Source organism: Nesoenas mayeri (genome assembly GCF_963082525.1).
Source record: "Nesoenas mayeri genome assembly, chromosome: 6".
In the NCBI taxonomy this organism is placed as follows: Eukaryota; Metazoa; Chordata; class Aves; order Columbiformes; family Columbidae; genus Nesoenas; species Nesoenas mayeri.
Genome location: NC_137545.1, coordinates 38,289,503 through 38,361,591, shown reverse-complemented (window position 1 = coordinate 38,361,591; position 72,089 = coordinate 38,289,503). Strand labels below are relative to the sequence as shown.

At 41.4% G+C, this 72,089-nt stretch overlaps 1 protein-coding gene across 1 annotated transcript; it reads left to right on the top strand.

Moving 5' to 3' along the window:
• Positions 1-31,895: 31,895 nt before the first annotated feature.
• NXPH2 (neurexophilin 2) lies at positions 31,896-68,460 on the top strand (the record flags this gene model as incomplete). Its single annotated transcript, XM_080347152.1, has 2 exons — positions 31,896-31,966; positions 67,717-68,460. The coding sequence occupies exons 1-2, from the start codon at positions 31,913-31,915 to the stop codon at positions 68,458-68,460; spliced, it is 798 nt and encodes a 265-aa protein (XP_080203278.1). The 5' UTR covers positions 31,896-31,912.
• Between the last annotated feature and the right edge of the window lie 3,629 nt (positions 68,461-72,089).

Below are 72,089 nucleotides of genomic sequence, written 5' to 3'. Positions count from 1 at the left end.
TTCATCCCACTTTTGAAGCTGTACAGAAATGAATACAGAGTTCCTCGGGAGAGGAGGAGGAGGAAGAGAGGACAACGATGAAGAGTAACCGGGAGACCACGTAGGAGGAGATTCTCTGTGCTGCCAAGAGAAATCCTGGTTAAAGTCCAGGTCAGCACTTACCCCTACAAATGCTCTAATCATTGTAACCCTCCCTCATTCTCTGGCCAGGAGTGCGTATAAAGAGTATTTGGTGTCTATTTGGGACTCCCAAGCAGCCTCTGGATGTTCAGCTCTGCAAGGACTGTGCTGCAACTGGCCATGAGATGGGCAACCAAAGAGAGTTTTGTTGCTCTTTTAATGGATATTTAGATATTTATCATAATTTAGGCAACTGGGAAAGGTCCTCATGAACTGCTGTGCTACAATCAGGCACCTAAATTATGGCTAATAGAAAATCAGGATGTACGTATGCGTCCATATTCCCCAGCAGAAGGCAAATTTCAGGCAGTCCTTCCTCCAGCTTCTGTTTCCTGACCCCCCAGCTGTGTCACTGGGTCACTGGAACTTTTTGTGGACCCCCTCTGAAGCCAGATGAGGTAAAGCATTTCTGTTACAATTAAAAGAAAGAAAGAAGCCACACACAACAACAAAACAAATGCATAAAACACCCCCAAACTCCCAAAGAAATCCAGCTCTTGCAAGGATTTGACATCCCGATACAAGTGAACCATGATGCACCAAAGAAAGTGTCCACTGTTAGTGTAACAAAACACTTAAGATACCAGTTGCTTTAGAAAGGCCTTATCTTCTCTCATTCATTTACTATGTTCACATCACAGTAGTGTTGTGAGGTTTTAATTAAAGATTTGGAAATTGCTATGGGTTCTTTCAAAGGAAAAGCCAATATAAATAAGACAATTACACTGAAATGGGTGATGAAATAAGTAAGTGATAAAAGTAATCCTACTTGTTATGGCATCTCTGTCTAACATCTGATTGTCTTTCCTTCACATTATTAAAGGAAACCCTATTTTCCAAGCATATGTATGCAGATCATTTTTAAATGCAAAGATTACAGAAAAAGGTAATTCTTTGAAGAAGAGAAGAGTGCTTGGTGGAAAGGGGAGGCATCTGTCAGGTCCTGATAAGATCAGACAGCCGCGCTTTAGCCTGAAAGCATGTCGTGAAGCCAAGTTTTCCTAGGGAAATAACATCTTTGCTATGAAAAGGTGCAAAATGTAATGAATTCTCCAAATAAACAGAGAAAATGGGAACTCTCAGAGCTCATTTTTATCTAAAATACCAGCCCTATATCAGGAGAAAAAAAGAGGATGAGAGGAGGATAATGTCTTACCAAACAGTAAAAAATAAGGTGTGGGAGGGTCATCTCTCTTTATATTCTCAATCAAATTAATCGTTTAGATGATAATCAAAGGTAAGAGGAGACTTAAGCAGCAATAGTCACTGCAGAGATAGTACAAGGGCTGGGACACCCAGGACAGGCCACGGGAAGAAGGGTGGTTAAAATGGAGATGAGGAAGAAAACTGGGCAGAAATCAAGGAGAGGAACACAGTGAAAGGATAAGCAGCAATAACGACAAGTTGCAATGAGGTTGTTCTCTTTTTCTTTTTTTATGCTAAAGGAAAGATGTTTCTCACTACAAGAATGGTTAAGCAGTGGAACAGGTTGTCTGGGGAGGCTGTGGAAACCTTCTCCTTGGAGAGTTTCAGAGCTTCATGGTGCAAGGCCCCGAGCAGTATGGTGTAACTTTGAAGTTCAGCCTGGCTTTGAAAATGGAAAATGCATTGAGTAACTCAAGAGGTCCTCCTCAATCTTATCCTTCATATGATTCTATGAAATGATGAGCTTGTGGTTCCCTGGAAAGGAAGGCTGTAGAATAGAATAATAAGAAAAAATCTTGAAAAACGCAATAGAAAATGGAAACAAAAAGTATACTTCTGGCCAGTGCCAGGATCTGTTATTCTGAATGAAAATAAGGGGCATCCAGGTCTGATTATCAATGGAAGAGCGAAAAAAAGGAGGAACTGAACATGCCTATAAAGGGGATTTCCAAGAATAGAATCAGTCAGAGACAGGGCTCTATTTCTATAAGAAGGACCTGCCAGGTTTATTATGGGCTTGAATTAGTAAAAAGGCTTTTATGATTTGTTTGAATGATGGATTAAGATTTAAATTTACAGGTGATAGCTTTGGAGGGTAGGACTAGAATTAGAGATGAACTTAAAAATAAAAGGAGAATCATTCTTTAAAAAGTGCGTTTCAATATAGAAATATACATAGTGCTACACATGGAGAGGAATTATCTACTGCACAAAAAAATATGGAGAATGATAAGCAGAAAATGATTTTTGATGTGTTGCACATCACTAACATGACAAGCCTTTGCAAGAAAAGTAAACCTCACACAGAATGCATATTCCATCCAGACCCCTTTCGGAACTATTTTCTATGTTTATCAGAACTTCCCTAAGTTCTATCTGAAATGTCTAGCTGGGTGCAAAATCTGTTTAAAATTGTAACTTTAAATAATAGTATGTGTAGAGAAATACAGAGTCTTAACTACTGTGCCTGTGCGAATGAAATGATGGAGGGGGACTTGAGATTGTGAATGCCGGGTTAGTTAACAGTACCACAGGATATTTGTATCTTATTAACTAAAAAAGGTCTACCAAGGATATCTGCAATAGTATAGAAAGAAGTTATGAGACTCTGAAATTTTGAAGGGTAACATTTAAAGAACACATGGTGCTGCCAGTGACTGGAGCCTAAGCGTATGCTAAATACATGGATATACAGTAATCAGCGTGTCAGAAGTGCATGACAGAAATTTGAACATGATAGGAGGTATAACAAACTGATCCAAGATACCTGCATAGGAAAAAGGAGCCAGGCTCAGGGTGGGAAGGTCCTACTGTGTGCTGGTTTGTTGCCACTGCAACCCATTATTTTTATTTGCTACACTGCTCAAAGAAAACCTGAGTGGAAAAGACAGACTTTAATAACAGGTGCTGTGAAAGATAACAGCCTAAGCGAGCGTTTCTGGCTGAGGCAAGAGGCAGCCTCTGGAACGCCCAGTATCTGTGCTGTGTAGGTGCAAAGCTCCAAGCCTGGACTAGCCAGGCGTAGGTCAGGACCACTGCAGCACCAGCAAGACAGAGCTGAGGAGAAACGGCTGACAAAAGCAATCCACACCATTCCTGCACTGCACAAAATACAGCTGAGTGCGGCTAGGGTCAGCGTAAAAATCAAAGACTACCTTTCTGTTCCATAAAGCACATTACTGCTTATTTTAGCATCTGTAATAAGACGAAGGAGAAATAAAATGCATGTTACGGTGCGCCTTGACATTGCAGCAAATGCCGAAACGTTGCAACGTGCTTCATTACGTGAGACATTCCGTTGATTGGCACATTTCAGCTGTCACTAACGTATCCTCTTCTGGGCAGAAATGATTTCTCACTGTCATCTTGGTGTGTTTGCCCATACCCATGTGGTCCAGCTTCCCCTAAGATGGGAAATATGCAGGAAAAATGACTTAACAAGTCACTACTGTTAGGAAAACACCAGCGCTCTCAAAATGTTTTAATTAAGGTGGTCAAACTGTTTAATTAAAACAATTTAAAAGACCTATTCTCATTTCCATTATGGACTTTAAAAATCTTATGGCCTCGAAGAGTATAAAGGGGTCCAAAAATAGCCATAACATCAGTAAGAATTAGGGAACTTATTTTTATTGACATTATTGATAGTTACTGATCTTCTCATGTTGGTGTAATTATTTGATTCTAAAAGGCTAGTAATTTCACTGCATTACCCTCCAGATCTGGTTCTCTTTCATAAGTAGTTTAGCAGATGCCAAAAATAAAGAAAAAAAAAAAATGAAAAAGAAAGCTTAATGATCTAAGTAATGTAGAAAATAAAGGCCGTTAAAAGACAAGGTTGGGCAATTCCTGCACCAGTGATTTGGAATTTGTTGCCCATCACCTCCATCTGCTGAAAGCTGCTGCCTATACCAGCAGAAACAGATTAAATCCTGGAGGTACCACTGTTCCTGGACTGACATAATAGCAAAACCGGATCAACAGCAGTTGCAAAGGGCACATTGGACTGTTAGTTGTGGTTAAGGACCCGGTTACTTTTGCCAGCTCCGCCAGCCACTTACTCTGCCGCAGGAAAAGACATGCAGTTGGGGCAATGGCGTCTAAAACTGTACAGTCAGGAACTGCACAAACCTATCTGTTAATATCCAGATTCATTTAGATTTCAACAAGACTTGAGTCTTTTATGGGAAAAAAAATTCAGATGCTGATTAAAAATCACAACACACACACATCTAACATCCCCCCCCTACATCCTAACACAGTTCTGTGTATGTGCTTCTAGACCAACCACTACCTGAACTGCACTAAAACTGACCAGTGTTGAAATGAGCAGGAACATGAGTGACCACCTTTGTGTATCCCAAACCGAAAACATGGTCAAGTTAATGCAGAATAATGTATAGGTGTGAACATCAGCTAAGAAGTGATGAACAGAGTGCCTGATCTCTACGTGTTTGCTGCCAGCTTAATTCCATAAAGATATTGCTTGGACTCAGTGATCTTAAGGGTCTCTTCAAACCAAAATAATTCTATCATTCTATGATACTGAAGGAGGTATGTTCTGTCCCTGCTGGCCAGGACAAGCCATGGAGCCAGTCACAGAGAGGAGGAGTTGGTAGAGATGCTCTGCTCAGTGTATTTATTCTGTTTTACATTCTAAAGACATAGAATTGAAATAAGCATTTTAGTAACTTAGCTCCAAACCAGCATATTGTGCAATCTCCACCAAGAGAGTCCCCAAGCGCAGAACTGCTGTTCCACAACCAAATGTCAGCCGAGCAGCTGAGCAACATACAGGCCTGGAAGAGAAAGGGAGAGAGCTCTGTGCTGACCAGAGGAAAAATAACAAAGAACCCTTCAGTGTGGTTATTTGATGACATACGGTACATAATTTGAGCTTCCTTGTGAATCCCTGACAAGTCAATCTGCTACGCAGAACTGGATCATTATATCAGATAACGTCCAAGTCCCAATTTTTGTCAGGATCGGTACTTCGTTATGGTCATTTTAGGCAGAAATGAAGCCCACAGCTCAGTTTGCCTCAACATTTAAGGAGAGGTTTCGGTTGCTAATAACTCTGTGTCACCTTGGAAAATTAAAATAGTACCTGTGGTTCTGACTGTATATGAAACCATAGCTAAAACAAATTTCATGGCACTGATTAAGTGTTGTGTTCACCAAACCTTAGAATCCCATCATGGCTCTTTCTATATGGGTGTTTGCGTATGCTACACAATGAGTAAGAAAAATCAGATTTCAGGTGCTTATAAGCATGACAAATAGACACTGAAGTGGCCTTGAACACGGTGATGTAGTGACAGAGAGGAAATTCAAGTATTCAATATTCTGAGGTTCCTGAGCCCTCTGCAGATGGCTCTTGGATGCTTGTTAGTAATCCAGAAATAAAAGAAAAGAAAATAAAGTGCCTCCAGTTTTGTTGAGGTTTGTTTTGCTTGTTTTGCTTTTTGCACTGGCAAAATAAATAATTTTAATGCATGCGATATAATGTGAATAATAATAGTGTAGACACTAAATTGCAGCTATTATTTTAGGTGTTCATCTCTGAACGAAATTAATGCAAGATTTAGCAAGTGCCTTGTACAGTAAAAACCCTCCAACTTCATGAGGTTAGTGTGCATTTCTGTGTTAATTAGGAGCTTTGTGAGATTTAATTCAAGGTTGCTGACAGAAGGCTTGTGATTGGGAGTATTTTAAACTTGTGAGTGACAGTAACAGCAGTGCCACAGCCTATTGCCTTAGTTGGACTGTGCATTCTGCTCATCTTCACACCCCAACATCTCATTAAATAAGGCGGTGCTTAAGAACTCATTAAAAAATGTGCATATATTTGTATATATTCATCTTTGTACAGGTCTGCGTTTTATACTTGATTATATAATTAAAATGCAGAAATCACATTATATGCTTTTATTTTTGTGCCTGTTTCCATGTGGCAAGTAGACCTGTGTGCAGAAATGAATTAATAGATGAACAGATGACCTTAAAATATTTATATATTATAAAATCCACTTAAACATTCACTTTCAGTGAATGAAGACAATATTAGCCGGTATCTGATAATTAGGTACCATTAGCACATACATAGAGATAAATTTTAATCTGTTCTACTGCGGTGAAATTATGAGAGTTTAATATTGTTAATTTAAGAGCTTCGCTGGTTTAGGTTTCATATACATGCAGGTGTTACAATTCTGCAATAAAGTTTAACATTAGAGTCCCAAAATATTAGAATACTGAGACTTCCTCTAATGATTGTCAGGCACTTGTGAGCCATAGCAAAGATTTCTGATCTCTTAACACAAACCTCCCTAACCTTCCAGCAAGAATAATTCTGTATCTTTAAATAAAATTAGATTATTTGGGTTGTAGGTCTGATGAAACATGTAGAGCACATAACAGATTAGAACAACAAATTGGCTGTTATTCAGTAATATACACAAGTGTGACCCTGAAAAGGTCAATAGCCAAATACTTTGTTCAAGTAGGGAAAGTTAAATATAGACTGTGCAAGTGTCGTTTATATAAATTGGTGATGTACAGTAGCCTCTGAAGGCCAATAAGAGTGAAAAAGTGTATTTAATTATCTAAAATTGAATTGACCTGTACATGAGAAAAATATGAAATATGAACAATGCAGCAGTTTTATAAAAGAAAGGAAGCAGCACTTTATAAGATTATTACAATTTCTATTGATTTTGTGAATAATAGTGTCCTTGATTATTTTGTCTGTCTTTCCACGTATTCAGTCAGCCCCTACAAATGAAATTTAATTATTGTTTAAACAGAATCTGAGCACATCCTCAAGCGCAATAACACAACTAGCAATAGCCCAACAACTGCAGGACGCAGAATCCAGCCCAAATTTGATTGTGCCCCAGCACGCTGCAAAACCGCACTTGTTATCAGACAAAGCCAAGTCAGCCAAGGGATTAAATCATGTACCTGTTGCTTGAATTCCTGTTTCTCCCTTTAAGCAAACACTCACATGTATCCAGTGCTTTCTGGCCAAGCCTACAGACGGTGCAGGGGCAGCGACACCCCACTGATGGCCAAAGCGGTAAAATCAACTTTATTTTGAGATATTCTTCACACTTCCCTTCAGTGGAAGTTCTTTGAAATGTAACATTGGTGTTAATACAACCAAAGACCATACCCAGCCAGGACATTTCTGTAAAGGCTGCAGGATCGCAAACAAGATCTGGAGTCGGCAGCTGCTTTGTCATCCGTGCCAGTCGTAGATGCCAACATAGAAGATTGATATAAAACTGCATGATGTGGTATATTTAAAATGTACATCAAACTACAGAATTTATCAGGCTGGATTCATCACTAATTTTATAAGTACATCTTCCACGCAGCTTAACCTTTTGAAAATACCAGCTATTGCTGGGCCAAAACCACCTTTTAGCTTTTGAAGGTTTTGAGATTCAAAATGTACTTGGCACTTCTGTTTCAAGTAAAGATTAAAAGCTAGTAAAAAAGAGTTTCACACTGAGCTAAAACCACCCCAGAATGGTGTTATAAATATGCAGAGGCTACAGGGAATAAAAACAAAAGAAAAGACCATTCAGCAAAGAAAGCTGCTTCCTTTTCAGGATCAAATGTGATCTCAAGACCTAAAAGAAGAAAAGTAAAAACTACCAGCAACCACACAGAATGAGAATCTGTAGCAAAATGTAGAAGAGAAGTATTTTTCTGCAATATGTAAAAGAGCGGGGAAATATGAATCCGAGATGCAATAAACCATGGTCAGGCATAATCAGCTATGACTAAAAATTCTAAAAATGATACTTAGATTGTTTAATTTGAGGCATTCAACTTACACACCTCAAGAGGGAATCTGTCAGTTCCTGCCTCTGAATCGCATGTAACAGCTTTGTTCCCCGTTTAGGCTTCTAGACTGAGGCACCCAAGTCAGTCTCTGGGAATCCTCACCGAGATGACAACCCCCAAGCTTCCTGCAGAGATGGGGCAGGTAAGTGCAATGAGGCTGAGGAACAGATGCTGCTGAATCCCCAAAAAAAGAGCTTAGTGTTCTCAAATTGAATACATCCAATAGTTACCATTAATAAAGCCTGACAGCGTGGTTTGTCTAATAAAGCAAACAAATTCAGACTTGAAAAGAGACAATACACTGGGTATGTTTTTAAAGGTTGGATGGGATAACTTGGGAGCTACAAATTCATTGGTCTGACGTCAATAATATGTGAAAGGAAACAAACAACTGCCCCGTACACTGACCAAAATAGCTTTAGCCATGCCTGAGCACTTTCTCAAGAGAGAAAAAGGAAAAAAAGAAAAAGAAAACCAGAACAAGACTCTACACCTATTTGTAGGCAAATGAGCATAAGCAAGGCAAACACGGAGCCATCGTGTTCTCGGTAATATTCCACGTGCAGCTGTGAATATTTGCACCCATGCCAGTTGATCTGCAGAGCTCTGAAGTGAGGGCAGGGAGTGTTGGCCACGGTACCGGAGTTATCGACAGCTCTTCAAACACTGTAACCGAATCCTTCGCATCCTCCTGGACTCTACCAGGACTGAGCAGATGGAGCCTCACTAAGCAGCTCATTCAAACACAAATGCATAACAAAGTGATAAACATTAAGGGTTTGACATGATACCAAGGCAGAGGAACAAGAATAGTTGCGCTAAAAGTGCTTCTTGCTTACATCTTTCTGTGGTGCTTCCAGTAAAGCGAAGAGTTCATGGCTTAAACCAGGACCAGCAGTATGTAATTAAGTCTAAAATAAATCTGGTTTGCATTAAAAACCAATGAAATGAAAACCAAAGAAAGGACCCTTTGTGACAGCACAGCCTGACTCTACTTTTATGTGACGCATGAACTTCAAGCAGCTCTACAATTTTCTGAGCTTTTGCATCTTTGCAATTAAGGCAGAACTTATCGCTCACACCCTGCTCTAAGAGGACGCCTTCCAGCTTGTTTTGGGGGCTTTTTTGAAAGGTCTGGCACATTTCTCTTTCATTCCTACTCCAGTTGAATTTTGGATTTTTTTTTTCTCAAACAAAGCTTTAGAGAACAAATAAAGTGAGGATGAAACATTATTCTTGTTGAGCTTTTTAATTTAAAGAGAGTTGTGCTCTTCTTTCCTTTATTCTTTTTTGTTGTTGTTGTTGTTAATTCCTTGACATCTTAGGGTCAGTAGAAAATACAGCATTTAAGTATCTCTCTTTCCTGAATCCATAGCAGAAACCATCCATTCCTTTGGGATAAACAAGCTGAGAGAAGACTCTCTTTTGTTCTCTTTACCATAACTGAAGCAAAATTGCTTGCACCACTGCATTATAACTTCATTTTAAAGGGGTTTTCTTAATAAATGGAAAGTAGGAGTCAGACTATAGAAAGATAGACAGTGGTAGAGAAGGAGATCTGCAAGTGGAATAAACTTCAAAAGAGTTTTCTCCTACTGTGTGGATATCACATTCTAATTCTGACATGTTCTTCCTCCTCATAGAGTAATTCTGCCTAAAAACTATCCTATCAGCTCTTTTGAGTTTAATAACATTTTCACATACTATGTGATCTTGTGCATTCCAGCCCTTACATGTGGCCCTACAGTTTTGTCAGGATGCATTCCTGTCTCATTTTATTAAATACCCCAGGAACAATATTAGTTGCAACACAAGCAAGGAAAAGAATGTGAAATGGAGTCTTAATTCTGAATTCCCTGACCAATCTGGTTGTTCAAATAGAAATAAAGAGTATGGAAGAAATCCAAACAGGAGAACAGAGTTTTCTGTGTTTATTCAAAGGATAACGATGTCCTAAGGGAACCAATAAAAGAAAATGAAATTGTACAAAGGACACTTCCAGTACATCTAGTAAATCTTGTAGGAAAACACAACAACAAAAATCAATAATAAAAAACTCTTTGCAAGGATGCTAAATAAAGCGCGCTAGGAACAAGCCCTTTTGAAATGCATATATTGTAGGCTGAGTTCTAAGACTTCAAAACCATTATTCATAATCCAGGTTGAAATTCAAGAAAGATGTTTACCCAGTGTTTACACCCTCTTTTATGCAACCTGACTTTATACAAATTACCGGGGAAAGAGGGAACACGGCAAATCTCTTCAGTATAGTACACACCACATACAGTTTTTGCTCAAAACCATTTTTGCATTTCCCCAACAGCTGTATATGTGTTTAAGGAAGGTTTAATGTGCTGGTTTTCTCCATTCGCATAGATGGTTACTGCTGTTAAAACTCGTTGTTTTTTATTGAAGAGGAAGAGCGAAACAAACACATGAGTTCACATCAACAAAGCAGCACATTGCACCTCTTCACCAACACACCAAAAACTGCACAAGGCGCAACAGTATTCCAAAACCAGTCTGATTATTCTATATAGCGGGCTTGACACAGTGTATTTTTTATATTATGCTCACTTAAAGGGGATAATGTGTCTATTGAAAGTAAGCACAACAAAAATAGGGTCTAAACGGGTTTTGCGTAAGCTGGGAAACAGGATGGGGGAAAGTCACCAAGTGAACCAGAGTGATGCCCGATAGAAGGGCAGGAATGTGTCTTCAGATGTGCTACAAACTAAACATATTAAAAACCAAACCAAATATCTCACTGTTGTTTTAAAAGACAAGTTGCTATATACTTATCCAGTGCTTTGAACTCTGCAAAGTTTTCGACGTGAATTGTTTTGAGTGAGACCTGCACACTTCAGCAGTACTTCTGTTTTCAGGTAACCCAAAATGTATCTTGAAGATTATTTGTACATAAAGTATTGGCATTTCAAGTGGTTGAGTCTTAATCTGCCAAATGATATCTTAAAATTACAGCAAAAGCCTGGTTTTAGTATATTTAAGGTCTGGTTATGCATTTCAGTGTATCAATTTTAAAGAAGCTTGGCAAAAATAGAGGCTACAGTTGAAGTTCATATTAATAAAGCACAAGGTCCCAAAGAAGACTTTGTATTTCACGCAAGGCTTTCTTAAAGATTTAACTCCCAAAAATGCTAATGATATTGTAAGATTTCTCTACACTGGACCCATATTTCCTCTGGAAGAGTTTCCCACAGTTATTATTCACGGTTATTAAAATGAATGCGTATACAGAACATACAGCGAAAAGTCCTTTTTTCAGGACTAAAATCAGCATCGCATTTACATTTCAGAAAGTGCTGAATGATGACAAAGATAACTCTGAAATGATTTACTGCAATCAAACTTTGTGCCGCTAAAATAACTCCTACTCTAAAGTACGTAACGCTAAATTAAAGTACAGGAAAGGTTCGAGGAAAAAGGCCTCGGGACTTATTGCATCATATTTTATAACTAAAAGGCTCGCTGTATCCAAGTTTTAGAACACTTAATAATTACATTTCCATCTCTTTTTTTCCCTTTAGGAGCGCTTTATCACAGAGGGGCACAGCTGAGTAGGGATGGTCTCACTGACCTCTCCCTTCTCTTAAAAGTCCAAGATTAATTCCCATTTACTATAAGTGATCAAAGTTTTATGGACTAATGACAGTTTAAAATACTTTTTTTCCACTTTTACTGCAATGCTGTCATTAAGACTAACAATCTAAAGTAGCTAAGAGAATGAGTAAGCAAGATGATTTACACAGATGATAGTGCAATGGTAAGAAGTGGGGAAAGATTCTGTGAAATTTTTTGTAGCTGAACCATTAAAAAGATTTACACCAAGGTCTTTAAGTGAAAAGAGAGCATTGCCAAAGGAGTCTGGCAAGCTCTTCTATCAATAAAATACTCTGCCCCATAAATTTAGCCAAACTCTCAGCTTAAAACCTGCTTAAAAGCTCAAAGGAACTTGCTTTGTTACCAGAGATAGCCCACCAACCCAGTACCCAAAGACACTGCCGACACTGCCAACAAAAATCAGTCAGGGTAGCAACACTGATAAAATGTTTCACGTCTATTGCACCCGCTGTGCTTTTTCATGAGCCCATATACAAAAATTCAGGAAATATTCAGCATGAGGGAGGACGGGTCCTAATACAAGACAAAGTTGCGTTGAAATTATTTAGGGTTGGGTATAACATTAAGACATTAAAAACCCGCCTGGACGCCTTTCCTGTGTAACCCCATCTGGGTGTTCCTGCTCCAGTGGAGGATTGGACTGGATGAGCTTTCAAGGTCCCTTCCAATCCCTGACATTCTATGATTCATGGCAAGGCTTCAAAAAATCTTGCTATACAGAAGACTCATAAAATATGTATATATTCTTATAAGGATTTGGGTTTAACCTCTTGCAGCATGTTCTTTAGTTAGAGGTCAATTTAGTACAAGCTTATATCTTTTCATATCCAACCTCCTACCATTTCTGCTCATCAGATATACTCTCAGGAAGCAATAATCAGATCTGGATACAGGTGTAGGGCAGGTTCAAAGTCAAGGCTTGATTTTATGACTGTACAGAACATACATTTGTGATTTGAAAGCAGCAGTATTGATAAGGTTTTTGACAAAATTTCAAGAGAAAATAATGGAAAGAATACGGGATACATTCTGCTGCTCAGTATACCATAACATTATTTGTTTGGTGCTAAAAATGGGCTTAAGGAGCGTTTTCACAGTCGTTGCTTCAAGATCAGCTGTTCACAACATTTCCATCAACTTGGACTACAGCCCATCCAGAACTAGAAAACAGGTGCCAACTGATTTTGGACTTCGACCAAAATCAGAACAGTAGGGATGGGCACTCATGTGCCCTCCCCCTCCACCTGAAATTCTGAATAAAGCAATAAACATAATGTGGGGCACTCCAGCAATCAAATTCTAGCAGGCAGAAAAGCAAGTGGTCATGGTGGTGGCGAAGGAAAAGAGCCTGTCACTTGCTTTGACTTTTTATGACATGATAGTTCATGCATCTCTGCTGCCTGAGGACAGCAGGTTGCCACCATTTAGACATCCCTGAGCCAAATTCTTCAACCTCCAAACAGAAATACATAGAAAGAAATCCACAGGGATGGTTGCCAGGCCAGCTTGTTGACCACTGCGTACATCCTGTGCAATTTTATTCTGTAAGCTGATTCAGGACACAGCCTTGGATAACTGGACCACCATAGTAGCCTTCAGTTTCTATAGAAATGCAAAATAAGCTGAATGTAAAATATGCTGAATATGTAAAATAAGCTGACTATCAAACAGGAATTGTTGTGCTTCTTTAGCCAAGCAAGGATGAACGGGAAAGACACCAAAAAGGGTGGAACAATCCCTCCCCGCCCCAGCTCCATAACCAACACCTTTTTCAGATCATTGATGCTATTTAGCAGTCTATAGGCAGGCGGAAATGTCAGGAAATTTAAACCACTCTGGTTACACAAAGGTTACAAACACTCTGCCAGTATTTACCTGTACATCCTTGGAAAGAGGCACAGCCTTTCCTCAGTCGAGCTTTGAGCACTTTGAGGTCCAGCTTCTACTTCTCCAGCATTTGCCCAGGTCTTGGACTACTCACTGGACAGTATCAACAGCCAGCTCTAAGTTAGTGGCGCAAAATCTAGTTAGTGGCATAATAAAATAATACAAAAAATTCATAGAGACCAAACAGCACATTAAAGGAAACTCAACCTATAAGTCTTATTGTCAAACTTTTATCTCCATCACCGAATAAACTCCTCTACCCAAACACAAATATTATCTGTTGTTCTCCAAAGTACATTTAGTGTTTCTGGTGGTATTCTGAATGAGATAAAAAAATATATTGAAGATTACTCATGAAAGTGTTCGCCATTTTTTCCTCATTTTTGGGTCAGAATTCTAAGTTTTAGCAATTAAACTTATTATTTCAAATAGCAAGAGAATCTGTCCCAGCATTACATTCGTTCATTCAAAAAGAGGCATTCACATGTGCATATGGAAGACTTTAAAGACAGATATGGCCTATAAACAAGAAAGAGGACAGAATGTGAACTTCATCATGACCAAAGTTTTAACTGAACACAGAGAATTTTAGCTGCTTTACATTCACCACAAAAGCCATTTATCAACCATCAACAAGGCGGGTGAATCAAGCAAAGCTGGGAAATGAGAGAAGATGACTCAGGTAACAAGAGGATGCGATGTTTGGGAAGACATGATGGGAAACAAGTGGACGCACAGTTCATCCACATTTGGATATTATAGGTAAGCTCCCAGCACTAGGAACATGGGCTCACGTGAGATGCTTTGGACTGCTTCTGCTATCTCACTCCTTAAGAGTCAATAACTGTTCCAAAAAGCAAAGAGACTCTAGATGTTTTTGTAGTTAGGAGAGGGATAGCTCTTCTGCAAATGCAAATACATCAGCTCTCTAATGGCATATGGTAAGCTTGGTCATAAACAGAATGATTTTACTCTCTAGTCAATATTCAGACATACGATCAAGCTGTCGGGATTTTTATATAGGTTCCTTTTTCACGGGAATGAGGGAAGAGTTGCATATATTTCCCTATACCTATACAAAATATTTAGGAAAATTTAGGAGGCAACTTTCACAGAAACACAGAAACACCCCCCCACCGCTTCTCCCTTAGTGTGTTGTACAGCAGCCTGGGAAACCAACACAGATTGTGCACGGAAAATCAGTTTTCAGAGCGATTCATTAAAAGCCCTGAAGAATGCTTGTTGCTTATATATTCTCCCCAGATGATGTGTTGACTGCACATATACAAACCCTCATTCCTTACAGACCTGGTCCCAAAACATTGAGTGAAAGAGTTAAAAGTGGAAACACACATCACTCATTCAAGTGTGTGAAGTTAGGGAGGTTCAGAGGGGATTAAAATGTCATATTTGCTACCGAATCTTTTCACACTAAGTACTGTTTACTGCACACGTTCACACAACGTTCCCCTTTGGCTGCAGCTTCCAGATTTGTAGAACCATTTCAATCTCAAGTGTCTTACTTGAGGGAAATGCTGCATATTTCTCTTGTTCACAGCATGTTGGGAAAGACATGAAATTTGCTCGTAAAGAAGTAGTTTATTTTCTCCCACATTTCCCCTCTAATGTGAAATACAACTTTTACATACTGCATATTGATCACTTGGGCACTATTGTGATTTATAGCACTTGTCTCACTCATTTTCATAGCAGTTTTTTTATTTATTCTGAGCAATTTTTTTTTTGCTCGGCTTTGTCTTTCAATTACTGGTTGTCTTCTACCGACATAAATTTGATAGTATTTGCTCTGAGCACCTATAGTGCTTTTTGCCAGTAGATGGCAGCATGTGGCTGCTTAGCTCGAACTGTGCAAAATGCCTCCACGGAAACAAGCTTCAGACAGAAACAATTGAGTCTTTTTAAACTCACATTCCTCTATATTCTCTCACTGCAAAATACTGTGGTCATGTCTCTTGCATGTCCTTCAGGGGCTGAGTCAAAGAGTGAAGTTTTCCTTGATTCTTGGTTTGGGTTTTCATTGTTTGCTTTGTTGGGTGAGGGTTTTTTGTGTTTGGTTTTGGTCTTGCTTTTTCCAAACGAAAGTTTTTCAGAAATCAAAAGATTTCTGGAAAGCAGAGATAAGCTGGATGAAGTCTCTTGGCACAGATATTCAGAAAGGTTTGTAAATTTGGAATTCCAGCCTTGTATCTGCAGTTCAGGACATCATTTCTAGCAACAAAACCAGCTCTTCCATCCCTGCCTCTTCAGAATTCTTGACCACACAAGATATTTTCCTGCTATCAAACAATGTACACACATATATAACAATTTCTCCCTTTTCTATGTGTATAAAAGGCAGCAGCAGTATACCTATGTGTATATCCCAAACAAATTCAAAATAACAAATTCCAAAATTTTACTACTCTCTTCGGTGACTTCCATATGATAATTTTAATAGAAACAAAACTCAAGTAAGCAGCATGTACAGATTTCAGTCATTCTAAATTCCTCATTCTTTGCATTTTCAAAACCAAAAGTGGGCTTGAGATAATGAGCACTGCTATTTGCTAAGGTTTGCTCCTACGAGTAAGCAATTATATTAAATATAATTGGCAACATAACGAAAGTGCATTCTCCTCTCCCTTGTATGCAAGGCTTATTTCAATTCCTGTTATGTGGTTCTTTCAGGTTAGGAAATTTGGGGTATATTTACAGCAGAGTTTTCACAGTGTATAGGCAGCCTTTTCATGTATTAACAGATCCCGGATATATCCTTTTTACTCTCTGACAATATTGGAGCTTATCAGTATATTTGACTGGTTATTTTATAAAAGTGCAAAGAATCAACAACCAGCTCATGCATCATGTCATGTTGACGCTAGGGCCAGAATGACTTGGCCATTTCAAATTACATGTTAAGGAAACAAGAATCTATTTTGGATTGTTAGTGGCTTTTTCTTACCTGAAATGATCTCTTTAGCTGCTTTCTGTCCCTCAGAAGTGGCTAAAATTCCACATTTTCCACGTTGCCAGTAGCAGCTGCTTTGGCACTGTAGTGAAAGAAAGCCCTTCCGTCAAACAATATAGTGCTTTATATGACAACGTATCACACACACAATTGATCTTAATAAAACAAGGTCTCGCAAGGGCCTGCTAACAAGTGAAAGAGTGCGGATTTTTTTAAAGCAGCGAGTCCATTTGGTTTGAGCTTGTAAGGGCAGTTTGCATGGCTTCCACGCCAGAGGTATGGCTGGAACACACAGCATTGATGGGAACACTGGTTGTGAAGCCTGGGCTCCTGGTGGGCTCATGTGCCAGAGCTATGGGGTCCTCCGAGCCTCTGAGGTCTGGAAGCTCAGATCAGGGTCTCTCCCCACCCAGCTCCTGCTCCCCTAGGACTCTCAGCACCCCAGGTTTCTCCTTGCAGCTCCTTGGATTATTAAGTCTCTAAAAGTCCATCTGTCAAGGAGCAGAAGTTGAAACCAGCTGCTCATTCCTGGAGAGCATCACCAGGCAATTATTGCCATAGACTATCTCCAAAAGTCCAAATTTCAATATGCCTTTGAGGTTCAGTGTGTTTTGAGTCAAAATAGGTGAGATGCAAGGAAATATGTAAAAATCCTTTGTACTGCTAAGCAATATTAATGGAGTAAAATGATGATGAGATTTAAAGACCCCCAAAGTAATGACAATTTAAATGGTAACAATTATAGTGATGAATGGCAGTAAAAGGTCTACATCAACCTGATCCTGTGAACACAGGTTGAGAGATTTTCCACTTCTCCAGCTACTTATTCTGCTCTAATATATCCTACTTGCAACTATTGCTTCTCAATTTCCGCACACACCTTATATTCAGCACGGCAACTGATGACACAATTCTTAATCTTATTGATAAATACTCTTCTCATCCTCTGATTTCTGTTTTATGTTCTCTTCATTTCCTTTTTAGTCTACCATTAATCTCATGAAGCATTATTTCCTCCCTGACTTCCCTTTCCCAGTGTTTCCTCCCCTATTTCTTCAGGTCTTAATAAGTTTGATGTACCATAATATTGGGGAGAGGGAGGAATATTCTCTGAAGTAGCACTTAACAAAGATAAGGTTAAAAGAGGGGCAGCAGGATCTGATGTCATTATATGTTCAAATAGTGCTAATAGTGCATGAGGAGGCATGCCAGAATTCACCAGCTGTCCCTAAAGGTACAAGCCAGCTTTCTGTCTCCTCACATCATAGCCCAGTTAAACCTCTGTTGTAACATATCTCAGCACAAAAAGATTATAAAATCTGCTCCCCTAGAACTGGAGCTCTACTTTATCTGCTTTCAGAAACACATTGCTCTGTAGAGATAACTAACACAGCACAAGTCTAATAGTATTATAGTATTTGTTGGAGCAGAGTGGATGAGCTTGCATAACAGGAGAAGATTCTTCACAGATGATAGATTATAAATATAGACAACGCAATCTATCTATTTCTATAGTGATATGTATATATAAATATATATGTATATAATAATATACATCTATAAATAATATTTTATATAGGGATGAACGATGATATTACAAAAAATAAGCAGAATTTGGCTTAAATTTGAGTCATGCATGGGAAACAGTTCTGGATATAGAAAGAGGGAAGAAACAAAGCCACAAATTAGCAGGGGCAAGAAGATAATTGCACTGCCTCCAGCTAATAGAACAGCCATTGAGTTGCAGCTAATAATATCTGATCTAGACAGTTTCAAATGTTTAGGTTAATTGGCACCTAAACGCAGTTAGAAAACAACAGATCAAAATTTATTAGGAGCTACATTCTCACTCCCTGGGCCCACTATTAGGACAAAAAGCAGGGTCAGAAATTACAAAGACAATGAATTTCTAGGTAAGTGTGTGGATATAAAGAATCTGGATCCTTAATTTTGGCTGTGTTCACCTGGGTGTGCAACTTCCAAGCCTTTGGCTTTTCCAGATTACCACATGTACCATTTTTATTGATTAATTCAGTGTTTGAAAAGGATTTAGTCTTGTCTTGGACACCCATCCAGGACAAAATGCCCCCTGCCTGTCTGCTGTGCCTGTGTCTCCCCATCTTCCCGCAGACCTTCAGCCAAAGCAGTTTTATATTGTAAAAAAAGTTCTCTGACATTCTTCTCAGACAAGCTGGTATTTTGTTAGGGCTTTTTTCCACCCAAGAGAGATTACATGACTGCTGACTTATGTGCCTACTTTAGTCCTGCTGTCCTTATAATTTGTCTAGGTTGACAACATATGCTGTGTCCCACATCTTCAGTGAGCTCCCATAGATGTGCCAAGTGCCACCAGTGGAAGATGATGGCAATGAAGGAGGCTTCAGGTCAGCAATCCAGCCAGATTCAGTAGCGAGTTCTGTTCTGGTGAAGTCTCCGTTATAAACACAGAAGCCCCTGACAACAATTTACTTTGGCAAATTTTTGGAATTCTGGTTTATGTGGCCGGCTGTTGTAGGCAGACACATATTTCACACATTGTGCAATATATAACCAACATCACCGCAGCTAAAAGTTTAGAACTGCTGCACATTAAGAAGAAAATGCTTCACTCTTCTCTTTAACCATTCATAATTTTACTGTTGAATAAAGTGTCTCAGATTTCATGCAGTCTTTCATAGTTTTCTAATATTGCCTGTTTTAGGCAGCCCTTGTCCTTGTGTAAGCTCCTGCACCTACAAAACTATTTTGCTTAACTGTTTATAAAACAACTTCTCAGTTCTGACACTGCCAGAAAAGTTTCAGATAAACTATCTGTCCCTCTCGTTGTTTCCTTATATGCATCAATGTTTTGGAAATGAAGCCAATTCACACAAATCAGACCTAGATTGTGAAGAGGCAGGACAGCTACAGAAACCAGCTGTGATGCACGACTGAAGCTCCGACTGGATAAACTACAGCTGAACTTGAAAAGCCTAAGCACAAAAGATCTGAAGATATTTTTTAATAACCTGGCCTTGTTCTGAAGGAGAAGTAGGAGTTAGAAAGGATAAAAAAAAATATATGGGCAATATAAGCTGCACTCAGGCAAACCGAAGGCAGGATTTGATGTGGTTTTCTCCGCAGGCAAGTTCTTGGGTATGCAACAGTCCCACTCTGGGTCACTTTAGGCAACTTCTGCCATGCACAAAGAGATTCTGGAAGGAGGGTACACACCATGGAAAAGTACAATCCAGCTCACTATCATCCAATACACAAAAACAATTGATAGGAATAACGAGCTACCAGTCCAATGGCTGAGAAGTTCACTGCTCCAGAGATGACACAGAGCTAACATTTGCCAGCCAGGTAAATCACGTGAGCAGGGTTTTCTCTATCTTTCCACGAGTCAGGATGATCCTCAGTGCTGCAGAGTTGCTGTCCTTGGTCTCCTTTTTTTTTTCTCCTTAAGATTGTTTATCTTTCCATGTCTGTTTCTCCTTTTGAATCCTTGAGCTGCCAACTGTACCCTTCTCAGCAACCTTATCTCTGCAGTTTCACCTTTCTCATGTCACAGGCTCTGCTCTACATAAGCTTTTGCAGCTCTTTCTATCAGTTTAGCAGCTTTCTCAGAAGTCTAAGCTGGGGTTACACAAGCATGCAGTGTTCAAGCTGGGACTTGGATCACAGACAGCTGAACTGCTGGGAGGAGGGTTACAGGTATGACAAGCTATTCTGGAAAAAAGCTATTGACATTACGTTATGAAAAGCTGTCTCTTTTATTGTCAGATCATGTTGCTGCGAGGGAGCAGAGAGCAACAACACACACTTAATAAAATAAAAGAACCTCTTTGCATCTCATTCAACTCTGACACAGCAGCGATGGCAGCAGAGGATTCATTGTTTGGGAGCACTGATCACACAAAAGCAGATAGAAGTGCATAACAGACTCTTCATTTGTGCTAAGAAGTTAAGTAACAATAAGCCTACTTATGCCTGCAGATGGTTCAGTGCCTATAATGTTTGGTTTGGGTTTTAATGTAGAAATACCAAAACCTGTTAGTGGCAATGCTGAATGACCTCCTGCCTACAGTCAGTGATTTTCTTTTAATAGGGAACATACACTACAGAGCGGCTGATCGTATTTTGAGTCTCATTAGGCAGCCTAAATGAAAGGACAAGAGGCACTAGCTAACTGTTGCTGCCCTGACGAGCAATTAAGGATCCACCAGCCCTCATGAGTAAGAACCTGCACAGTCTGGGAACACAGCAGCATAGGAAAGGTTGCTGTGTATAACCAGCCTATGCAACAGGTGCCAGGTGTGACACTGCAGGAGAAGCACAGAAAGAAACAAAAGGCACAATGGATGTCACAGCCTCGCATGTGGGACTGTGTGTCTTGTGAGATGAAGAAATGTCCGTACCTTACTGCATAATTGCATCTAACTGTGTAAACCCACTGCTTTATTAAGTTGGATTACTATATCAGTGTTTTCTACTTTCTCTCAGTTGGCAGGCCCTTAAAAATGTTCCAATATTCTAATGCTGTAAATGCAAACCAACTTCTAATTAGCGTGTTTTTCCCGGTTATTCTTCTTGATTCCTGAAAAAAATCACAAACCTCAGGACAAGAAGTCAGAAGCCACTGAACTAGACCACTTGGCATCAGCACAGGTCTGCTCTTGGGCTACTCCTATTCACACATAAACGGGGTTGCAAAAATAAATGTACAGTAAAAATAGTTAAGCATTTTCAAAGTCCCTCCAGCTGCTGTGAAGAGAAATAAAAATGACAAGTCAAGCAGACAGAAGCCACCTCCCTATAATGCTTTTTCTTTTTTTACTGTTCCAGGGTCTTTCCACTCCTCACAGTAAGGTTTGTCTTACCCAACACATTATATTAAGCAATTGAATATCAGCCATCCTACAAAATCAACTAGGGTGTTTCTAGAAAACCGTTACAAATGGTGCAAGCTTGTGGACATAGCAATAACTGAGCAAAAATTGCTGGTAACTTCAAAGCTTTCTGAAGTAACCTTAGAGGAGCCTATATATGTCAGATTCCACCTGCCTAAACTTATGTCCACCATTGCTTTGAAATGACTGGAAGCATCGCTACTGATGACAAGACACAGAGCATTATCTGTTTATACCAATGATTTTGACTCCTAAAATAAATTCTGAGCTGTGGGCCTTTCAATGGGGAACACACTGTTGAAGGTTTCTACTTGCTACACCTCACCATTCACAATTTGGCTACAATGTGCCTTATGTGATCTGAAAATAAGGAGGGAAAATCTCAAGCTATCTTTTATGAAATATTGAATCCTACAAAGCGTATTTCCTTTGATTCATTACTTTATTGATGATATTTGCTGATTGAAAAGTTACCGTAGTACTTGCCTCCACTAATCATAAGATCAAAGAAGTCTGTTAGGGTTTTAATTTTGGTAACACTTTTGAAGAATGTCTTCTGATTCGAGAAACCTAACTTTTCTCATCCACTTGGGCATTTTATTTTTGTCCTCCCTCCTGATGCCACTCTCAAAAGAAAAGAAAAATTAAACTGTCAAATCTTTCTTTCTCTAATTCTAAGACTTTTAAAGGTGGCAGAGACTTTCATGGGTCTTTTCGACTTAGCCTTAGAACCATAAAAAATTGACAGAAGTGCGCAAGCAAGACAAATGAAGAGCGTGATAGATTTCTCAAAGTCTTGGTGGATAAAAATCAATGTAACAGGACATATATATGCCTCTTGCCTCTGTAAGTGAAAGAAAACCTCTTCAGAGTCACCAGCAGGAACACTCCATTCCTCATCTTCCAGTCACAGCAGGTTTACGGTTTTGTGAGCAGAGGGATGATGTCTCCTGTTCAGTCCAGCAGTATCAGACCTGTTGATAGTGGTGGTGTCCGTTAATATCCAATTTTATACTCCTGTAACCTCAAGGCCATTGTAGACTAATTGCTACCACACTTTCCAGATCAGGGGAATCCTATCCTGTTCCAGACCTCTCAAAGGTAATGTAACATTCATTATTGTACTTCAATTTTCATACAGGTATCTACCTCCTGAGCTGGATGGTAGAGTAAAATCTGAGGTCAACACAGAATGATCTGCAGTGCGATCTTATATAGGAAATGCTAATAGGTGAGACATAAATTCTTGCTGCACTCCTTACATAAGCCAACGGATCTTAATATACTATTTTTTTAGGCAGCTTGCCCTTGTTTAGACAGCTTTTTCCAAACAGTAGGCAAAGCCAGATAGCATTGACTGGAATATGTGGCAAACTTAATTGCAAACCCCTGGCTGTGCCCCAGGGCTTCTGGTCCAACAAACAACTTCCCCCAGCCAGGCTTCTTTTTCCCCACCTTTGTTTGAATTTCAAGCACCTGGTCTCCAGAGGTCACAGATTTTTCAAAGAAAATCTCAGCAAGTGCAAACCAAAAAGCAACAAAATAAACTGCTTTGTTACATGGAAGACTCCTTAGGCCCTCTGATTTATTCCAATGCCCAACAAACCTTTGCAGCAGGCTTTGCCAGTCCTTCAAAATAACTGTGCTGGAAATTAAGGTCTGCTCTGTCCTCATCCATAGGTGGAAGCTCTTTCTCCAGAGGGTCAAAGCACAGCTTCATCCGAACTTCCTCAGTGGTTCTGGGCTGGATTCTAAACAAAAATAAGAGGCTTATGTTGGTTTCCCCACTCCTGAACTACCCTTCCCAAGGTACATCCCTCCTCCCCCAGCAGCTATGAACACAGCTGGGCCACAGTTTAGAAGTGAATATAGCAGACTGTCGCTTGCTCCAGGAGCTACTGTGCCTGAAAAAGGAGGATAAATTTAAAATAAAATGAAAAGATGCTGGTTTTAGTGCTGAAAATAAGGTGCTGAAGTCCACAATCACCTTTACAGTGAAAAATAATTTCCATTTTAGATGTTAGGAATGTTAAACAGGAGTTTCGCCTTACCATTGAAACTGCAACATTTTATTTTGAATATCAAAGGAAACTTTTGATTTTTACTATGAAGTAGACAAAAAGGCACATTTAGAAGTCTGGACTCACAAATGAGTAACTAACTAGAGGCTGCAATGGTCTGTGACACCTAGACCACATTTAGCAGCAGCAGGGTTTGTATTACAGGCTGTAATTCTTTGATCCCATAACTGTGGCACTGAGTGTAGGAAACCAGCGGCAGGAATTGCTCTTCCTCTCCACCTCAGCTGCCTAAAGCCAAACTTACAGACAGGATCTGGGAAACACAAACTCCTTCATAGCGGCACGACATGAGGAACGCTCGAAAAATTTCCTGTTTCACTGGGACAGAAAAAATCTCTTTGTGAATAATTGGCATTGTGGAAGATAAAGGAAACAAAGAACCTGGGCTAATTTTCAGAAACAACCTGTTATATACTCAGCGTAAGAGCCTGCATTAGTCGTCAAACTGCTATAATTGTTCTGACAACATAACACACATTCTGGATGTTTTATGAAGAATTTTATCTTACGAGGCATCAAAAGCCACTGGGATATGTACTGTGGTCTAGCATGGGTAGATTTAGGGTAATTAAAAATAATAAAAGAAAAAGAATAATACAATCTGACAAATGCTGATATACAATGTGAGAGTAGATGTAGAACACAATGGCTTTTATGTTGCAAATTATGTAAATAAATAAATACACTTTTTGGTCAATTTGGCCAGAAAAATGATCTTTTTAAAAACTACATGGGACCTTATCAAAGAAGAAAAAGGTACCGTTTTCTCCATCTTTGAAAACGTTCACATAGGCATGTTATCTCTCTAAGCTATTTTATGCGTTACTAGCTAAAACTCTAAAAATTTTAAAATATTATATTTGTGTTGTCTTTTAGAACTACCCAGAGTTCACCTTGATACTCAGTAATCATGCATGTTCCATGCAGATTTTTTCTTATTACTCCCCATCCAAAAGTTGACAGTAAAAAAAATTGCATCTTTTTGTATAAGAGATTATGACTGAGTGTAATAAAGCTGAAAGTGAAGTGGATTTGAGTGTTCACTGAACCAAATATCACATTATTTTTTCCAACACTAGATGAATCCAATAGCAAATTCTAATCTGTCAAGTCACAATCACCATGTTAATGCGGCTCTGTGCTTATTTTTTCATTGTATTATGTTGGATTTTTTTTAGCAGAATCACACAGCAAATATTTTTCTCACAATGCAGATTTGCTTATTTTGTCTCCTAGATCAAACGTAAGCTACATGGTACAGGTGTGCTGATATGGTTTATTCATATTCTATCGAAAAAACAGTTAAAATATGGAAACTCTTCAAAATTCTTCAAAAATATATTTTAGAATTTAGAATCTTAGCACTAAAGTAAATAGAGCAGCCACAGCATAAATGAATCTCACATGGAGGTCCATTCTAAACGATAAAATATTCCTTTGCAAGAACTTAACTGGTGAAATAATATATCCATTTATGATGATGAAAACATATTAAAAATTCTGAAGTTGGGGAAAAAACAACTGAGAATATTAATGCAAAGCATTCTGCCCTCAGATGCTATCATTGCTCTGTGTGAATATTTAGTATTGCAATAACTCTAGCTCGTATGACTTCTAAAGCCACTTTTATTTAATAGCTTTTTTTTTACCCAGTTACAGATAACTCATTTTCCTTTAAAGAAAAAATTTCAGCATTACTTTTTTCATTATTATATCTTCCAAAATCTTTTCCATATTCCTGTTTTCACAAGTCTAGCCATAGTTTATAAACTTTGGAAGTTTAACTATTCTAGTAAATTATAATACATCTAGTAGATTTTAAAATAAAAATGTGGAGAACGTGATGAATCTTAACTTTTTACCAAGTGTCAAGCACTATCTTAAATTAGAATTAATCTATACCTAGAGCATCCCCTGCACTTTGACATAGGAACATATGAATATATTGTGAGTGATGCAGTAGATTAAATAGATAACCTTGTTTCACCTGACATAATTACTCCTATGGCTCCAGTTCAAGACAGTTTCTCTGTTGAGGATGTTTCTAAGTGACTCAGTCAATGATGTTTGGCAGATGCTAAAACACTTTGTTGAAAACTCCTCACCACAGGCTGCAGCACTTCCCTGACTGGGAACTCCTCATCATCCAAACCATTCGATTCACAAACCAAACAGGTAAATAAATACATAATTAAAAACATAACAAACAAAATCCAAACAACAACAACAACAAAAAAACCCAAAACAACAAAACCAACACACACACAAATAACATACATTTCTTGTGACTATTACAGCTGAAATGCTACAAATTCTTCCTCACGTAATAAGATATTATTATCGATGGGAATAGATGTAATCAGGAAAAAAAAAAAACCTGAAATGAAGATCAATCACCAAATTGTCCTCTGGGTCCCTTTGTATCAATTCCTTTAACATTTGCTCAGGTATTTTGCCTGGCATTAGACTTTGACTAACAATTACTTATTTCCAGATATCCCTTTTTTATTCATTCATTTTTGCTCATAAAACATTTTAAATGTATTGATTGCCACTACTGCACACCTCTCAGTTTTAATTAGTGACCTGTTCTCACCAATCTCCTTCCAGTAGTGTCGGCATGTCTACTAAAAGTTTTGCTTCACCAAAACACTGTATTTATTCGTAGGATTTGATCTGGATGCACCTTTTAATTTACTCACAGATCTGTGCTCATTGGTGAGCTGTGTTATACTTCAGCTGCTTGGATTTTTAAACTTCTTTGAATATATGCAAACTCGAGGAACTCAAAAGGAGTTAGTAGGTACTGGTGACTCATCTGTCTCTCTTTCAAATGCTTTTGAAGATGACAAATAAAGTTAAAGCGTACAGAAGAAAAACAGCTCAACACATGGCCTTCTAAAGCCAAGCTTTAAATCCCTCTGAGGATCTGAACTAGAGTTTGTCAGGGCTACAGCACAGATCCATCACCTGAGTCCAAGCAGGAGCAGTAAATAGCAGCAGCAGACCATTATTCTCTATTTAGACTACTCACTACACAAAAACCCACTACATTAGCTGCACTGAGAAAAAGACTTGGTGCGTAAGCCCAAATTAACTGATGTGAGAGAAAATTCCAGTGGAGAGGCTATCTTTGCTTCAAGCCAAGCTTCCAGGTCAGCTTAAAGACAACTGAGCACCTCAGATAAACAAGGGGATGATGAATAAAGAAAAATGAGAAGTGAAGAGGATGGAGAGCAAAGAGACAGAAAGCGCTGCTGTCAATGCAGCTGTAGAGAACTTAAGGTTTTAAATTTATTTGAAAGTCACTATATGCAGCGAGACAACAAATCAAAATATTCTGGTAGCAATGTATGGATCCTGAAGAACAGGGAGTCCTGGGAATACCGATGCAGAATTCATCAGCTTGCCAAGTCTTGCTTGGGGAAACAGCGCTACTAATATTCCGGCATGAACTGGAGGTAAACTATTAGGTACTGCAATACAAATCAATGGGAAGCTGATATATGCTTATTTGCCTAGCGCATAGCTAGGATATTTGGAGATGTCCATCACAGAAAATCAACTTGAAATGATTAAACAAACCAAAAAATTCACATTGTTCAAATTAAATTAATGGGTAAATAAAAATAGGCTTTTAACTTAGTTGCCTGGTGTCTCAGAGTCATGTGTCAAAGCCTGGCTAGATGAAAATTAACTTAATATTTTAAGATAAGCACAGATCACAAAAAATGGCAAAATGTTGATAACAAAAGCTAATGTATTAGAGGTCAGAAAGTGTAATAAAGTGAGAATCATAAAAATTCACATGAAAAAGTAGCCAAGATTCTTCAGCTTCCTACAAGGCCATATGGAAAGAAAAAACACAAAGCACTCTCTCTTTAGAAGAAAGAACTAAAGATAGTTTAGGTGTGCTCTCAAATTAATTTCCTGCTTTACTTTTCTATATGAATGAAAATTCTGAATGCGAAGTCAAATGTAGCTAATACAAAGGGCAGAAGAAAATGGAAATGGAAGTTATAATATCCATTGTAAAACCGAAGTCCAACAGTTGATTTATTCAGAGAAGTGCAGATGCGGAAGCGCTGGCAGGCAATCTGCACAATTCTGAAATAACCAACACGAGAAACTGCAAGTCAGGTAGAAGAGATTCGTAATAAATCTATAAAAATCAGGAATGGTTTATATGTAGAACAGCAAATGCAATTTGTAGCCCTAAGAATAGGGAAAGGAAGAGAAACACAATATCAGCAAACATGAGCTTTAGAAATGTGCAAACTGCTGAATAAAATCTGGAGGGAGAAGACAAAGGCGTAGAAACATGGGTAAACAGAAAATGGGATAAATTTGGTTGGGTTTAGTTTTGGATCAGTTTTTATTTGGTTGTTTTTCTCCCCCCCTTTTTTTTTTCTTCAGAAAGGTAGATTATTCTAGGATGATGAATATTTCATTACCTGCCTTTGATTAGGCTACTAATTTTCTAGACAAATGAAATAGGGTCATCTATCAGGACTTCAATCAAAATGTGATTGGATGTCATGGGAAAACATTAGATAGGCTGGAGAAAGTGATTAGGAAACAGTTGTGACGAAGGTTAGGTATGGTTTAACAGCTGGTATTCAAGATCTGGAAGGAAATAACTAATAGACTTCATCAAAGATTGATCTTGGGACTACTACTATTCAATAAATGAATTAGCAATTCTGGCAAAAACGTAGGACCTTGCTATTGAAATTTGCTGCTGACACAGAATCGGTAGACAGCCAGTAGTGTGAAAGGTCTGGCTAAAATATTGGAACAACTGGAAGAGTAGAAAGAGAGAAAATATAATTGTGATGTATTCTTGAAAAGGAAAACACAACAACACCAGAGAATGTATTTGAGACTGCCTGGCTCACATAATTAACAAAACTGGAAAGGGAACCTATACCTTACAAACTTTTTCAACTACACATTGTCAGAAGGCGGAAAAAGAACCCATTAAGATAAAGCAGTGACTGCAAAAGGACAAATGTGTATAAACCCAGATATCAACTGGAAATTAGAAGAAGGTTTTCAAACGCCAGAGGACTGAATTTTTGGAACAGCTTCCTAATGCACTGTGGGACTCCCCCCACTCCTCACTAGCTAATTCTAGGTTGGATCTTGAAGAGTTTCCAAAAATAATCTACATTTCACTGTCTGCAGTCAAGGGAGATGGACTGAATGACACGGGCAGCTCTTTCCAGTCCAGTGTTCCTAATATTTGGAAACAGAGGAGACTTAGGACTTAGAAGAGCAAAGGTTGGTGTCAGTGTTTTAAACTAACTCAGAGGAATGAGGTTTGAGAATTTAATTGAGGTTGAATGATGGATGGGTTTGATGCTAACTACAGGTTTTTCTTGTTTGTGCTTATAAATTACTTGATAAAGGCATAAAAATTACTATTGACTTTGTGCACATGCATTAGGCATCATGTGTTAATCAGATATTTTTTGCTGCCTTGTAGTAGCCAAGATGGTTTCGTAGGACCCTGAGCTCAGAGTTTAGTTTTTCCACAGCTGGTTTATCAATCTCTTTCTAGAGAGATTAAGATTACTTCCTGCAGTACCAACCACGTTTCCTAAAATGAACCAACTCCTTGTTATTGTGCCTTAAAATTAGACCAGAAAATTTTCCCTTTCCCATTTAAATGACATTTGAAGATCATGCTAACACACCAAAGCAGGGGAATGCAAAGCTGAGGCCTTACATTCTGTTCTTAACCAACACTACCGTGACTTTTCTGGGAAGCGATACAAGTAAGAATAATACTTATCACTTGCTGTTCACTGTGCTTTTCATCTTCAAAGCGCTTTACAAACATTTACTGCTAGTTAATCTGGAAAAAGTATGATTTAAGACCAGCTTCTGATAGCCTGTGTGACAAAGTTAATGTCATTTAAATCGACTCTGTTTGCATTTAATAGGATAGAACTACAGTACTTTAGTTTAAACACTATTGTTCCATTAAAAGCCAATTACAGAAATTCAGCCTTCCTTGAATTCATAGAGTACAGCTTTTCATTTTCAAAAAGATCTATCTAAATGCTTCATCCGAATTTAGTCTTCATAATTCTAACTAATTGCATAACAGTCTTTTCACCCCGCTGCATAATGCAATTCGTCATGAGGAACTAAAACCTCGGCGCCGCACTCTTCGGCAGTACCGCCTGCCAGCACCAGATCGCGCTCAAGATATTGTAATTTATTGTAAGGATCCCTGTCTCCTGGCTGGTCCCTGCGTGGGGTGCTCCACACCAGACCCGTGGGCACCTCCACAGAAGAGTTTCCTTACGGTTAAGTCGGTAACAGATTAATTTATGTGTGCAAAAATATAATTTCAGACCCATAAATAACGTTATTTTTTCAATACTAAACAAAGGCACAGCAGCATTTACTTATTTTTCATCCAGGATGGAAAGGCAACTTTGGGATTTAAATTCTGATAGGTGTGGTTTATGCTGATAATTCGATGTTAAAAATCGAATCAAATGGTAGCACAACATATTGAAGACCACTAAAGCAAATACTTAAAAAGGAACTTTTAAATATTGTTATTAAAAGTAACCATGTGGATTACATTATAATATATTGACTTAGTGACCATCACTGGTTTGGATAGTTCTCTCAATGTTTTTTTAATCTGATACAAATTAACCCATTTTAAAAGTTTTCTGTTTGTGTGAAACTTCCTTTGCTACGCCTTTCCTGAGCCCAAATGGCAGAATGCGATCTGTGGCCTGACCGCATCCATTCATTCTATGAGATGCCAAGAAGCAGAGCTTGGAGAGGAACCAGCGGGGTGTAACAACTAAATAACCACAATCATTATCTGGGAAAATCTTGTCTGCTCTCAAGTGCAGTGAGGCTGTTCCACTGGCAAGGATTTTAGAGACTGAAAACACAAAGATAGTAAAAATGTAACCTGAACACAGACTTAGTAAGAAGATGCAACAGGACAACCAAGAAATAGGAGAAAACTGATCTGCAAAGGGCAGGTAGGGTTTGGAAACTGAAACCACTGCCTGCACCTCAGCACAGAGATCTCGTGTATCACATCGCGTGTGAATTATCCATCGGCAAACACCATCAGACCTGACGCAGGTGTCACGGTGACAGGTGAGGGTGCCACCGCCGCAGTCCCGGGCCACACGGGAGGCACATGTGCTGAACGTGGCCGGGGTTTCCATCCAACCCTGGGCTCTGGTGCTCACAACTTTATTTCCCCTTTCAAGGTCACAGCATTACAAGTTTGTCAATCATGCAGCTTGGAAACGCAGGAACAAAAGTCTCATGCGGATCTTAAAAACAGGTCTGGAGCATATTCATTAATTTACGTTATTAAATTGATATAACGTCAGAGTTATTTAGAGACAGATTCTCCAGCCCCGTGGGTTCCCAGCACATTCAGGCACCATCACCCCCGGTCCTGCTCGCCCCATGGTGCCCACAGCACCTGCCCAGCTCCAGCCCCGCACAAGGAGCCCACTGGAACCTGATGCTGTCCCCACAGCCATTCGAGGGGACACTGTCCCCAGCTGGCAGCCCCGTGTGTCCCCCCGTGGGCCGGGGGCCCAGCCAGGGCCGGGCTGTCCCACCGTGTCCCCTCACAGCCGGGGAGGAGAAACACGTTGAGTTTCCCCGCAAGGACCACGGCTTCCCACCCGTGTGCGGGTGACAGACCTGCCCGAGAGACACGGAGCTGCGACAGGGGGTTTCCTACAGAAATGGAACTGGGGAGGGGAACATTAAGCCAAACCCTTCACCTGTGTTTCACACAGCAGAGCTGGCGGCCATGGCGGGGCCGGGTTGCGGAGACTCCCTGAGGGAAAGGAACCCCGGGGTCGCTTCCCCGCGCTCTGGCCCCGAGAGCCGCCGTTCCCCTCCGGGCAGGGCGGCGAGAGGTGGCTGCGGACGGAGGAGGCGCCGCCGCGGCTTTAAACTCGCCGGGAAGGGAAGGGAAGGGCAGGGCAGGGTAGGGCCGCCCCGCCCGGGGCAGCGGGGTCTCCTCAGCGCCCGGCGGTTTCGCGCCGCCTCCCCCTCCACCCCCCTCAACGGCTTCTCCTCAACTTTAGCCCGGCCGGGCGACTCCTCCGCGCCGGTGGCACCATGGCCGGCAGCGAGGCGGCGGGCTCCAGCTCTCGGGACGGGTTGTGAGGGGACCTCCCCCCCCCGCCACCTCTGCCCCGCGGGGGGAGCCGCGACCGCCCGGCCCGGCAGCGCCGCCACCGCCTTTTCTTCCTTCTTCCCGCCTCCCGCCCGCCATGGCCGCCCGCGGAGCCGAGCGGTGCGGCGGTGCCGGGGTCTCTCGGCTGCCTGGCAGCGCCCCGTGAGGGGGGACAAGCGGGGCGGTGTGTCCCTGCGCTCAGTCCTGCCCGCCCCCCCCTCCTCACACCGCCTCCCCGGAGCGGAGATGTGCGAGACCCGTGCGAGGGGAGTCGCCTCCTAGACTGGCAGCCAGGATGGTGCACCTGCAGCCCCTGCCCCTCATCGTGGCTCAGGGCGTCCTCCAGCTCGTAAGTCTCCTTCTCCGCGTCCCTCTGCTCCCCCACCGCAAGACTTGAGGGAGAACCGGCGCCTTTTCCCGCCGGGGAGGCGCGGTGTCCTCCGGTGGCAAAGGCAGGCTGGCTCCGAGCAGCCTCCCACAGCCCCACACCTACTCTTATTTCGGGTTTTAATTCTTTTTGCCTAAGTGTGCTTTTCCGCGCGTTTGCTGCTTGGCGGGCTCGTTCGGAACCGCGGGGCTCTCGGTGCCCGAGCAAAGAGCGGCCCCGGGAGCCGGGGCTGCCCCGGTACCGCGGGCGGGCGTGTTTGTGAGGGCGACACCCCGGACTGCCCGCTCCCGACAAGTTTTTTTGCTGTCCTCAAGCGCCTCTTCCCGTGTGCGGGACACGGCGGGTTGTGTGGGCAGAGTCACCTGCGCTTTGCGAGCTCCCCCGTTAGTGCCGCCGTTCTGCAGCGCAGGCGAAGGGTTTTGCTGTAATTTGTATTACGAACTGCCGCACACGCCTGGATTAGGTGCTGCGCGACGTGGGGGAATTGGGGGCTGACGTGAGAAGGTGAAATGCGGAGCTCAGACCTGTGTAATGGGGAAGCAAAGCGCTTGGAGTCAGGCGGAGAGCAGAACTTGTGTCCAAACCAGCGAATTATCCTGTTTGAGGGGCATTAATGCTAGAAAACAAATGATCTAAATCCTCGTTGCAATTTAAAAAGAGAGAACTTGCATTCGCAAACAAGTTAGGCGGTCTTCACTTTAAAAAGTATTAGTAAAATGCTATTTTGAAATTGTTTAAGGAGGGTGTTTTGTTTTGTTTTGTATTTTACTTCCATAATTCGTGCTGCAAAAGTTATGCCTCCCTTCGCCAGCTGCCTTTTAGCTGAAAGTTTGTCACTGCAGTCAACAGGGAGTGTGTAATAAACCCTGAAGGGATTAAACACCCTCCTTAAGAACTGGAGTCTAATATTACAGCGTGAGTTGATTGATTAGTTTTTGAGGAAGCTTATGTCAAATTCTAATCCGGTTTTGGATTGTGCTTGTCGTGTAATGTTTTTTGCTCCAGCACTTTATCATAGGAATGAAGTAGCGAGCTGCAGTCCTGCGATAAGGCACACATTTCTTTCACACTCCTATCCTTTTGGACAAGAAAAGGCTGTTTACATTCTTCACATCCTTGCAGCCCGGTTCCCAGCTAAACAGGGGTGAGCAATGGGAAAGGAAAGCAGTAAATGGATTACAAAGTTGCTGAGCAGAAGAGAACTAAATAAAAACGCTCCTTCTTCATACCTACAACCTCTCACTCACACCCTCCCTTTCATATATATATATATATTTAAACAGATATCAAAGGGATTGATTGAAACTTGTATCAACAGGGATCGTGTTTGTCACACACGGTGTTTTCTGGATGGTGTTGGGAAGTCGCTTGCTGTGGTCTTACGTGCTTGGAGTGAAGGTTGGGTACAGAAGCGAAGTTGCTGTCTTGAATCAAACGAAAATAATGTGTAGTCAGTGCAGGTTTTCAGGTGGATGTGCCACTCAGCTCACCCAGAAGTATTCTTTTTCTTTTCTGCATTCTTTATATACAAACCAGAAAAGTTTTGGAGTCAATTAGTTTCACAGCTTACATACATCAGCTTAAATAATAAAGCAAAATGAGAATGTGTGAGGTACTTTTAAAGCATTTTAGGCATACATTTTAATGCTGATCTATTACTTAAAAGTTGTGTAAATACTACTACTGGTTAACATCTGGTTAAATTTTCAGCTGTTTATCAATTGAGTTTGGAAATATTTGATGCCAGTGGTAATGCACCGAATAAGTCTCTGTGCTCTTCTTTGTTCTCTGGACAGTATTGGAGTGCCTGATGCCTTTCAGGAATCTAACTAGCGTTTTAGCAGGCAGACATTGGTGATACTAATTCTTGTCTTTTTAAAAAAATTATTTTTTAAAGCAAAGATCAACTTGGTTAACAATAGTACAACACTAAAGGCTCATCATTTCAGCCAAGAAAGAAAAAAATGTGGGTTTCAGTGCTGCGATTCAACAGCATTCTAGTAACCCAGAAATGCTACCATCAGCCCTTCCTGATGGTGCAATCTTAATTTTTTATGAAATCAGGGACATTAGAATGCAAAATATTTTGGCACTGCATTTTAGTGAATGTAGAAGTACTTTTTAAACTTAAAAAGCTTGCTTGGCTTTCAGATACCTGAGTGTGGTATGTACTTACCTACTTTTTAAAGATGCACAAATGTAGGATTAAAAAATGTGTAAAACTTCACAAATTTGAGGAGATGCTAAAGATCATGGCGGTCAATCTGGCTGAATTTCTGAAAGCGGTGTTAGGTGATTGTTTGTATGCTGCATCTAATATTGTTCAATCAGAAGCTCATGTTTAGTACTTCCTTAATACAATATGGATGTGTTTTTGTAGCGTATTCTTGGATTATTATTTTCATTAATAGATGGTGTATCGGTATGCATGCAGTATGAATACGTACAATGTTCTTAAACTCCTTTGCATGTTGGGGTGTATTAAACAGCAAGGAAGCCTGCTGTTGCTTCAGTCGAAGGTACCAACTTGCTTCTGTATAAATGCATTTATCTTAAAACTCAGGTTTACCTTATGTTGTCCATATAGATCAAAACAATCAGTTGCAATGCACAGTCAGTACATGTCTGGGCTGTTATTGATAAGAAGACCAGAAATGGTTGTATTGTATTATATTAGCAGGTACTATTGCTTTACTATTATTTTTCAGTAAGCTCTTTCAATTGGCACATAATTGCTGAATGCTCTGTTAGTTGTCTCTTCATAAATAATGGGGGTTACATGTTGGGAATTGAAAAGACTGAAGTGTTAGGGTTATATGGTTTATATTGTGCCTTCTAGTGTTTTGTTAAGTTAGTTTTAAATGTGTTAAAGGGATGGGGCTTCTGCTGCTTCCTTGGGAATATTATCAGTAATTTTAAAGAAATCGTCTTTAAGAGAATTAAAAATGTTGTCAGTAACCTGCGTTTTCTTTTCACGTTATTAATTAGCACCTTTAAAATGTCATTTTTCACAGCATTGTTTGAAACAGCTTATGTGCAGTCTTCAAAATGTGTGAGATTTCCCCCTTTCCCTCAAGAAAGAAAAAGAAGGGGAAAAAAAGGGCTGTATACAGGTTTTGAATCAAGAAGCAGAGTTTGCTTTAGCAGTAGACACTTTCCTTTTGCCTTGGCAAGGTACAGTCACAGACAGGACCTGTGGTTCTATAGGGTAATGGGGCACCTTAATTATTTGTTTATTCCTACCTCTTTGCACTCTGAAATTAATAAAGGATTACAGCAGCATTTTCTAGTGCCTATAGTTAAAGTTGCAACAGAATTCCTATCAAGAAACTGTCTCATAACATTATCAGAGTTGTCACCGTGTTATAAACCCAGGAATCAATTATTTTACAAAGCCTTAAAAGCAATTAATTTTTCCCAGTAGTGTTTGTATAGATGAGAAATAATTAGAAAAAAGACAAAGTACATTATTTTAAGATTATTTTTTTTCTCCTCCAAGATTGAAGTATAGCATTTGATATGAGGGAAATACAATGACAGATTATGTTTGTCTTGGACTTTTCAAGGACTGAGATTTTTACCCATAATGAAAACCATTTTGTCAAACAATTAAGCCAAATTTTTTACAGAGGTTTTTTTTTTTAAAACTGAGTTTAACAACTTGAGCTGAGAAGAACATTTATAACTTGCTGTAGTACAAGACATTACTTCATATGCAGAAATAGCTTGAAAACTGAGATAAAGCTGCATTTCCATTTAAAATATGTACACCATGTAGGGCATAGAAACACAGAGGTATGTTCCTCCTGGCTACTTTAATTTTGTCTCCTTAGCCCTGCAAACGTGGTCTATGTAACATGCCCTTGCAGTGAGAATCAGAAATAAGCACCGTGCAAAACTCCCAGCTCTGTTTCGGAAAGGTAAACACTTCCCTCTGGTCATCTGGAAGTGCATAGGTGTAATTCCATCCCTCTTAATTTCAGGGAGATCTTTCTCCTGAAATATACTGGGCCCAACATCTCATTTATTTTAGTATATTTTGGTATTTTTCTTGATGCTGTAGGCATTGTAAGCCTCCATCTCATTCTTGTGTAATAAAAGAAGCAACCCAAGGAATGTGGGCTGTTGGAAGCTGAAGACAGCTCAACAAATGCTGGTTTCAGCAGCTTGAGAATTTATTATCCTGAATGAGGAGTTGTGGCTTAAAGTGGATGGGGCTAGGTTTAGTTTACATAGGAGGTTAACATGCAACACTAAACCCAGCTTGTCCTGACGTCACATCTTTTGACCTAGTTCTATGGTATTGGTGACTGATATTTTTCAGTTCGTTTGTAGGTTGACTGGGGCACTGAAAGGTTAGAGGTCCCATTTTAAACCTCTACAGGGAGTCTGTTTGATGTCCAACAGACCATGAGACACCCCAGGCTTCCCTTGCATATAGAGCATGTAAAATCCAAGTCTCAACCTTCCCATCTATAATGTGGAAAGTACTTTTCTGTATCTCAAAGTGCTTTACCATACATGTCAGAGATGTGCTGTAAGTATTACTTATTACCGGTAGCACAGTATAGCGGACAGGGAAGTGAACAGGAAGATTGATGGAGCCCAAACGCCAAATTGGGATGTGCTGATAGTCCCACCTTTCTGGTTTGCTTCCTTGGTTTCTGCAGGGAGCTCGAGCACAATGGATAGAAAGGAAGCCGCTATAGAAATCACTCACTGCTCCGGATTTTCAGGGCATCAAGACTCAGAGGGTCTTGTGCTCTAGGTGTGCAGAATTCCTCAGATACTGTTGAAAATTTTACCCTTAATCAACAGTTCACAAAGAAAAACATACAGAAGCAAGAGCTGCTTGACGTGGGATGCAAAGGGATCATGGGGCAGTAACCCTTACCCATCTGTGGGTGAGGTGTTAACATGGATTTGGCTCGACTATTGAATAAGACGTGGTAATTCATGGCATTTCTGCACTAAGGAAAGATCAGTGCTAGTCTATGCTGAATGGTTTAAGACAAAAGCTGTAATTCCATAGGTGTGGGTTGTATCTTAGTCTCTTCTGCCGCGCAGGGAAGACTGTTGCTTTGTCTTTCACGCACACTTGTCCATGTATCAAAACCCAATCCAGTGAGGAAAAAGGAATAATTTTTTGCCTTCACAAAATCGCTGTGATGAAGTGACTGTTTAAAAGCAAGTGTACTCCACAGAACAGTGCATTTGCTCTGTTAGTCTGTCTTCTAGTCCTGATTTTTGCCCAACTCTTAAACCCACCACTTGGCTATACCCGCTATAAAGCAAAAATAGCGGCCTTGAAATTTTTACTAGATCAAATCTTGCAGAACTGAAAAAGAGCAAAGTGAACGTTCCCATTCATGTGACTATGATAAGTTCATCCTGGACTTGATTTCTAGATGTGCTATTTTAGGGCAGCTTTGACCTTTCACTTCAAATCTTAAATATGCTTTTGTGTATTTCCCTGACCCCATTCAGCATTCCCGTTCTGGTTTCGTGCTCTCAATTTCCCACCATGTTTGTAGCTGTAGTCTATATAGTTTGTTTAGGTAGTTACAGAATCAGAGTTGAAGAAAATAATAGGTGGAACTGGTAGTAGGTTCTGCTCCCAACACTAGTCTGATTAAGAGTGGAGAGGGAATAACGGGCTATGAAGATGGGCCCACAGTTAAGACTAAGTAGTTTTGTCCTTGCAGCAGAGATTTCCGCGCTGGTATGATGCTCTGCTCTCCCTGGCATGGCAGCGCTTACTGTAAATACAGAATTTGAACGACTTGACTGTAATTTAAGGTAGAATTAAAGAACGTTAAGAGCTGTAGTTCTTGAGATGGGTTTTCTCTTTGTTCCAAACGATTGGTAGTAATAGACACTATTATTAGCAGGGAAGTGAAAATGAAAGAATAGGGAGAAATAAAAAATTAGGAATCTAATGTCTCTAAAATCAGTTTTTATGTGCATTGGGACCAATTATGGTTATTGTGTCATTATAGTGCAGAGTTGAGGTTACTTTGAATGCCCTAATTCTGCTTCTCCAGGTCTAGCATGTTTGGTTTATGTTCATGCTAAGTCGAGAATTTCATGACTTTATAATACTTGATTTTGCTGACGACCACGTATTTCTAATACCATGAATCCACCAGGATTCCACCTTAATGTCTTCTTATTGTACCCATTATCTAGGAAAATACAATACTGTGCATAGAGATATTTCTATATTTTTTTTCTGTTATTATGCAAATATAATGGCTGTTTATGGTTTTAATGGAGAAGGAGTCGGTTGTGCCTGAGCTGATGAAACACAGCGCTGTGACTTGACTGAGAGAGTAAGAGGTGAATATGATGGAGAGGAAGAAGATGGAAATAAACCAGTTCCATAGGCAGATGGAGTGAGCCTGAGCAGTTCCTGCAGGAGAGGGACAGACAGACTGACAGTAACAAAGTATTCCCAAGTTGAATTTTCTCCTTACTCCAAGAAGTTGAGTAGTTCTTAGAAGAAGAAACATTAGAGTTTGTAGAACAGGAATAGGTACATAACAGTAGCTTCGTAGTTGAACTTCATGGTCCTTTATGGTCAATATGTATTACATACATGCCATCATTATTTTGTGTAACTGAGGAAACAAGCACTGTGTAACAAAATAGAGCCTCGGGGTACATTAATTGGTGTTAATTGATGTGACTTATGGCTTAAGATTTTTAACCCATGAGTGTTAAGGTGATGCTGCATGTGTTTTTCTGAGTTGGATTTTAGTGCTGTACCACACACCTTTCTCAAATAAAATTCTGATATATCTACATTTTTAGTACAATAACACGATAGTTTGGTATTTTTTTTGTATTTTTATGTATTTAAAGTACAATAAACTGCATGTGGGTTATAGTCATCTTAGAGCCGTGTATTTGGAAACTGAGTAAATTCAGGGTTTGTACTAAACAAAATATGTTTATGACACAGAATGACACAAAGAAAAAGCTTTAGCCCTGCCCTTAAGTAGCACTTTGAGGAGGAAAACATAAGACATGGAAAAAAAAAACCCTGAATATCTTTACAGTATATTTTGATATAATTTCAGGACAAAGTATAATTATATTTATTTCATATACTGTGAGGCAGAGATCACATTATATGATTTTGTGATTCTATGAGGCTGTGGTCAACATGACCACATGCAAACTCTACCATACTTCTTGGTTCATGGGGTTCGAATCAAAATCTTGCCACTAAATCTTGCTGAGACCAAAGCAACAAGGTTTAAACCTAAATAGGTCTAATCAACCTCCAGGTATAAATGCAGATTTAAATACAGGGGAAACAACCATACAACTGCTGGTTGTAGCCCATGTAGCTGTGTATTCCCATGTGTCACGAAGGTTAGTATTGCATGTGAGAAACTCAGCTCCGTATTTCACACATTTTAATGTTTAATTTGGGGATAATTAAAAAAATCCTCCTCTTGTACTTTGTTCTCTTATGGATTCTTAACATACACTTTTAGTTCAGAGTCTCCTTGGTTAAAAAGCAAATTAAAAAATCCTCTAAGACATTCGGAAACATATCTTAAATAAGTTAAAGATGAAACTTCAATCTTAAAAATGATTGAAGCACACTGCAGCTGGAAAAAAACTGCTGAACCTTGACTCTTCGTAGGTTGGTAATGGGACATTTTTGTAGTGAGAGAATGTGGGGCGAGGAAGAAACAAAGAGCAGTTCTTTGGTTTCTTGAACAAGCAGTGTGCCAGGGAGAAGGGTAAAACCTATCTTGTTTTCCACTCATTAAACTAACAAAATGCTAATCAGCTTTGTGGAACGATTCCTAGTAGATAATATTACTTCTCACTGTGGTACCACTGAAGATAAGGGTGTTTTAGCCTGGACCACTTCAAATTAGATGATTGAACACTTATATGTGACAATCACTAGCGAAATTGCACCTTGCTTAACAGATGAAGTTTGTCCACTGGCTGATTTCAGTTCTGTGGCCATTGAAGACTGTTGCTGAACTACTTGTTGGGTTGGGACAAACCCTGTGATACAGCTGCCGTTTTATGCCACACTTGGCTTTATCCTACCGTGTATAGTCATCAAGTTAGTCTTACAGTATTGGAAACATCCATTTTTGAGTTAATTTTGAATCAAACTGCAGGGTCTTCTGTGCGGAATGACAAATCCACCGCTCTTCTCTGCGTTCCCCTGGCTTGTCTCTGGCCCTCCAAAGGCTTTTGGCAAGCTGTGAGCTCCCTGCTTTGTCACCTCTTGTTCTCCCTCCCTGCTTCATCCTCCCAAAGTTATTTTTCCACACAGAGAATTCTCAAATCCTTTGGCAGAAGAAGCGGCTTCCTCACTTTCCCATTGGATCCAAAGTATGGTAGCCAGGGTCAGGTGGAAAGACTATCTTCCTGTCTACTGATAAGTAGAAAAAAATACTTCAACTTTGCTTTTTAAAGCAAAACATACTGTATCTGTACATGGAACAAATTAAATATCTAGAGCCACCTTTCCAGAATCTATTAGTGGTCATTAGTTTGCCCCTTGTCTCTTCAAACTCTCTGGTAGTGGATCAGTCCCAAGACTTTATTGGCTTTGTGTCCTAGGTTGTATAACGTAGTTCTAAAGCGTTTCCATTTAAAATTGTCCGTTTTTAACTCGGTTGTTACAAGGTGAAATCTGGGTGGATATCCACTATTAAAGCAATAGGCTGGAACATGATGTGGGGGCTATCATACTGCCTTTTATTTTTTAAGGAGCAAGAACTGCAGGTTCTTCACACTGTGCTATTTCTCTAGAAAGCTTATTTTCCCCTTCTGTCACCCTCTCCCTGGCAAGGTCTTGCTGTGGCAGTGAGGTCTGGGGTGTAAAATTTACATCAAGACCAGGAGATACAAGAAACTCCATTTCCACCACATCTGCATTCTGAGAGCACAGAAGGTTTTTGGTTTCTTTACCTTTTCTCTCCTTCCCTTTAGAACCCAAAATCCCAGATCTTTTATTTTTTTTTTTTTCTCTGTACAGCAGTTCTTGTGAAATAATGGATGATGTTTTTCCTTCAAGTTCTTAAAAACTGGGAGAGCTATCATCATCCATCTCGTTCTTCGAGCGTCTTCTTATTTTTCTTTTCACTAAACCTCAGTATCCAGTTCCTGGCACCTAACTGAAACTAGCTTAAAATAATACCAAGGTAGCTGAGTATCTGACAGGAGAATAAATTCTTTGTTAAGACCTATTTGATTTAAAATAAATGAAATGCCTCTAAATGTAAGAATGAAGAAACATGACATACCTCATACTCAGATCCATTTTATGGTATTCACCCCCTAATCCTTTTATTCAGATATGCACAACCTGTGTATTATCAGCAGTGGACAGCCTAACACTGCTGTGACGAGGGAATTTAAACTCCACATTTTATTTGACAAAACATTTTTGTGGGTATTGAATGGGATCTGTTACTCTGCTTGCTTAGACTGAAGGTTCAGTGTCGCTGTTTTTAATACTTGGTGTTGAACAATGGGGAAAGAAATGAATTAAAAATAGCTAACTTTGTATTTATGATGACTAAGAAAAACATTCTGCAGGAATTTGCCTCTAGTGAGTTTGCAATATTCTTTCAGTGAACAGTACAGTTATATTTTTTTGGTCGGATAACAAGAATAATATAGTGAAAAATAGAAATATAATAGGTATTATATCTTTGGGTTTTGATGGATTGAATTGTCTTGTCCAGTTCAGTTAAACTACTAATTTTATTTTTAATTGATATCAATAGAGCTGGTAACTGTGAAGAAGATTCAACTTGATGTTCTATTTAGATACTAAAACCGTAGTCCTGATAACACAAACCAGTAGTCCCTTAACTGACTTATCCCATGCCAATGATATTAATCTCCGGCTGTGCGTTCGGGGAATATTGAGATAAACCGGACTGTGAGCAGGTATCAATAAAGCCCGCTCTACTATGCATATGTGCCCTGTGCCCCAATTTTTGCCTTACCCACTACAATTATTTAATAGAAACCTAATTATCCTTGAGATGATCAGTTCTGTCAGATGCGATTGAAGTGCACAGAATGGCTGAGCAGTGATTTGCGTAGGGCTGATGTACAGCTGATGGGCGACAGTATCATAGGAAGCTTGATTTTTCTTAGAAAATGGGCTAAAACAATATTTCAAACAGAAATGAGCCTGAAAGCTAAACCACACCTGCATCTCAGTCTGAAGGTCACCAGGATTTCCTGGGGTGGCCACATTTCAGGGTTTTGGTTGTTACTGTATAGACACGTCGAGGATGCAGAAGACATTTTAATCTTCCCTTGGCCGTAAAGAAAATGTGGGCTACTGTATAATTAATTTGGTTCAGGCACCTCTTCAAAATACTCACTGGAAAAGAAGTTGTGATCAATTTTAGTGGTGCAACAAAAATGCACAAGCAAATGTATGTGGTTTTGTTTTTGTTGTGTTTTTTTCCCCCCACCACATTCATTCCTTCACTTTGAGAATAACATCTTACCTAAATGTGATCAGGATCTTTATTTCTGGAGAATTCATAGTCATTAAAAGACAGCACGGGAATTATCTCTGTCACAGCTTTGAATTAAACACCTGCAGTTTGCATATGGTGCCTGAGAATGGGACTCAGCAAGCTCCCCATGCAGAAGGAAGGGAGGTACCTCACAAGGTCTCCAGAAAAAACAATCAGTAGCTTCAGATATATCCCTTTTGGGAAGTTCAGAGCTTTCCTCTGGTCCTTTCGCTTAGACTAACAGGCTTTTTAAGGGAAGCTGGTCAGCCAAAGCTAAAACAACCTTTAATGCCTAATTAATAAGTGGATGATAATATCTCCAGTCTCACGGTGCAAATATCTGCATGTATCCCCTAATTTGGGTAGCAGAAGGGAAAGCGAGCTTGCATCTCTCAAGGCAGTATCGTGTTTACCAAGGTAGATGGTATTTACAGCAGGGTGCTCAGCCCCTGCCCTCAAAGGGACTGAGCTGCTTGGATCTACCTTTGGAGAAGAGGGAGAATAAGTACAAATTTGTTCATTTTTTGGTAGTGGAGTATGTGTGTTCAAATGGAACGAGAACAGGAAAGTGGCTTTCCTCTCACACCTAGCAGAATATGTACTTGCTCCTGCAAGGAGACATTGGATTTTTAAAACAAACAAACAAAAAACAACTAAAAAAAAAAAAAAGAAACTAATTGTTTTCCTCTTTCTATAACCTGAGTCACAGGTGTGTGAAACCACCTCTTGGATTGGATCCTTCAGTGAAGAGATGCTTAGACTTCTATCCCAAGACAGCCCATACATGGATTCGAAGCTTAGGTGCCCAGCAAAGCTTGCTCCAAAACAAACTGAAGGGAATTTGCATTCTTAAAACATAGGGATGGCTTGTGTCATGCAACTTACAGGGAGTTTTACAGGTTATATTAGATTTAGGACCATTATGAACCATATTTCATCCATTATGAACCTGTGGTAAACCTGTACTTGCTGTCCCACAAGCTCTTCCCGCTCTTTTGTTGTTGAACTCAGCAGTTGGATACCAGAACAAGCGACCCAACATGTTGCTGTCATGTAGGATGCTCACACCAAACACATCCCAGTATTCTTCATTATATTTTTTCAGAAGGTCCCATGATACTCCCTTGGAAGCTTCACAGCTGACGGTATCATATTGTTTAGTAAATTCTTTTCTAATACTGTACACAAAGTTTTCCTAATTCCTTCCTGTTATGCTTAGCTATCTTCTCTTTTATCACCCATGAGACACTTTGCTTTCGGCTGCATTATTTGCTGGTTCCTGGGGACCTTTTCCTCAAAAACCTACAATGTTAGCACTGCGAGTCACAGCAAGTTTTGCCTCTTTATTGATCTTTTTTGCTGATCGTGCGTGTTTGGACTGACTTCTATCTCTTCTTTTTCCCTCTTTCCTGTTGGTTTTCACAGAATATCTTAATAGATGTTAACCATAACTTGTTAGGGTCAAAAGATACCATCTGAACATATAGAACTCTTGGAGAATTTAGCAATTTTGCCAATGAAGGAAAAGGGCAGGGTTCAGGAGGAAGGCTTTGTATTCTGGATAATTCTCTTGGAATATTCTTTTCTACCCCAAACAGCAATGTGTTCACTACTAAATTCTTTTTATCCATCTCTGGACACACTATATAGGCAGGTGTTTGCTTTTTCTCTGGACATCAGCAGTCAGCCCATGAGGGTGGGACACTGTGCATGCTGTGTGTGCATTCTGAAGATGTGAACTATGTGACTAAACTAGCACTATGCACTAGTTAACAAACACAACACCAGAAGGTAGGATGAGTACAGTGACGTGGTTTTGATCAGCTAAGAGCTCAAGGAAAACATTCCTGTTTCTACCAGAAACATTTCCAGTCTCCTGGATTTATAACTTCTGCTGCAAGCTCTTCAAGGGGGCCTTATGCTTCGCATATGGGACTGGGCACACATCAGTGCTCTGAGTAAAGACAGCGGCGGCTGAAAAGAAACATAACAGCAGGAATTACACATAAACAGATTGTATGCCTACATGTTTTGCTCAGTCTCTAATTTCTGATTAAAGAAATATCCCACGAATTCCCGAGGGACACGTTTCTTTGCGAGCAGTGAGAACCTCTGTAACTGTCACTGGCTAAGAAAAACTTCTGTTGAAAGATGCTGTAAAGAAGCATCAGATGCTCTGTTGCTGTAAACATTATATTGCTTCAGATTTCCTGTTCCTGAAAGAAATATGTTTGGAGTAGTCTGTAAAACAGTCTTTTTACCTGGAACCACCACCTGTTTCTCATACAAGTCATCATCTTTAATAGATAAACTTTCCGTGAAGAGCTAGACAAGATGCTAGTTTTTCTTGCAGTGGTCAGAAATAAGAACAATAAACGTGTGGGAGAAATTCATCAGTTTGGTTAGGAACATCACAGTGTGTGCCTATCTGAAATATAGACCATGTGGAAACAGAAATAGGTGCAGGGGAGGCTCCAAGTGTAGAATTATTGACCCTGGAAGATAAGATACAGAATAACCTTCCTAGGTTGTACTTTGTCAATCTTAAGTAGTGTTTGCAAGATGAGCGTTTTAACAGTTTCATCCCCCTCAGCAAAGATTTCATAGTAGATGAATCAGGGCTTTTCCTGTTGTTTTCCTTTTATAAATTACACTACTGTAAAGTATGCTAATATTCTGTGCATTTGCCAGTGTTCTGTAAGATGGTATAAATAAGTACTGCTGGCTGATGTAGCTCATGAAAGTACATAAATGTGTTTGTTTTTCTAGTCTGGTTGCTCATTTTCTGATCGTGGTCTCAATTCTGGGACCAACTGGTTGAGCTCTCCCTGTGTTGTGTCAGTCCTGGAAGTGACAAGGTCTGCAATACTATGACCATCTGTAGGATGATTTAGTCACTAGATCACAATGAATCTTTTTTTTTTAATCTTTGTGAAATATAAATATGATTATCAAAAGATAACTCAAGATAAATTCTTCTTTCCCACAGTGCTAATCAGATGTCTGCACTGGGGTATTTTTAAGTCCATCAGACAAAATAATGATGTTTTCTTCAAAATGCTTTGGAGCATTCATCCTAACCATCTATTGAAGAAGTGCACCGTCTTCCACACATCTCAAATATGATGCAGTCTGTGTCCAGCTATATTACCAAGCATTCATCCTCTGACATGTTTAGTGTGTGTGTATGTGTATACATATATATATATATATATATATCTATATCTATATATCTCTGTCTATAGGACCATGTCCTGGGAAGTTAGCAGATGAAAGTTGTCCTTTAAGTCTACCACACAATGCAAATATGACTTTATTTCAAGGAATGTGTCCATTTGAAACAAGGAAACAAATTGCTAAGTCCCTATATATGCTGCCATTCAAAACCTATTATTCAGATAATCACCTTGGAGCCAGCATGTTTAAAAAATAAAGCTGCTAGGGTTTGTTTTTTAAAATGGCAGAGCAGGAGGAAGGCGGCAGCTCTGCCTTTTCTGGTAGGTGCTTGCTGAACTTGGTGAAGAAATTCCTGGTGCTGTTGTTCTGCTGGCGTAAATATGGGTCTTGAGTGGTAAAAACACGTGAAGGTGAAGAGGTTTACTTAAATAATCAGCACCCATCAGTCTCTTTTGAATTGGAAGTTCCATTAATATGGAAATTCTGCGTGTTTAGTGACACCTCCGGACTCTTCAAACCCCACGGCAGCAACTTTCAATGAAATATTTAAAAAATAAGTTTATAATGAAATTGGAAGCAAACAAGATTGTTTAAATCATCTTCTTTGGGAAGATTAGGTTTTGCGGGTTTTATTTTGTTTATACTGTTTTTTTCCAGCAAACTACGTCAAAACTTTTCAGTAATGATAGTGATTATGAAAATTTAAGCCTAGAAAATCCCCTTGCAAATTCAGTCTGTAGTCTTACAGAAAAATGAGACTGTTTGGTTTTGACCTCCCATTAGAGTATGACCCATTAAAAACTCACTACCTCCTGATTCTGAGCTCAGCCGCTTTTTCACCCAAACAACTGTTGGCTTGTCAAGGTGGTCACGTCCCAACGTGGGACAGAGGTGCTTGGGAGACTATGTCAAGAAGTAGGTGATGTTCCTCTGCTTTCTCCTCATCCCCAGATCTAATCTTTTGATAATTATTTGGCAAACAGTTCAGTCAAGCGTGGTAAATTTAGTAAAGCCATGGTAAATCTATGCTGGCTGTTCCCAGTCATCATCTTCCCCTTCATGTGCCCAGATATGACTTGAGGGAGGATTTGCTCCATGATTTCCCCAGGGGCTGAAGTGAGTCCGAGCAGCTCGTAATCTCCCAGATTGTATTTAGCCTTTTTTGAAAAACAGTCACTACATTTGCTTTTTTTCCTGGTCATCAGGGACCTCTCCCAATCTCCAAAACCTTTCAAACTCGACAGTGAACAGCCTCATAATAACACCAGCTAGCTCTTCCAGCACCCTTGGGTGACACCCATCCAGCCCTGTGTGGGTTCAGATTTCTCAGGGGATCCCTGGCTCAGTTCTCTTCTGTGACTGGTAGTAAGGATTAAGTAGGGAATAGTATCAAAACTTATCATGTAATCATAGAACAGTTTGAGTCGGAAGGGCCCTTCCCCCCTGTGCCACCCCATCTTTACAGCTCAGGGTGCTCAGAGCCCCGTCCAGCCTGGCCTGGGATGTCTCCAGGGATGGTTCATCTACCACCTCTCTGGCCAACCTGGGCCAGGCTCTCACCACCCTCAGTGTAAAAATACTTCCTCCCCATGTCTAGCCTGAATCTCTCCTTCTTTAGTTTTATACCATCACCTCTTGTCCTGTCATAACATGCCCTTGTAAATAGTCTGTCCCTATCTTTCTTATAAGCCCCTCCTACGTACAGAAAGGCCACAATAATGTCCCCCCAGAGCCTTCTCTTCTCCAGGCTGAACAACCCCAGCTCTCTCAGCCTGTCCTCATAGCAGAGCTGTTCCAGCCTCGGGTCATCTTGGTGGTGCCTCTGGCCCCTCTTCAACAATCCCCTCTCTGTGATTTCAGGGGACTTGAATAAGTTGCACTTAGTTGTACAAGAATCAGATTTGTCCCTTGGAGTTCAATACTGTATCACTGAAACAGGCAGCACTGTTTCTGTTTAGCGATGGATGCTAAATGATTGTTAAGCCAAAATCTAAATAACCATCTGCAAAGGAATAGTTGCTATTCACAATTTTTTTCTCTAAATTAACTAGAAGGACATGATGCTTCACTTCAAGTCTCCTGAGGAGATCTAAGCTTTACTTGCAAGGACAGGTCTTGAGTATGGTCTTCCAAAATTGCAGCAGAGAACGGTCTTGTAGAGGCAGAAGGAAATGTGCTGCGGGGGCGTTGGAACTGTTCCTTGCAGCTGAGGATGCTCAGGGGGGAGCAGCAATGTGCATTCTCTACCCCTATATATATAATAGTTTGAACATGGTATATTTTTTCCCTGAGGTCTACACCAGCAGTGTACAAGATTCAGCAAAAATTATGAGGACAGCGTTGGTGTGGGTTAGCCCTGGTTTTGGAGTAAAGACTCAAGACCAACTTGCTTAAAATCCTGATGTTTATATTCTTAGCAGTGTTATATTTTAGCAATACCCAAAGATATTGGAATAATATGCTTAAGGCAGGCACAGGAAAATTATTTGTAATTCTTTGTAAATCTTGTATTTCTGAATTCAACTGGTGTTTTATGGTTAGGAAGGTCAGAGGTAGAACTGCCAGCATATGCTTCGAGTCAGACTAACAACTTTTGCTCCTGCAAAAACAATTTACACTGTTAATCATCTGCTAGTTTGTGTCCTACATATTCAGGGCTTGTAGATAAATTATTAAATTGAGAAATACTAGATAAGCAAATGAACCTCAGAGCAATTGTAACACCTGGAAAATTTACCAAGTGTAGTGCTATTTTTTCAGCTACAGACAGAAATGATGGTTAACATTGTCAAGCACTTGCAGTTTTCTACCATACGGGAACTTCATTCTCCCCTCGGTTTGTTATCTGAGGTAGCGACAAGCTGCAGAGAGATGACAGATTTAGCGAAGGATTTGGAGTCTGAACACCTGTGCAGTGTCATGCATTTAAAAATAGAACGTGACAACAAAACACATCAACCCTCCAGCATCCAAATGGAAACCACAGGGGTTTTTCCTTCAGCTTTTATGCAGAGAAATAGCTCTCAGTCATCGCTGTCCAAGTAAAAACATAAAGCAAAAGCTGTTTTGGTGAGGTCCAAATTAAACAGGAACAAATGGGAGTGGTAGGCATGGATGAACCGAAGCCATTCAGTAGTCACCGTTTCTTTTTTCTTGCTGATGTTTGCATGTCCTGCATCTTTGAGGGGTGCAGATCATGAATGTTCAGTAGGAGTTTCTTCAGGAAGCACTTGCTGGTGGGATAGAAGAGATCTGGCAACTAAAGCTGCTTTGCATACCTTGACTTCTCTGCGACTCATCCAACCCTCCAATGACGCTAACAAAAAGAATCCAACCAAAACATTGTTTAGTTTTGTGTAATCTTCTCTATGGGAGAAAAAAAGCATAAACCAAGGACAGAAAGATAAAAACAATCGTGCCTGATGACTGGGTTAGATTTGCGCATTCTGCTCTCCACTGAAGGAGCCGACGTCACTGAAAGCGTTTGAAGGGAACATCTCTGCTCCCCATGTCCTTTCACAGTAACCTTGAAACGTTGATTGAAACTAAAGCATGTGGTTCTTATTTTTCTTTTCCACAGAGGGAAGGAGGTTTCCCCGCGTGTGAGGTGCTGCCAGCATGCTCTGCACTGAGCACCACTGCTGGCAATGAACCCCGGCCATCCCCTTGTCCCATTACAAAGTGCTAACCTTCCAGCACACACTATTTCTTCAGCAAAACCTTTGGTTTTGAAGGTTATATGTTTTTGGTTTTTTTTCTTCATATTCATATTCTGAGAGTTTTTAGGTTCTCTTTTCTGTTGCACTCCTATTAATTGTATTAAAAAGGACATTTATTCAGTGTTTTGGGACAAGAGTTTTATGTGATTATGTGATGAGCAATTAAGGAAGGTCCATATTTAGCTCTTCCGTGCTCTCATTTGGGTATGAGAAGGACAGGAATCTACTTTAAACTCAGATGAAACGAGCATTTTGGATGATAAAAGCTATCACACAGGAATGGCCTGCTGCTTAAAATCAATGCAACAAATAGACTCCCTGTTAAGGAGCATCTGGCACCCTTAGAACCTAGTTCATATAATGATATTTCTGTTTATTAAAAAGAATTATATAACAATATGGTTGATTTATTTCAAGATGATTGGCTTAGCAACTTAATTGGACTATGTAGTATACCAGAGGAAAAAAAAACAACAATTAGCTCATTCATTTGTGGATGACTGGAAGCACCGTGCATCATGCTTGGCTTGTTTAAAGGTGCAGCCCTTGGATCCTGCAGGGAACCAAACCTTTTCAGCTTCCACAGAAACCACCTTTGCATCTACAGGACCATCAGCACGAGGCTGATGTTTGGGCAGCAGGATCCAGTTGGAGCCCACAGAGACCAGTAAGAAATTTGCTTTGAATGCAGAGAGTGCTGGATGGCTCCTTGTGGGCACAGGAACCTTCCTGGAGAAACAGCGAGACAAAATTGGGCCTGGAAGAATAAAGCTCATTTTCCCCCACTGGGGTCTCTCTTTTCCCTTGAGCTGAAACTCCCACCTTCCAAATCCCAAATACTATTACCATACCAGAAAATCAGCATGCTGCATGCAAGTTCTGTATTCATCCCAGCGCAAATTATTTCCTCTGTTTCCACCATGACTACTTAGACATGAAAAACAGCCTCTTTTTACACCATTTGACTGCTTTATGAGGTTACCACCTCTCAGCTGAGACAGAACAGTAATATTTTTTATTATTATTAATATTATTATTGCTGAACCTCTCAGTAACACAAAAGTAACAGAGTTATCTATTGAAATGTGTTCAAATTACTTAATGCCCAAATAGTATTTTCAGAATAGCATTTGACAATGGTTCAAATAACTTTGAAGAGCTCTCCCCTTCATTTCAGTTCCAAATGCAGTTTGTTGTGTCAGCCAAGAGACTGCTGTCTTGGGGGCTAATTCCACTTATGCTGATGTGATTAACTCCACTTAAGTTGTTTCTATACTTTAGCTTTACACCAATTTAAATAAAATCAGAGGTTTGGATGTTGATTTCTCTTGTGTTGTTAATTTCAGATACTCTAAGTCCCAGCTGATTTCTTGTTCCGTTTCTATAATTGAACGCCAAACTCCCCATTTCTCTCCTACCCCTCAAAGCACACAGCAAAGAAGACAAAAACCTAAATTAAAATGAGAGTCAGGATTTGACTTAAAACATAAAAGAAGAAATGGGGCTGAAATTCCATACTTATCGTACCCTGTTGTACCTAGATATTACGGCACATCTGGCGTGTGAGATAATGCACTGTTTAGAGACCGTGGTACAAACACAGAAAATTGGAAATGGGTTTCAAGTCTTAACGCTACATTTCTTCGCTACTGGGAGCAAGCAAGGCCCTGGTTTTCACCCTTTTTGTAGGTTGTGTGATTTGATTCCCTCTGTTTGTTTGCTCTGTAAATAATATAGGCATGAAGGAAATCAGGTTTTTTTAATAAATTCACAGAATGTATGCCATGGTTTAATTGTAATATTAGCCACAGCAAAAAATAAGAGATGCTCCGTTGAAGCCATGGGTGGAGCAGCAAAAACCACATGTATCTTGTTCATTAATTTAACAGGTAGTATAAATAATTAAAACCAAAGGCAGCGGTTAGCCATTTTTGACCTGCAACAGAGCACATTCTCTCAGGACTACCTGGTGTTATAATTCATTTTTGTCACGATCACACATATCAGTTATTTGCACGAGTCCAGCCTGTAGCTATCAGGCAGGAGAAGTTAAACCTTCAGCCAGTGTGTTTTCCAGTTACTTCTTATGCGACTTGTGGATGGCTGCAGGGGTCTGGCTTATGATAGGGAATGTTTTCCTCACACAGTCATGCAAAATGCAAGATTTAACATTGGACTAAATGTACAGGAAATTGAGTACATCTCTAAATGCAGAACATCAGACTGTATCTGACCTTTTCGTACTTAGAATTAAATGCTTTCTCTTGGTTTTGAGTGCCTGTTCGCTGACAGCAGAGAAGGAGAAGGGTGTCCAGGAGGAGACAGGGTGTCTGTAACGCAAACCTGGTGTTGGTGACACGCTCCCAACATGCAGCACCAGGCAGGGTGGCACCGGGGGACACAACAAGCAGGGAAGATGTTGGTGTGTGACTGACACCCCATTCCTGAATCTAGAGCTGAGTGGGAGCAGCTCTTGCACATTGAGAGGAAAGGAGCGGTGGTGGGAACATCACGATCTGGCTACAAGACCAGGAAAGCAGCATCCAAAAGGGTTGGACTAGATGATCTTGGGTTGGAGTAGATGATCTTCAGCGGTCTCATCCAACCCCAACCATTCTGTGAAACCAGAGAGAGGAGCGAACCAGCAGCGTAGCGACCTCTCCAGTCTGTGCTATGATTATCCTGGGTACTGACCATGAAGACAAAGGGAGGAAAAGCAGCTGAGTGAAGCACACTGTTGGCACCCCAGAAAAACCATCTCCTGAGTACTGAGCAGCAATTAAGTGCACATCAAAATTGTTTAGACATTCTGATACATACTCAGCCATCAGACTTTTGGCTGAAATTCAGCTGAGCCCCAAGCAAAGTCGAACACAAGCCACATACATCTTATCTGCACTAATGAGGTGTTGCCCTTTGCTCACTGGAAGGAGATCTGCCAAGATTTTCTTTTCTGGAGCATGATTTGGAAACACCAAGTCTCTGTTCAGTGCAATAATGTATTCCAATTCTTGTTCTCTGAATGGAGGCGATAACAACCCTTGTTTCTCACTGCAAGTCCAGCCATCCCACTCTCCTCTGTGCATGGCATGTGGATGGAAGAAGCTGCTGCACCTCGAACAAGGGCTGGAGGGCTCCCTGCTTTAACCCCAGCCAACACGAACAGGGAAACCAGATTTATTTACAAATTTCTGAACCAAAATCTGTAGCACGCTACCATGCATACACTCTGCCTAACGTGATGGTCATGCCTGGTCCAGATTAAGTTTGTACCCGTGGGTGCATGGTTCTCCATGTCCCAGCCCCTGCAGCACTGCGGGCAGGTCGGACAGACACACCAACCCATCATGAAACGGTTCATCACGGCCAACCGGCGCTTTCATAGATATCAGGAGTTGTAACGTTATTGGATGTAATGCAGTTTATTGGTCTGATCATGGAGACTCAGATTCATAAAATCACATCTTTATTACTGATTCGGTCATGCACATACATATTTATAGGCTTCAGAAAATCTTTGTAATTGATCTAGTAGGGCAGCACATTCAATTTTAATACAAGAGATTACTTGCTGTCCCTGTGGAACCACCTTTTGTATCCACAGGAGGCAGTTTAAAACGTTTACAAGAGAGTTGCCTTTTTGTCTGTCATATGCTCATTACCGACTTTGGCTTAGGGAGCAGTTACATTTAGATTTGTTTCCTTCTTTGATCTCCACAATCTGTATGAAAACACACATTAGAAACAAGAAGGAATACATGACTTTTTAAGCCTGCCTTCACTTACGCATCACCAGTTCTTGTACCTTCTGCTTATCAGCTCCTATCTCATATCTCTTGCTTTAAGAAACCTCTTTGTTCCTAACCCAAATTTGTTTGGGTTTTGAGATTACTGATGCCACTTGCTAATGTTCAGTCCCAAAGCCATTCATAAATTGTGGTTAGGCTTCTTATACAGACTCAGAATTTTACTATTTAATTAAAAAATCCTTGTTTTGTATTAAGCCTTTTCAGACAGTGCATGAATTAAGCGGTGACCTGCAAGTCACATTTGCAATTATGAATTCTTCTGAACTGGTTAGTTCTGCTTTTTAAAAAGTAGTGAGAACTGATTACTGTAGAGTGGCCATTTTCAGAGTAAATTTTAAATGAGCACAGTCCATTTTGGGAGCAAACTCATTATCTGCCAGGGAGGTCAAGACTGTGGTCAACTGGGGAAGAAAAATCCCCAAAGAACTTGGAATGTGGAACAAAAGGAATCCTTTGGTTTTGTTATTGTGTATGGTGAAGTCCAGGAGCAGGGAGGAGAGTCAAAGGGGTTGTTAACAGAGAAATGTGGATAGTGTAGACACTATCTAAACTGTTGGGAAAGATAATGTCTGTTGTTAGTGAAGCCAAACAAGCTGAGAGAGCAGAGATTTCTCATTGAATGCTTGTCTAGACTGACCTTGTATTCGGGCCTTTTGAGGTTTTGCAGTCAAAGGTTTAGGATCCAGTTGGCCATTACAGCCCATGCATCCTCTGATATTTGCATTCCAATTTGCTTTATTGGTGCTAGCGCAGGAAAGGCTTTTTAGGGTTATGCTTTTATACAGCCTTCCCTCTAAAACACCTCTAGTACACATCCGAAGAGAACACTCCTTACTGTCTGAGTTGTGGGACTGTACATTTTTAGGGTGCATGTTTTAGACACATGTGCCTTAAAAGCGGGTGGTTTATCTGCCTTTGGTGCTTGTTTCACCCACCGCAAGCACCCTGCTACTGTGGTTCTTTTATACAACCTGAAAACATTATTCTTTCTGTGCCAATTGATACACACCACATGCATCGTGGGATGAGACCGAATTAATCCTTGGTGTTATGTGCACAGTAATTCACAGCAAAAGGAGGGCTGGAAGATGTAAAGATGTGTTCAATGTATTCCCTTTTTGTTTGATACAGATTCAGCAAATGTGGAGCAAATAGGTTTGAAATGATATATTTTTTAATGCAAATGACAGCAATTTGTGTTAACTCCTATTGTGCTAGAACGTACCGTTTTCATTTGATGTGAGCCTGCCCTTCTTCAGACCTGGTTTCTGTTCTTAAAGTGCAAGTACAAAGTCTCGGATATTTAATATCTCAGTAAATTACTGAAAGGGAACAAGCCATGCACATGTGACATTCTTCCAGTTGAACTAGATAGCAAACCCATTGCTTCTCCCTTTTTTAAACCCAGATCATGGATTTATTATCTCAGAACAGATGATTAACCAACTTCTAATTAAGCCCTGTTAAAACTTACATGGTCACTGGATTTCAAATTTGGACCTTGTCATTTTTAAAGTGTCTCAAACCTATCACTGCATTTTGGAATTAACGTTTCATGTACATAGCACTGGGCTCGGATTGAACTAATTGTGGTTTGTCTGTTTTAAAAACTAATCCAAAAAGACAAGTTTTTATGTTGATAATTAGCTAAAAAAAAAAATGCTAAGGAAAATGTTTCTATTTTAGAAAGTTTTTAATTTAGATGAGATTTGATCAACTGATCTCAAGCTGTTCCCCAAACCTTCAAAGCGCAAACAAATTCATGCTGAAAGGAATTCCGTTTTTCCTTTTCTTGGGGACATAAAAGATGGGTGAATAAATTAAAAGGGATTAAAACTGGATTTCAATAGGACCTTATAGTATGAAGTCATTATTAGTACACCATGATGCAGCTCACAATGGCTGCAGGCTTGGCTGGCTGCTGCCGGCAAAGCCTAATATTGTTTCACCTTAAAACTTAATAATAAGGCAGCTTCAGTCAATGATTTTCCCTTCTTTAAGGAAGTAATTCATTTAGGAAAGCAGCATGTGTGCGTGTGTTTAGGCAGCAATAAATATCTCCGAGTGCCCCGATGCGCTACCGCATGCTAAGTGGTTTGCAAAGGAAAAAGATTTTGATTTAATTTAGAGAACTGCTGTGGTCTCCCACGCGTTCTGCGGGGAGGAGAGGAGCCGTGAGCCCGTGCGCGGACACGCGGGTCCTCCCACGCGTGGTGGGGAGGAACCTGACGCTCGGCCCGGGAGGCTGCTCAGCCCACGCCAGCCAGGCTGTGCCCAAAGGGCCTCCGCTTAGAGTTGTAGAGTCATTTCAGTTGGAAGGGACCCTCAGGATCATCGAGTCCAATCATAACCTACCCTAGCACTAAATTATGTCCCTTGTCTAAATGCCTTTTGAACCCCTCCAGGGATGGTGACTCTACCACTTCCCCGGGCAGCCTGTTGCAATGCCCAACAACCCTTTCTGTGAAGAATTTTTTCCTAATATACAATTTAACCTCCCCTGGTGAAACTTGAGGCACTTTTCTTTCATCCTATCTCTTGTTACTTGGGAGAAGAGACCAACCCCCTCAATGCCATCACCTCCTTTCAGTCAGTTGTAGACAGTGATCAGGTCTCCCTTCAGCTCCTGTTCTCCAGGCTGAACAGCCGCAGTTCCTCAGCCACTCCTCATCACGCTTGTGCTCCAGGCCCCTCACCAGCTTTGTTGTTGCTGTGCTTCTGGAGCAGCCTTGGTCCCAGTGAGGACATTCCATCTGAACATGAGGAGAAGCTTCTTACTTTGAGGTGCCAGAGCCTGGACCAGGCTGCCCAGAGAGGCTGTGGAGTCTCCTTCTCTGGAGACATTCAAACCCACCTGGACACCTTCCTGTGTGATCTGCTCTGGTGAACCTGCTTTAGCAGGTGGGTTGGACTGGATGATCTCCAGAGGTCCCTTCAGCCCCAACCACCCTGTGATTCTGTTTGTGTGCCCCTCCCCAGGCAGCCTCACCCGCGACACACACGTCTTGGTGAGCGGTAGGTCACTTTTTTCCTCGGTATCAGTAACAATGCTGCATACTCTTGTAATTCCCACGTGTTTCTATCATGAAGCTTTTAAGCAGAAATATTTTTTATTAGGGACATGTTCCCACAGTTTGCAGTGACTTGGGTCTGACTGTCCCCGTCTCACTGCCTGAACAAAAGTGCATGTGGGAATTAGGATTCCCAGGAAGGAACATCATGCTGGAAGTGAACAACAAAATGTGTTTTCTGGAAGAAAACTTTGAACCTGAGATCACCAGTCATTCCCCCCATCCCTGCCCATCACATTCTAGTCATTCTTGGGTACATCCACATGTGTTCTTCAAATAGCTGGAGGATTCAGGAGGAATTGCCAAGAGTCACTGAATGACCCCAGTTAACACGGTGTCTTCCAGGAACGGGCTCTTCTAGTTATCTCCATCACTTCAGTGACAGGTTGTTGGGAAATGCAGCCTGCAGTGAAGCAAGACAAAAGTCTTACGACTTATTTAAATAATGGTGTTCATTGCCTATTAAAATGTAACTTCTTACTTTAAAATAGGATTAATTAAAATGTACAAGAACACAATTCAGTTACATTTTATGCCTCAGCCCAGCGCATACTTTTCATAACTCATTCCCAGAAGTGATATTCAGGGCAGCATGGCATTCTCAGCTCTGCCATTAAAAGCACAAATGACTATAAAACCTGTTCTTTTCAAAAACTTGGCTCAAGTATCGCCATTGTTAGATTTTTCATAACATATTACTTTGGTCATTACTGTTTTGCAAGATAATTGTATCACTGATCTAACTTTTGACAGTATCCAAAGTGGCTGAAAATAGTTTGCTGCAGCACCTTTGTCTTTTAAAGGCCATTTGGGGCTTGTTATTCTAATCCTCGTGCAGCCTGATTTATCACTTCAAACATCTGTCAGCTGTGCTTTGTCTTGAAATTGATAGTGATGGTGTTACTGATTTTTCAACAGCAGCTGTTAGAGGTTCATTAGTTAGACTCTCAAAGGGGGTAGATAACTGTAATATTTTTCTTTGTTAATCATCTCTTACGCCTTGTAATAATACAGAGCTCGAAATCTTCTAGAAATGCACAGCCTCTCTCTGTTCCTAACTTGTCAGAAGCATCCTTTTCTTCATTTAATCTGGCTCACTTATTAAAACTCCCTTCCTCATAATGCAGTAAAAGAATGAATAATGGCATGTGAGTGGTGAGATGGAGAAGCAGCCTTTGCTGTGTCGTACTCAGCACGGAGGGAGGTCACTCAGGGTCTCGGAGTTCGCGTACAAATACGAATCAACTCCTAAGATGATATTAAGGGATGTTCTGTAATTGATTTTTAATTTAAAATACACAAGGCATACAAAACCTCAGTGGCAACTTCAGCAAGATCGGGTTCATTTCTAAGAGATACAGCGGTTTTGTGTCAGTGCGTATTCCCTACCATATCAAATACTCTTCGTGGTTATTCCTAAAGCATTCCTCCCCCAAAATCCTGAGGGTCATGGGCAGTGATTCCTCTGTGGAGCTGGGAGGGACCCAAGAGCTGCCGAGTCTCCTGCAGCGGCGAGCGGATCAGCGCCACCGCCGCTTCCACCAACAGATAATTACAGTTCCAAATTAGTATTTTAATGAACTGATCTCAGCAAATGTAAAGCGAAATCTCCCAGGCATTCAAGAAGTAAGCAGGAGGGAAAATTATTAACTGTGAAGTTCAACAGAGGGCTGGTCAGCAGGTGCTGGCTTGGCAAAGGGGTTGAGTGTCGCCATCTCAATGTGTGGGAGGAGGTTTGTTCAGGTTCTGGTCCTGCAAGGTGCTGAGCAGCGTCTGCAAGCGGCACCGTCACTTCAGTGGAGATTGAAAACATCTGGGACATCATCTCACAAGCTTTCCAGGTGAACAGGAATGTCTGTTAAAAACAGCTAAATGCCAGATCATCTTCAAAAGCTCAAGTCTTAGTCCCGTAAGACGACACACGTGTCGTAGCACCAGTGAAGCTCAGGGCAAAGCAGACCACGAGAGCGCAGCCTGAATTTCAAACAAGTGTACACAGGGACTCAAAAAGCGCCTGTAAATCAGTTCCTTTCTATATGTTATCACAGCATGAATTGTGTTTTCTTCTTAAGGATGGACAGGTACGTTGATGGGGTTTGCATCAGGTCATGCCAGGTCTGGGGAGAGGGTTGTGTAGGAGGAGGAACAAACAAGGAGAAACGCTCCCCCACCAGCTCTGATGTGTGTTTAGATGGCCAGAAGTCACGGGCCAGCACCAATACTCGTTTTCCTTCTGCTACGTCTTCCTCCCAATTTAGTTTCTTTAAGGAAGTGCCATTTTAGTAAAATACTATTTTGCTTTGTCACAAAAATCGGAGAATTTTTAAAGTTTGGTTTGTTTTTTTCTCTGTAAAATATGATACTGAGTTCGAAGTACCTGTTTAGGTTAAAAATATGCAATGAAACCGTAGCCTGAATTGGAACTTCTCCCAACACAGCCCTTCGTTTTAGATTTGTATTTTTGTCTGTGGGTTATTTGAATGTTACCATCTCATATTCTCAGTAAAGATTCCCGTTGCCTTCCCCAGCCTTTGGGTATGCACGGATGTACATAGAGCTCTTTCTCTCTCAGATCTTTGGAGGTAAAATGGCAAAGTGCCTTTCAGCGCTGTGCTGTGAACCACACTTCATTAGCTTCTCACAGAACACAAGAGGAGCTTACCATGGCATAGGATGGAAAAATAGTGCTGAGTTGCACATGGGCTTTCATGTTTCCAATTGATGTTTTCTGACTCTGTGACAGTCAGAAACTCCTGAAAGGCAAAAGGCTAAAAAGCGACAGAAAAGCTTCAGGTTCACCGCTAGTGTTGTGTGTCTTTCAGGTATTTAAGTGTGTATTTCTGTTTAGTGCTGTAAGTGACTTTCAGACAACGGGACCAGACTCCTGTCAGTGGTGCCCAATGACAGGATGAGGGGCAACGGGCACAGACTGAAGCTCAGGAGGTTCCATCTGAATATGAGGAGAAACTTCTTTACTGTGAGGTGCCAGAGCCTGGCCCAGGCTGCCCAGAGAGGCTGTGGAGTCTCCTTCTCTGGAGACATTCAAACCCACCTGGACACCTTCCTGTGTGATCTGCTCTGGTGAACCTGCTTTAGCAGGTGGGTTGGACTGGATGATCTCCAGAGGTCCCTTCAACCCCAGCCAGTCTGTGATTCTGTGATACATGGATATATGGCCTCGAAAAGTTGAAGGCTGGGCTGGATGGGGCTTTGAGCAACCTGGTCTAGTGGAAGGTGTCCCTGCCCATGGCGGGGGGTTGGAACTAGGTGATCTTTGAGGTCACTTCCAACCCAAACCATTCTATGACATGTCAGAAAGTATGAATATTCACAATCAATATATTGATCTGTAGATTTATTGTCATTCCTCATTTTCTTTCTGCTACTCCAATGCTTTCCCAGCGGTGGCTTTGGAGGAAGCCCCGTCACCCGCGCCTGACCACGATGCGGTACAGCACCCCTGTGCAGGAGGAACGGCTTTGTAGGATTCATTTGGAAGCAGAAATTTTAATGGGCTGAAAGGTTCAATCGTGAAGGCTTTTCTTTTTTTATTTCTGCTGAAGCAGCTTGTCATTTTAGTTTTAACTACAGGAGACAGGACAAAATTGTTAAAGCAATCCAATTATGTTAGCTATTGAACAGGAGATTTGTGCCCACCTCTTCCGAGTGAAAGTGAGTAGGAATTGTGCATTAGCCTTTAAAATTTTGCAAGTTGTAACCTCTGTAACACGACCAGGGGACTTGGAGAAGTCTGGGTACTCCACTGCCATCCAGCTCCAGTTCAGCGCTTCTGACGACCCAGCAGGTTCCCCGCAAAGGGCATCTGTTGAAATTAGAACAGTCCCTCTTTTTGATCCATTTAGAAACGAGACAGAAATCAAGCAGCTGAGCTCTGAATTTCAAACTTGATTTTATCTTTACACCGGAGCATTCCAAAGAGTCTATCATCGCCCAAAGGAGAGAGAAAGCCAGTCAAGACAACTAGCTGGTATTTATTTATTTGCAGTTTAGCGAGGGAGAGGCTGTAGAGGTGTAGGAAAGTGTTTTGGGTGCCTGGAGAGCAAGGACATCCCCATTCTGAGTATTCACATCCCACTATCGCCGTACACGGCGACAGCAATTCCTGTGGAGTCTCTTCATTTACGTGGGGAAATAATGAATTCTGAGCTTTTGACAAATGCGTAACGAAACTGGGATGGCTCAGTGAATCAGGCCAATGGGCAGGACCTTCAGTGTTATTCAGGTCCCATTTTGCCAGCGTGTTGCTCACCCTTCTCCTCTCTTCCAGGCTGCAAAAAGCCACACAGGACACAGAATCCCACTCTCAACCTCCAGCTCAAACATCTTTTGTTACTTCTTCTTTTTAATTTTAAAATTCTGATAAATGTACCTTCCTGTCCGCTCCTCCTTCCCACCAACTCGGTGCTTGAGGGATTATACAGGACGCAGCTCCTGGGGCTCCGCAGGGGTCAGACCCGGCTGCCACATCAGTGTCACCAGGACCTGGGGACCACCATGTGCTGGCTGCGGTGGGGAGCGGATGGTCACCCTGAGCACCCCGGGGTCCCACACCAACTGCACCATTTGGCTCAGGAGGTAAAGCAAGCAGCCAAATAATGTGGCCACGTTCTAACAGTCCCTTCATCTCAAATATTTCAAGGCATTTTTGTGCTTTCTTCACAACTGAAAAGAAACACAGGAGTTATTTGTATTTCTTTGGAGCTCCCATGTTATTTTCCCAGTATAAGAGCCACATATGCTGCTGCCAGGCCCTCGGGTGTTCACATGCGCTTTTTAGCTTACAAACCCAATTTCTAGTAAATAGCTTCTACCAACTCCTCTGTACTTATTTAAAACACCTTGTGAGAAGAAACACCAACTCCAAACCATGGCAGGATGCTTCACGCTTCCCACAAAGCACCGTGCGCACTGAATTTTCACTTGCTGCAGCTCCCGTGGTCTCATTCCCATTGGCAGGGGGGCCAGTTGTGCTGATTGCAAAGGCAGGAGGAGGAATCACTGCGAATCTTAGGACCTGTCTGGAATTGAAAGATTTTTTAATTCACAGAATCACAAAAGCACAGAATCAACTGAGTTGGAAAAGACCTCAGAGATCATCGAGTCCAACCCTTGGTCCAACTCTAGTCCATTGACTAGATCATGGCACCAAGTGCCATGTCCAAGCTCACTTCAAAAACCTCCGGGGACGGTGAGTCCAGCACCTCCCTGGGCAGCCATTCCAATGCCTGACCACTCTCTCTGCACAGAATTGCTTTCTAATATCCAGCCTAAATTTCCCCTGGCGGAGTTGAAGCCCATGGCCCCTTGTCCTATTGCTGACTGCCTGGGAGAAGAGCCCAATCCCCACCTGGCTACAACTGCCCTTCAGGTAGTTCTAGAGAGTGCCGAGCTCACCTCTAAGCCTCCTCTTCTCCAAACTAAACAAGCCCAGCTCCCTCAGCCACTCCCCATAGGGCTTGTGTTCAAGTCCCTTCACCAGTTGTGTCAATGCAAAACAACTTGTTCCTTGAGGCAGGCTGACCTACACTATTTGGTTTTCTCAAGGGAAATGCAAAAGCTTCCCAGCAGAATTTTTGGGAGAAGGGATTGAAAATCAAAAACATCTAAGTGCAAACCTGAGCATGCATTTGTGCAGCTGAAGATCCTTAATGATTTTCCTGCTTGACGACTCGACTTGTTAATTCACAGCTTTCATTCCCAGCAAAAGCTGCAGCGCGAAATGAAAGTTAATCCACTTTACAATTACAAAACTATGTGGGTTTATAACATCCTGGGAAATAAGGCTGAGACTAGATGGCACAAACGTGGCTCTTCCATACAGTCCCGCTCAAAGATGTTGCTTAATTCCTGAATTCCTTGAAGCACTCCTGACAGCAATCGCATCTGCTGCCCAAAAACCCATCGCGGCCTCTGCCTTTGGGAAAAACGTATTTAATGATCGGCAAAGTTCAAGCTCAGCGTGTTTTGATGAATTATTAGAACCTGTCATCATTTTCTTGGGGAAAAATACAAAAAAAAAAGGGCTATAATGGAACACAGTTTTACATTTTCCCATTTAATTGATGACGGGCTGAGTTTTTATTAATCATCCTGGGCTCCAGTGTAAGATGCTGAAAAAGCTAATATGAGATCATTGTATCTGGTTAATGTGTGTGCTTTGCAAAATTGATAAGGCCTATCAAGACATAAATTATTTAAAATTTGATAAATGTGTTGAAATCATTGAATTTTCAAACAGACAAAGCAGAGCCATTTCTCTTCCCCCTCCCGCCCCTTCGAGACGGAGGTTTTTGTGCCGCCGCATTATCCCTGCGGCTGAAATTACCGAGGGACTCAGAGAAATGTGCGGCGGTAACACGAATATAACCCCATGAGACACAGCCTTGGGGATGCAGGTAACCAGGGGTGCAGAGGCCACGGGGAGCCCCCCAGTATGAGTTTGTCACTGGTGAAACTGGGGGCGGGAGGAGGTTACTGAGAACCACCTTCCTCCTAGCCAGCTGGTGGGATGAAAAGCTGCACCAGGGAGCAGCCGAGTGGTGTTTCCGAGCTGTTTATCCCAACAGACCTATTAATTTCAGCTAATTGGCAGGAGTTTTTAAATGATTCCTGGCAGGGGTGAAGCTCCAGAAATGATTTGCTGGTGATTGATGAATAACCTGGGTGAAATTCCCAAAGCATCGGAACGATTAACTCCTGCACGGGTGGTTAGTGCCCGGCCCGCAGAGAACGGCGTGGGAGCAAGTTCAAGAAGAACCCCAATTTATTTGGGCAAATAGAGAAAATACTGCATGTGATGATACCAGTGTCTCACCAACGTGGGCTCCTTTCCCAAAAATAGTTCACAGGGAATGTTATTTAACCCTGCGCTGCTCTGCCATGGGCAGGATTATTCATGGAAGAGAAAGGTTTGGACGAGCAATCATCTTTCAGAGAAAGAAGCAATGGTTTGAGGTTTAATTCTACATAGGGCAACAAAGATGCTGAAGGGAGTGGAGCATCTCCCACATGAGGAAAGGCTGAGGGAGCTGGGGCTCTTTGGCTTAGAGGACACTGAGGGGTGACCTCATTAATGTTTACAGATATATGAAGGGTGAGTGTCAGGAGGATGGAGCCAGGCTCTTCTCGGTGACAACCAATGGTAGGACAAGGGGTAATGGGTTCAAACTGGAACACAGGAGGTTCCACTTAAATTTGAGAAGAAACTTCTTCTCGGTGAGGGTGGCAGAGCCTGGAACAGGCTGCCCAGGGAGGTTGTGGAGTCTCCTTCTCTGCAGACATTCCAACCCGCCTGGACACCTTCCTGTGTAACCTCATCTGGGTGTTCCTGCTCCATGGGGGATTGGACTGGATGAGCTTTTGAGCTCCCTTCCAGTCCCTGACATTCTGTGGTTCTATGAAATACCAACCGCACCAGACTTTGGTTTGAGCTGTTCTTGTGGTTCACGTGGCCAAAGAAACCGGCGAGGCAGCGTGGAGCCTGAGCACGGGTGCGAGATGGTGTTTCTTACTGGAAAATATCTACAGCCTGATGGAAATTTTAGGGTAACTGGGTGACATTTTACAGCCTCTATAATAGGGAAAAAGATGAGGTGATTTCTTCTGTTTGGAAATTGCTGGTTTGGAGAGAATGGGAAAATGCAGGTGCAGCAGAGAAGAACTCCAGCAATAGCCATCTATTTAAATGTACACACCAACTTCCCTAAGCAAGTATTTTTCAAATAAACCTCCTAGCAATAGAGAAGCATTAGAGTGAAATGGCAAGATGCTGAGGAAGTCATTTTTTTCAGCGTGTGCTGCATTCTTTTAATATACATTTATTTTATTTCCTGGAAATTGCTAACCAAGGTGAACGAACAGCCGAACAAAGCGCATCGGCCCATCCTCGCTAACAGCAAAAAGCCGTCATCGAGCCAACGGCCTGTGCGATGTATGGAGAACGACGCATTAGAATTCGGTTCTCTTAAGTGCAGAAAGCTTTATTCAAAATAGGAATAAAAATCTGCACGCGCACACAAAGAAGGTTTTACATGAAAGAAGCACAAATATGATTCACGTTTCTAACAACACGCCCTCATTCCTGCGCCGGGCGCTGAGCAGAACCAGGCGGTTCTTTGTTAGACACCTGGTGACTAAACATTTGCAAAACACAAGGAATGTATGACCTGGAGCCACAAAGTCCCCTCTCCCGCAACACAGCGAGCTAACAGCTTTGGGAGCCACGTTCCCACCGGGAAATCACTGAATCAAGACAGGAGTGGGGTGAAGCGAAGAATTAAGGCTCTATGAGACTGGAGAATCCTGCAGACTATTCCAAAGAAAGAAATAGGAAAACAATACTGAGGTTAAGCGTAAGGTAGCACTTCCAGCCATGGCTGGTGATCTCTAGGCCTTATACAGCAATATTACATGCTTGTATCACAGTATCACAGTATGTTTGGGATTGGAAGGGACCTCAAAAGATCATCCAGTCCAATCCCCCTGCTGGAGCAGGAACGCCCAGGTGAGGTCGCACAGGAACATGTCCAGGTGGGTTTGAATGTCTCCAGAGAAGGAGACTCCACAACCCCCCTGGGCAGCCTGTTCCAGGCTCTGTCACCCTTACTGAGAAGAAGTTGTAATCCATCGTATTAATGATTTCATATTCCTGGTTTATGAAAGCATTTTTTTGCCACATGAAATAGTTCACGTCACTGTAGCTCCGGGGACGTGTTTCATTATCGCATTACTACACCTCACCGGTGTCGCACATCGATAATTAGCAGTATTAATAGTAGTTTAGCACAACACAACCCTGCAATTCCACCATCACAGTTTTGAAATAACTGTGCCCCAACACCTTCCTGGTGTGACCAACCCCCCAGGTTTTATCATGCATTAGCGTTTCCCACCCTTCAGCCATCCCAAAACTTACACCTACATATTTCTTCTTTCTATAACGGAGCCTGCCGCAAAAAGAGCCGTTTGGAAAGCAATGCTCTGCCAGCTCATTTGGCCTGAGAGCCCCCTGAAGAGACATCCATTGAGTATTACCCAGAACACGCGGCTCGATGCCCTCCAGATCTCCTTTTATGAAAAGGAGAGGGGAGAAAAGCCAAAGAGCCACTGCAGGGATTTCAATAAACATCGCAAAAGAAAAGCAGCCCAGGAGGACAACTGTGTGTGTCCCGTGCCCTTGCCGCAGGACGGGCAGAGCACAGGCAAAGTCACAACCTCCTGGGAACCACGGAGCTTCGTTTTTATGTATTTCTCCTTAAAATTTCCAAGCTACAGCTCAGTTTTGAGCAGCAATACCAACTGTGGGTGCCCACAGTTTCCAGTGGCCATTAGCATTTTTGTGGCTGATCATTTAGCTGTGCAGACACACAGAAAAGTTTCCAGCATTTCAGCACTGCTGGAATCTGGAAATACAGCAAAAAACCCTCTTTTTTTCGTGGCTCTGAAGGCCTCAGGTCAGTTTTGGGGTGCAGGATGGGTGAGTGTGGGCATTAGTTCTTGTTTCGCCTCGGTAGCAGGAGTTCTCTCACCTGCCTGGTCCTGAGCTTGTGGTCAGGCCCACAAGTGGCTGAAGAACCTGCAGGAACATGAGGTTCACAGAATCACAGAATGTCAGGGGTTGGAAGGGACCTGGAAAGCTCATCCAGTGCAATCCCCCATGGAGCAGGAACACCCAGATGAGGTTACACAGGAAGGTGTCCAGGCGGGTTGGAATGTCTGCAGAGAAGGAGACTCCACAACCTCCCCGGGCAGCCTGTTCCAGGCTCTGACACCCTCACCATGAAGAAGTTTCTTCTCAAATTTAAGTGGAACCTCTTGTGTTCCAGTTTGTACCCATTACCCCTTGTCCTACCATTTGTTGTCACCGAGAAGAGCCTGGCTCCATCCTCCTGACACTCACCCTTTATACATCTGTAAACATGAATGAGGTCACCCCTCAGTCTCCTCTTCTCCATCCCGGTGCAAGCAACGTGTCCCCCAGCAGCGTGACAACAGCGCTATTTGTGTTGGTACAGATAAGCATCCATCACAGTTTTACATTAGAACCTCTTGGTTTCCTGGGTTCACAGCTCAGCCATAAACTTGGTGTAGAGGTGGGAAGTGGTCACACGAGGTCTCAGGCCGTTGTCTTCCCCCAAACTTTCTAACCTGAAGAAGAAAATAAGATATTTGTGCCGAGACACATGAGCACCAACCACCTTTAGACCCAGACGCAGATTTCTGTAGCAATACAGATAGCCGCCTTTTGGCATTCAGGTCATGAACCGTGCCGGCTGCCCTTCAACATTCAGTCTTAATCACAGCGTTAGGGATGATCAGGAAGAACACGTGGTAAGCGGGTCTGGGCTCTGGTTTAGAGCCTCTTGCCAGAGAACAGGCCCTCAGTGAATAGGAAGGGCTTCCAGTTTCTGATGTTTGCCAGATGATGAAATGCAAAATGGAAGATGATAGAAATAACATTTTGTATGAAATATTGCAGGTGAGTTTTTCTTTGGACGTTCGGGTGATGGTATAAGACAGTCCTGAAGAGAACAAAGCCTGAAAACACATTCTCCAGAATTTATACTCAAGCTTTGAAGCACCTAAAAAGGAGAAGGTAGATGATGGTTTCTAGCCTGTTGAAACACAGATCCTGGTTCTGACCTCTTGAGCATATGCTCAAATTCAACAGGGAGAAACACACAGCCAATGTGCTTGTACATTAAATTGAAAATCTGCTATTTGCTGAGACCTGCGTGTTTGACTCTGAAATCTAACACTGGTCTGTCGCTACCAGAAGTTGTTATTTGCCTTCCCATTGCAAACAATTTTGCATTGGCAAATCTGCTTTTCTATTTCACTCCATCTTTCGGCAGAGGCGCCACTTTGCTGTTCAGGTTTTCCAGCAGCATTAGACGTGTTTTTACCCCACAAACCTGTGGGCAAAGGGAACTTGTCCCCAGTCCTCTGTCTGTCTGGGTGTTTATCCGTTTGTCCCGGTGGATGCAAAAAGCTCGGTGGGAACCATCATCTGTAACCCACTTTGAGTAAAGTCCTTGAGCTTTCATGGGGCAGCAGAAATCCCTCATTACATGAACGAGCCAGTTGGACCCTACTGGTATAAAACCAGATGTGAACGGCTCCTTTTGGACCCTACTGGTATAAAATCAGATGTGAACGGCTCCTTTTGGACCCTACTGGTATAAAACCAGATGTGAACAGCTCCTTTTGGACCCTACTGGTATAAAACCAGATGTGAACGAATGGCTCCTTTTGGACCCTATTGGTATAAAACCAGATGTGAATGGCTCCTTTTGGACCCTACTGGTATAAAACGAGATGCGACCAGCTCCTTTTGTATCTTGACAGTTTTCACGCTTCATACAGTTCTTTCTTTCTGTTTGGTAACAGGTGTTTTGTGAGGCCAATCGAGTCGTACAAGCCCCAGACGTGCTGGATTGGGAAGACAAGGATGCTACAGAGACGCTGGTGGACAGCGCGGTCCACTCCAGAATCATCAACCCTTTACGGCTGTTTGTGAAGCCATCTCCAGTGCTGAAACACGGCCAGGTGTCCTACTCGGACAGCATAGAAAACTTTTGGGATTGGTTGTCCAACATCACAGAGGTTCAGGAATCTCTTGCACGAACTAAACGCAGACCTATAGTAAAAACTGGGAAGTTCAAGAAAATGTTTGGATGGGGCGACTTCCACTCTAACATCAAAACTGTTAAGCTGAACCTCCTGATCACAGGGAAAATCGTCGATCACGGCAATGGGACCTTCAGTGTTTATTTCCGACATAACTCCACGGGTCTGGGGAACGTTTCTGTCAGCCTGGTGCCGCCTTCCAAGGTGGTCGAGTTCGAACCGTCTCCACAATCGACGCTAGAGACCAAGGAATCCAAGTCCTTCAATTGCCGAATCGAGTACGAAAAAACAGACCGAGCTAAAAAAACTGCCTTGTGCAACTTCGACCCTTCAAAGATCTGCTACCAAGAGCAGACTCAGAGCCACGTCTCCTGGTTGTGCTCCAAGCCCTTCAAAGTTATCTGCATCTACATCGCTTTTTACAGCGTAGATTACAAACTGGTGCAAAAGGTCTGCCCTGATTACAACTACCACAGCGAGACTCCCTACCTGTCCTCTGGCTGACCCGGAGCTACAGATACAGCATCGGCCATAAAAATAAGCATTCCCATTAACCTTTTGGAGAAGAACATGTTTTCCTATCAGGTTTAAAAAGTCTTTAAAAACCGTAGCTGTGTTTGTGCTGTATCGTAAATAACCAAACTATTTGTGTACCAATCGTTTTCATTTGAGGCCGTTGCGTTTTAGCGCTCTCGTCATTAATAAGGGAACTACTGAGCGGACGTGACAAAAATCAAACCAAATTATGTCTGGAATGACCATTGATCTTTAAAATCAGTGTTTTAAACTAGACTCGATGGCAGAGATGTCGCCTTTTACTTGAATCAGCCAGCACTTAGCAGGATCTTATTTCTCATTGGGAACTTCAGTAAATTACTATTTAAAAGAAATGTGAAGGAGATCGCAGCTGCTTATGCACAAAAATCCAAATAAAACCCTCTAAAGCTCTCCCACTAATTCCATAAAGAACGTTACACACACAGGGCTCAAGGAATCAAGTCCAAATACTAAGAGAAAGTGCTATTTCTAAGACAAAAACAAAGGAATCTGCATTCATTCCTCTGAGCTGTAGTTATTGTATTCATCGAAGCGAAGAGTGAGTAGTTCTTCCTTCAGACTTCTTACCCATGGATATGCAAGGATGTAATTAGACATTGACGAGCTTTAGTTTCTTAGACGCAGGGGGTGTGCAGGTTTGGTGGACATTTCTTCCTTCCACGGTCACCATTGGTTTTGATTCTTCTCAAACATTTACATATACACCAGTACTAGTTTTATGGTGATAGAGAATATATATATACACACACCTTGGAAAAAGAGAAGCTGTTTAATTCTGATAATAACAGGACTGACAATTCTGTTGCTCTCCAGCCCTCTTAGCACTGTAGCAAGGAAATGAAATGACTGTGGCAGCTCAGATAGACTCATAAGATTAATTCTGATTTCCTTGGTAAAGTCTCATACAAAAAACCCAACTTGTTAAAGATACACAAGTAACTGGTTATTTTGTTTTTCTCTTTAGGCGACAAATTTAAACGTGTGGTTTAGTTCGATCAATAATAAATGTTTTCCTTCATTATCTTCCATACAGAGTCTCTCCTGGTCTAAATTATGTTTTTTAGTTTGTCTGTTACTGTTGATCCCTACAAGATGGTTCACTTTGTATTCTGTATAGCGTGTCCTGCTTCTGGCTGTACATAAGCTTGGATTTACTGCCGAGTTCAGTGGTTGATGCTTTTGTAACTTAGCTGTAAGCCATGATTTTATTGCCATGCATTTTTACTCAGCACTGGAGGCAATTAAGAGAAAACCCTACATGCTATTTATTGTAGAGTATGTGGAAAACATGTATGTATATACACTTAAATATGTGTACATATACAGAATATAAGTGTACATGTATTTGTATGTAAATAAAGAGAGTTTGCTAAATCCGGCACGCACTTGTGGCATATTTGATTTCTTTTAAAATGTCACGTATATAAAGACAAAGTAAAAGACACTGCAACACATTAGTTATGTTTTTCTAGGTGATATTTCACTATGTGCTGCAGTGACCTGCGCCACACGCCCGGGCAGAACAGGTTCAATAGCATTTTGGGGTATTTGAGAAATGAAGTGCGTGTTTTGGCAAAGACGGTCATGAACTGCTTAACAACTGCACTAAGAGTAAAGGGGTTGTAGACTACATTAGAAAACAAGGGCGAGTGCTCCCCAGCAGGAACGTGGGGGGAGCGGGATCAGCGTTTCCAGGGGGAGCTGGGCCAGCGTGAGCTTTCCAGACCTCAGGAAGCCGAACCAGGACCCTGAGCGTACAACCTCCCCTCGGAGACACCTGGAGCAGCTGGGCCAGCTGAAGGTCCGCAGGGAAGGGCTGTGACGAATCCGGATTTTCACAGGTTTGACGCCGGAGCTGCTCAACCCTGAGAAGATGCACCAACCCGCAGCGCTGGGGAGAGCTGCCGTCTCTCACCCCTGAGTCCCGCAGGGGCTTTCCTGCCTCCAAACCTAAAGATACGGGAGCGACTGTTGTCAAACCCACTCTGCTCCCTCTGCACATACAGAACAAAACAGTCTGGAAAAGCCAAAGTTTGCGGACAGAGGCGCCTTTGGAGACTTTTGCTTTGCTTTAACACCTGAGTGTTTTCTCAGGGAGAAGTGACCCCTCCGCGGCACTGGACCAGTTTGGATGATCTGACGTGGGGCGATGGGAGAAGCGCCGGCACGAGGCGGCAGCTGAACCAGGAGCGGGGGAAGCCGTGGTACCAAACCCCATCCACGCCAGAGAATTCACCACCACGCATTTTTTCCAATCACGACACTTTAAAAATCACCTTAAAAGTATTACATTTTTTTTTTCAGATCAATTTTGAGAAAGTCATTGCAAAAAAAAGGCACTTGCAACATCCTTGCAGCCAAAATCAGATTAAGAAGAAATTCTGTTCACCTAGCAAGGTAAGCAAAATACAACCCAATGAATCGAAGCAAGTGACAGGCTTCATTAGGTCAAATTTCACTATGCCCATGTAAACGGAACCAAAATTGATGCGATTTCACACAGGACGGGGCGTGTTTTAAAAACCACTTTCCTGTATAACAGGTGACTATTTTAGACCATTGCAGATGTCAGTGATCGTGCCTCTCATGACTCTTATTCAAAGGCCTTTAAAATACAAATTTGGAAGATAAAATCCCCAAGTGTGCAATAAGAACTTATGACCGCAGCAACTTAATCTAGACGTTTTTAAAAGACATATTTTAATCCAAATCTCACCGGTGTAGTTTTGCATGCACGGGTATCAATGCAAATACGTATCTAAACTCCTGACTAAATACACTTCCCATTGTTTTCCCCATCCTGTGTGTATACATATTAAAAACTGCCCGTTCAGTGCAAACCTGCACCCTGCGCTGCCTTCTTTTTTGTTAATTATAATTCAAGGACATTGGAATTCGCTATTTGTTTTACGCTCTGTTGACCAGCATAATCTGGATAATGTTTTATTTATAGTATAATAATGATTTGTCATTACTACTGTCCCTATTCAAATATGCACAGTTGAAAAGACAATAACAAGTCGCATAGACTAAGTAGCTCAATGAAATACACATCAATCAAGCGGATTTTTAGCTGTAGGGCGTCTCATTTGGAAAACCAGGCTTTGCTGTTCCCATCTCTGTCTCTTGTGAACAGCTCGAACACGCATCCATCACCAGGAGCTTCCTTCGTTGTTTTAAAACTAGCAAATCCAGTGATGTTTCTCAGGTGTTGGCAACCTGCACCAACACTGTGTGTAGAAGGTATCGCCTGTACTGTATTCAGCTCGGACAAAAGAAAAACCTAGGAATTCATATAAAGCACTCGCAGCTTTACGAAACCAAAATCAGCAATTTATATGGTGGATACGGGTGTCTGGAGTCGGTGAACAGAATCACAGAATGTCAGGGACTGGAAGGGACCTCAAAAGCTCATCCAGTGCAATCCCCCCATGGAGCAGGAACACCCAGATGGGATTACACAGGAAGGTGTCCAGGCGGGTTGGAATGTCTGCAGAGAAGGAGACTCCACAACCCCCTGGGCAGCCTGTTCCAGGCTCTGCCACCCTCACTGAGAAGAAGTTTCTTCTCAAATT